Source organism: Ostrinia furnacalis, unplaced genomic scaffold (genome assembly GCF_004193835.3).
Source record: "Ostrinia furnacalis isolate ACB-3 unplaced genomic scaffold, ASM419383v2 OfSCF6535, whole genome shotgun sequence".
Taxonomy (NCBI): Eukaryota; Metazoa; Arthropoda; class Insecta; order Lepidoptera; family Crambidae; genus Ostrinia; species Ostrinia furnacalis.
Window position 1 is genome coordinate 127,093 of NW_021136774.1, and position 72,089 is coordinate 199,181.

The 72,089-nt window shown below is 36.8% G+C and overlaps 1 protein-coding gene across 1 annotated transcript; it reads right to left on the bottom strand.

The window, feature by feature from the left end:
* Nucleotides 1–13,710: 13,710 nt before the first annotated feature.
* Nucleotides 13,711–20,810, bottom strand: LOC114362482 (uncharacterized). Its single transcript, XM_028317913.1, has 3 exons — nt 19,826–20,810; nt 17,807–18,288; nt 13,711–13,937 (listed from the first exon to the last, which is right to left on the bottom strand). The coding sequence occupies exons 1-3, from the start codon at nt 20,566–20,568 to the stop codon at nt 13,711–13,713; spliced, it is 1,452 nt and encodes a 483-aa protein (XP_028173714.1). The 5' UTR covers nt 20,569–20,810.
* Nucleotides 20,811–72,089: the final 51,279 nt, after the last annotated feature.

Consider the following 72,089-nt stretch of genomic DNA (forward strand, 5'->3'; position numbering starts at 1 on the left):
AACTGCAAAACTAAAAATCAAGCAGTATGTGTTTCTTCAGATGTCAATTATTTGTGTGGTCAACTGCTATTTTCATGTATACTCATAACTTACGCAATAGACAGCACTTGATGGAAAAACTAAATATAATTCCCTATTAATAATATCTATAGCGATGTTTTTAAACGATTCCCGTAAACAGAGTAAAGGTTGATTGACTTTCCGCATGACCCAACGTTTGCCTTCATCTGCATAATATTCAATCAAAACACGAATTCGTTCGTGTTTGTAAATGCCATTTTTAATTACCGTTTTTATCATCAATTTTGCTGTATAATTGGCCTATAATTTTTACCAAATAATATGGATTTTTGGTTGATGATGGAAGACTTTATTTTGCTTCATGTTAGGTAATAAAGTTTATGAATAGTTAAATTAGTTCACAAAATAAATCCCAACTAATATTATAAATGCGGAAGTAACTCTGTCTGTCTGTCTGTCTGTCTGTCTGTTACGCTTTCCCGCTTAAACCTCGCAACCGATTTTGATGAAATTTGGCATAGAGATAGTTTGAGTCCCGGGAAAGAACATAGGATAGTTTTTATCCCGGTTTTTGAAACAGGGACGCACGCGATAAAGTTTTTCTGTGACAGACAAAATTCCACGCGGGCGAAGCCGCGGGCGGAAAGCTAGTAAATAATAAATAAATAAATAAAAATCATTTATTGTTTCCCACAACCAAAATTTAAAAGTTACAATTAAAATTAAAACTAGAGTAAATTAAATGCAGGAAACAAAAGGCCATGAGGTTCAGCTCAAGCAAAAAAGTTTCAGACGAAAAGTGAATGGCGTTTCTGCATTTTTTATTCTGAATGCCTAGTACTTATTCAGTGCAAAACTATGTATTGTAGCGTAACCAACAGTGCATCAAGTAACAAATGACAACCGCAACAAATCGCAGTTTTCCAACCAAACGCTGGCAGGAAGCATTACAAAAACCGCTGAAAACAAAAACAATCGACGCGAGGCTCACCTGAACACGTTACAGCGAACAAAGCGCTCGCGAACAATGGCGCGAACAACTGCTCGCAACAATGTTCGGCGCAGGATGCGTCGCTAACTAAGCCTTGCGTGAGGACACATGTCTGTAACTTATAGCATATTTTCTATTATTCGCCTGTGATTACAATGCAGCTTCACCCACTGTAAAAATAATTAACAATATCATTTTTCAGCAGTGGACGTCTTTCCGCTGAAACGAACGAATAGGTATTATGTTTATTGAGAGAACTAAAGATATATTGTGTTCATTGTCAATGAGGTCCAACATTTTTGTAAATCGAGTTTCAACATCATCATCATCATCATTTCAGCCATAGGACGCCCACTGCTGAACATAGGTCTTTCCAATGATTTCCATAATGATCGGTTGGTAGCGGTAGCGGCCTGCATCCAGCGCCTACGCTAGACGTCCTACATTTCTCATACTATAAATTAATCCGAGAGAGACACTTGAAAATGTATAATATCTGGCAACAGATCACGTGTCTGAGTCTTAAAATCGCTTAAGCTCATGAATTATACCAACGCTGATGTCTATAGGAATCGAGGCGCGACTGTCTCGACGTTTCCGGCGTTTTAAACAACGCTCGCAAACAGGACGCGTCCTCTGAATGCGACGACTTTACTCGGACGTCTTTGTTTGTATGAAATCGCTGAAGTTTATTAGCTTTTGTTCGCGTGGAACGGAGTGTGCGTTGTGCAGGTAGTGGATAGAGCTTTTCACATTATTAACTAAACATTTATAGAACAAAAGGCTTAGAACCTTGCGACATTTTTATTTTAATAGTTAGCGACGGACGTGTTTTGGTTGACACAGAACGAACTTAGCTACGGGTGATTAACTTTAAATTGCTTAGTGAAATAACCGGCTAATTTTTAAGGAACTAGAAATTTTTTTGCTATCGCATGTTTTATAACCACGAGTTTTTTAACTAAGATTTTTTTTTTGTTTCCTGTCTTATATTATTGCTACATATCGGTAATTTATTGGAATTATCCAATCTAAGCCCTCAATCACTCTTAAATGGATTTTCTTTTTTTCGCACCATGACAGTCATATATTGGCAAAAGGCAAATGCTCTCTAGAGCGACATTAATAAATGACTCGCGGAATGAGAGAGCAACAACCGTGACTCATAAATATTTCCCCAACACATTACCCCGACGCACTTTATTTGCCCCATCTCCCCACTTCCCCAGCTCCCTGCATTTTCGTCTAAGAGCTTGTCCACATCAGCTGCTAAAAGCGCGGAATCGTGAGAAACAAGTGAAACAACTGACAGCCAAAATTTCACAAATTAACGCACGCTTGTGTGCTGCTGTCTCAAGTTTAGCCCTGAGTTACGAACCTTATCGCTCATGATAATACTTGCAGGTTTCATGAACCTGTTCAATGTTACGCTTAGAATTGACAATTTACCCATTACAAGTTTCCGGATATTTCATTTTATCTGAGATTGTCTTTTATAAACGCAGAAAGGAAACCCATTCACCGATGCTCAATTCTGTACACGCCTTTACATACTAAAGACGCGCCCTAACGATATAAATAAACTGGTCTTCCAGTTGATCATACTTACGTATGCAACTATACTCCCCTCCTGTTCCAATTGACCATTTCACGGGGCTCAATGCGCCGGAGGGTTAGAAAATGCAATTATCACGCACCCTTCATACTGCGTGCTGCTGCATAAGCCCATGCACTTGGAAAATTGCGTTACTAAGTTTATGGCGGCAGAAACGAGTATTGTAATCTATACTTATAATAAATCTGTAGAGAGGTCAATTCTGTACATTAAATATATTTTCAAAATAACTATCAGGGGGTGATTAGTGATCGATACTGATGCCAAAAATGCAATCAGTAAAATTTTTGTCTGTCTGTCTGTCTGTCCGTCTGTATGTTCCTTATAGAAACAAAAACTACTCGACGGATTTTAACGAAACTTGGTACAATTATTCTTCATACTCCTGGGCAGGTTATAGTATACTTAAGAATTCCCACGGGAACAGGAATAAGCGGGAAAATCCTTTTGTATGAAAAATCTAAACCGCTTAAGTTAGACGCTTGAAATTTGGCATGTAGGTACCTTAGTAAACTTAAAGCTTAGTTACAACAGAATATTGCAAAACTCCCACGGGAATGGGAATTAGCGAGAAAAACCTTTTGTATGAAAAATCTAAACCGCTTAAGTTAGACGCTTGAAATTTGGTATGTAGGTACCTTAGTAAACTTAAAGCTTAGTTACAATAAGGAATTCCCGAAATTCCCACGGGAACGAGAATTCGCGGGAAAATCCTTTTGTATGAAAAATCTAAACGGCTTAAGTTAGACGCTTGAAATTTGACATGTAGGTACCTTAATAAACTTAAAGCTTAGTTACAACAGGATATTGCAAAATTCCAACGGGAACGGGAGTTAACGGGAAAAAACATTTGTATGAAAAAATCTAAACCGCGTAAGATAGATGAAGGGGGTAAAACGGGATCCACGCGTACGAAGTCGCGGGCGGCCGCTAGTGCATAATAAGTGCGACTTGCGTAATAGAGAAATAGTGCTTCTCTTGAAGTAAAAAACAGAAATGAACTTTGTGATACATTTTACATTGCTAAGTTATTAGAAAAATATTTTAGGTATATTGATAGATACTTGAGTACTTGCCAGTCCAATAAATATGCAATAGATACTCATAAACAGCTGCTGTCTAAGAGATAAGCAATTTTACTGCTCGTCCAATTATGGAACTGGTGGCTCAAATTTTTGATAAAGCCCAACAACTTTGACAGATTGATGAATGCTTCCTCAAAAGAGCAGGCTGAGCCAATCCGTCAAGTTCCTAATTTTGGCGAAGTCTAAGCACAATCGCTCAGATCGGCTGATTAGCATTTAGAGGGTCGCGATATTGTCCGCCATCAATCAGACAGGCCAGTGTTGAAAAATTAATGCAATATGCTGCTTCAAGTTTGGGAAATGTATGAAATTTTGATCACTTTTCAAAAGAACATTGACTGAAAATATTTGTTCCGTAATTATTATCATGATAATATGTAGTATGATGACTGGTGATGATGCATGCATGGTGTATCTATAGTGTCAAATATTCCTAATTTGTGCAGATATTGCGTCTACGTGTATACGTACTCGTTATCAACATTATTATAACCGACAGCTTCCCTGGGTCAGTTTACTCTAACTAAACTCACTCCCAGCACAAAATAACCATAATATCTGTCAACAATAGCAGGGCTGCTTCCTGCTCGGATCCATGGCAACAATGGACGCCAATACCAATTCAGGGTTGTCAACTGTTTACCGACCATTCGTCCACTTGATACAGCCCAAATACAAACGTAAGCACAGGTTTCTGACTCAATTTAAACGACGACCTAATGTGGAGAAATTGAAATCAAGGATATTGAATATTTATTATTTAACCACCACAATTTTATCACCACTTGAATGTGGCAAGTTTAGTAAATCGCTCGTGTGTGTATGGCACAGGTGTCATACGACTAGTGCACAGGCACACATTTCTGTTATCATTATGTTAGGATCTAAATTAAGAATAACTTCTAACATAAATACAAACTACTCCGCAAAATAGCAACTCACAATATGTTTATTACGAGTATAATCTGACCATAAAATGTACTGGCTGTTGTGTTGATGGCACACTAATCCCGTGGGTTGGTGAATATAAGCCGTTAACATGCCAGCAAACAGCGGGTAGGGTCCAGGGTGATGGAGCGATATTTGCAATCTGAACAGTCTGTTTTATTTACTCTGTGTGGGGACATGATAATCCCGAGGGCTGTCGACTAGAAGCCGTTAACATGCACCCGGTAAACTGGGGGTCTACTACGAGATGGTACCGGTAAACCACATCGATCATGCTGTTGCATCTGAGGAGTGTGTTCTAGAGTGAGAAAGAGTAATTAAAGCTAAATAAATCCAAATCGTTTTGCAAAGTTCACTCCTTGCATTAGATACATATTACGCTTGGTACCTTGATGCTCAAGCATGGTTGATGTTCCGGTTACCGACTATGTCTGTCTAACTGGCTTTGTTATATGACCAGGCGATGGTTGATGGTTTAGAATAAAACTTGAATTAGGCAGCAAGTTGTTTCATAAGCGTTAGTGGTAGAGTTTTAGTAGCATAAAAAAAATTGATTTTACTTATAAGTCGCCAATTATGTATGCCACTGGATCAAATTAGTTCCAATATACCTAGGTATAATAAAAATTCATTATGCTGTCTTTATTACAAAAAAATTGTACAACGAGCATTAATAATCGTGTAGTAAATAAGTAAAACTATGCAATTTATTACGTCATGTATTTGATTGCCTAATAATTCGTTTATTTTTCCTACCTCATAGAAAAACCCGACCTTGAAAATGAGTTATTGGGAGTACTGCAAGAAACGCGGACTACCCTTCGTTAATAATTCTGCCGTAATATTATCGTAATCTGTTTTCCTGCTACAATGGCCGTCCTAAGACTGCTATTACTCACGGAAATGTATTGGATTGTCTTTTTTATAAAGTTCCATCTCGCAGGTGCAATATTTTTCAATAGATTGAAGCTTCAATATCTAATGACAATTTATTGTATCTACAACCCGAACGAGCTAACTGCGTACCTCGCTGGAATGCGACTCTCCGTCCCACTTACCAGCACACGTCCTTACTCCTTACCAGAGCGTCGATGTGACGTCACGGCTGCCAGATGCGCAGTTAACTCAACCGGTTTATAAAATGAGGAAAATAAAAATAATGTTCATTGCAAACAATTTTTCAATGCTTAAAATACTTTTCTCTTTCAATGCTAAAATTTCCACAAAAACAACTCTATCTATCTTAATGACTTGAAATAGAATTCACTTCGACCGGTCGCCCCGCACTGAGCAAACAGAGGATTCGCTTAAAAAGCGCGAATTCCCTAATTGTATTACTGGCCGAGAAGTTTTAATTAATATCGGATCTCGTTCAAGCCGTATCGGGATAATAATTCTGATCCTCGACGATTTTAGATCAAGTTACACTCGAAATTTATTCTGTCTTTTTGTGTTCAAAGATAATGAAGTGTACCAAATATGAGGTATAAAATCTTTTTTATTTATTTACTAGCTGACCCGGCGAACTCTGTTCCGCCTTAAAGGCAATAAATAAGCCATCGCAATTTTACCTTATTTGCTCACCATTAAGACCTACCCTGGACTACGACAAACATTTTAAAACCAAAATCAGCTCAACCGGCCCAGCCGTTCTCGAGTTTTAATCAGACTAACGAACAGCAATTCATTTTTATTTATATAGATGATGAGAATGTGCAGTATGGTAGCACTAAAGCGAATTCTAAATTAGACGAGTTTCAGCTAGTTTAGTATTCAATAAGCATCATTATTCATGATAAAGAAATTCCATTTACTGCAAAACAGTGTCCTGTTTATTTACGGTCGGTATTTAATAATCTAGATTTGCACTCCCCGCGGGCGCGATAAATCACAAGTAATTGGATATAAATATACCGCACAGGACGCACTCGCTCGCGTTGTATTTGGAGGGTTTGTTGTTTGAATGAGTTCGCAAAACTCATCTCGAAGATGATATTGATGTGATGTTTATTTTTGATGCTATCTATAAATGAAAAAGATTTGCTATCATCACACATCGAAAAGAAAATATCAACTCACATCGTTTACCTAAGGCGACCCGAGTTTAAGAAACGATGCCTAACACTATTTAGTGATATTGATAAATAAAACATTAACATTACTCTGTATTCAATTTGTTCAGTAGATACTAGAATATGATAATTACTAAAATATCTTTGGTAACTTTAATATTTTAGATAGCTTGAATTTTCAGCGTAACCAATGCTTATTTTATTAAAACTGGTAACAGAAATACGACCTAATAATAATTTGTTTTCGCTACGGTTTTAGACAATTAATCAAGATAAGTTTAATTGAATTACTGTTAAATTTGGTTTCAGATATTTTCAAATTCCAATTAGCAAAGAAACATTAATTGCGCGAATTTTAATTTAATTAATATACCATTGCGAATGAATTCGTTGCAATAAACGTGCCGAATAATTTATGTAATTTTGTCGAGCAAATGAATCGTCCTCCACCAATTCAATGCTTCATCCACGAATTCGATTGTAGTGAAATATTTGAACGTATTGTTGCATAATGACTTCAAATTGAACTAAATTTCATGTTCCATTTGATTTGCTGCAGATAAACAAATCGCTACTGAGGTAGGCTAGTAAAATGAAATTGTTTGGCTTTTGAATTTTCAGAACTAGTGATCAGTTTAAATTGTTGCGGTTTAAAATACAACGGCAACAGCATAAATTAATAAAGTTAAAGCTCCATTATGTTTTCTAAGGTTCAAATTCTATCAAAGCGGAGAGGAAAAGAGACCACGAGACCAATAATTATGTGTTTTGAATAACCAATCAGATTTCGTAATTCCACATCACCATAGCTTTCGTCCGGAAATCTGTTTAGTTACTTAAAACACATCAAACCTTTAGTCTTCTCTCCTCTTACGAAACTTAATTTGGATGTACTTTATAAAATTATGTAAGTATTGTTTCTTGGAGGAGGGCGTTGATCCCTGCGACACAGTTTTATACTTCTGCAGGGGTCATCGTTTTTTCATTGTATTATGTACCCTTGTACTACTATACGAAAATAAATAAATTATTATTATTATTAAACCGGGCTAAGGGACCTATCGGTCTTTGGTGAGACAGTTGTTATGCGGAAACCCTACGAATATGTAGGTAGGTTATAAATAGCGAAGGGCTAACATGACGTCAAAGGGTTTTTGTAGCCTGACCGTTTCCATACAAATTCATCTGCCCAAACGTAGCTGAAGAGCGTTTGTTGCTAATTGAAAGCAGGCTGCAATACCAGCAACACGTAAAGGAAGCAAAAACAGGGTCCGGATAGCATTCGCGCGGCGTTTCCTGCGAGCCGCGTCGTCGGCCGCGATATTGCGCCTTCCGACACGGCGCGATATATCAGCGCAACACACGGTATACGTCGGCCTTTTACCTTTTTTCTCTCTACCCTGCTATAGAGCTTTTGCTTTACCTTTTTTTGTGGTTGGTACAATAAGCAAAAATTGCGTAAGACTAGGCGCAGACCACCGATTTTTAGTTGGCTGATAGTTGTGCCCGATTTTAAATTGTATGGAGAATTGGCGAAATCGAATCGGTGTAATGTGCGCACTTCCAATTAGGTACATGCCCATACTGGTCAACTGCCCGACTAAACTATCGGCCGACGAAAAATGTCTGCGCCTAGTCTAATCCAAATAGGCTACAATGCCAACGACTTTTAAAAATACAAAAAATTGGGTTTCGGATAGCACCCACGCGTTTTTCTGCGAGCGCCATTGGCTGCGATATAGGGCTTTCCAAAGTGATTAGATACTTAACTAGCATTTTTCCATTCATTGATAAACATAACCATAGTTAACAGTTAGTTTTAACATCAAAACAAAAAATATTAAATGAATCCATAAAAAGTAAGAAGGGTCTTTCATATTTTCCTCGTTCATCTCAATGTTGGGTCACCAGTTTTTGTGATTCACAGCTGAATTTCCTTCTTGGTACGCATCATTGACTAGCGTTAGCCACACGTTACAGGACAACATCCGCAATGTTTAGTGAAGCATATTCATCATGGGAAAACGCAGCCCAGCTTAAACGGGACTATTCCCATTTCTCGTTCCCATCGCTGCAACTCCTGTGTAGCCAGGATCTACAGCTTAACAGGCAATAAAAGTCAGTCACAGCTTGGGAGAGAGATTTCATTATGCAATGTCTGGTAATATTCCCTTTTCAATACTTACTTTTGAATAACCGCACCTCCAAACACGAAGGCGTGTGACCAGGCCTTTACTCTGGAATCCCAACAGCATTCCCTTTGCTTCTAAACTCCTTAGTCACGAGTCAAATGTGGCCCAAAGCAAGTTATCCCCGAGTGTGAATTTTGAGCAGGTCCATTAGTTCAGCTGTGCAGGCAGTTGGCGTCGATGCTGTTGACCTCGTTAGTTGCCGTTACGGTAAATTGGGTTATGTATGAGGGTCAGAACATGCACAATGGGGAATATTTATTGCGTTAGCCAAATTTCGTGGAACACTTAACTTGGTTATATCAGAAACAATGTATACAACTTGCAATTTATTCTAAAATAGTATCAAATTTAAAGCTTCGCTTATAGATTTTACATTAAGCATTTTGACTGAATTGGTCACCGAACTGAATTGCAAATTACAAAGTTTTGTAACAGGGATCAGAGTTATCTCTAAAAGAAACAATAATTTTTGTAAAAAGATGATGAGATTTTTGGAGAAAGTAGCGTGACTTGTGACTCTCTCCTCATAAATTATGATCACAAAGACAGAAATAACGAAAACTTCGTTGCTGATCATAATACGTACGGAGAAAATTGCATGACGCAATTAACGTACTCAGGTACATTAAGCATCATAGGTACCAAGACATTGTAGTGTTGTTCATGCGTCCAGGCCGAGTCCCAGTCGCGTAATGTGTTTAGCTGTGCTCCGGCTATACCACGTATTAGCTCGTCAAAGGATGGATTAGGCAGACTTGCCCGCCTCACGCGTGCACGGATCGGATTAGTGCCGTGATGGCTACGTAGCGGCCGTGAATGTCTTGGGAGTTAGAATGGACATGGCGCACAATTTTTGTTGAAGATGCCAAAAAAACTACAAAAAATTAGAATAATACTGTATTTTTACTTTTTTGATATCTTTAAAAATGACTGAAATATTCNTGATCAAAGAAAAAAGAACTCGCAAGGTACATTAAACGAGGTCACAAAATTCGGAAAGAACATTGCGAAATCTATTTATTCACCAATTTTCAAAAATTCCGGAAAACTTTCCAAGTAAAATTAACAAATAACTGGACTATTTAGGGGGCGTCCATAAATTACGTGAGACTTTTAGCGGGGGGGAGGGGGTCAACGAAAACCTCACTAAATCTCACGTGGGGGAGAGGGGGGGTTTCGAAAAATATCACGTAAATTTTCCCGCAAGAAATAGAGTAAAATTGCCAGAAAACTGGGTTATTGAAGTAAAAAAAATGATTTTTTTATGATGATAATGACAATTTATTCTAAACCGTCTTATCAAATTAAACTAAAAATGCCTCCATCTGCATTTGTGAACACTAAAGATGCAGAATAAATGTCGAAATTAAGAAAATTCGAAATTAAAAAAAAAACATCATCGGCATCACTATTGCGAAAATATATAAAAATGGTTACTTTTTTAACGCCTAGTTTGAAATGTGATTGAACGATGACAACTAACAACAGTTGTCAGTTAGGTAAAATTTTATTTTAGTTGGAAAAAGACAAAAAGTGGTAAATGGGTTAACGTGCGGGGGCTGCAAAATCATGTTGTGACGTCACGCGCGAATATTGGTTGAAAATTTTAAAATGTCCGTAAACTTCTCGAGGCTCTATCTTCGGTAATACTGGATGGATTGAGGTGAAATAAAAACTACTGTAATGTGTGTGATCTAAACTTTAAATTAAGTCATAATTTAACTTAATATTACAACTTATGCGTGTTGTCCATTGTCTGTAGACGTAAACATTTGGTATTTATTTTGGTTTAAATATTTTAGATGAAGTGTTTACCTAATAATAAATCTTTGGACATTTTCGCTGCGTTATCGAGTTCCAAATTATGTAAAGCTTGTGCCGTCTGTATTGTATCCGACAATGGCGTTAAAAGTCAAAGTCAAAGTTTTTTATTCAGTATTTCCGCCCTTTCCAGGGCGCTTATACACGTTCCAAATATATGTATCTTGCCCTACCACCACTTCGGGACACATAACGGGCTGGTGCTGAGAAGAAGTGGCGGAAGAAACTGAGTTACCTTTGTCAATAAAGAACGTAGTACATGAAATACTAGATCTTGAATAGAATGCAGTAAAAAAATGAAAAGTTCATTCAAGTCCAATATTTAATACTGAAATGTTCCCATTGTGTTTGCCAATTATCGCCCAAGTTTCCGGTTGTAACGCAAAAGTGCCATCTACAGGTTTCATTAACGGTCCCTCACCGGCCTCATACATATTTGAGTGGAGTGAGTAATGAAATAAAAATTCCCTCTCGTTTCCATTCCGCCGCGTTCAGGTAATAACCGGTTTGCGCCGGTCACCCTAATGTCTTAGGGAAGTCCTGTTGATGAAGCGGAAAAACTTACGTTTTTTTGAATCGCGGTGTCAGTACCTTTGATATGGGTCTGAAAGTAAGATAATGTATATTTGAAAGAAGTTTATTACCTTTAGTATTGGGAAACTAACATTGTGGTGAAAGAATTCAATTTTTAGATTAGCTTGTCACTAGAATACATACCTACTAGTAAAAAAATAATGTTAACGTTTTGCACATCTTACAATAACTATAATAAACGTCAAATGTCAGTCTTATTCCATACAAAAACACCGGTTATGGTTACAATTACGGTTAAAGTAAATTGGTGCAACTTAGCCTTAGACACTAACTTAATATGTCTACATACGAGTACACTACAAACTAACATCATTAGCAAGCTGTGAAATGCTTTGCACGAAACAGCTAAGCTGGACATTCCCAATGAAGCCGTTCCAAGAGCCGCCCGGACCGTATCAGCTGGCCGGCGGAAGATTTAATACCAACTGGAACCATTTCTTCAGCCGCAGCCTTGTTTTTGGCACAGCGCGATAGACATTAGGTTAGGGCGTAAGTTGCAAGCGATGAGCGGTAGTTTCGATTTGCCTCTAATATTTCCGTCTGCCACCCTAATGTGAAAGAACCATGTTTCCATGTCTCGAAATAATTTAAACTCAACTGCTTTGAGACACTAACGCGTATCAGGCCTGGAAAGAAAGAGCTCATGAAACTGCAGTCACTTTGACAGCCCATTTTCAAAGATTATATTATTATTAATGCGAGCTAAGCAGATGTCTTATGGTGTAAATTCATCATCAGGTAACTAATATACAACACTGCTCGTAGTTTCATGCATGTCTTAGTGCTCATGTTCTGTGCACAACTTGGCATCCATGGTTTAATTTGCTTACAACTTGGTCGCGTTAACTGCACACCTAGCTGCCATAATGTCACATCGACGCTCTGGTACGGGACAGGGCGAATGCGGGAAGATGTGCGGGTAAGAGGGAGGGAGAATCGCATTCCAGCAAGGTGCCTAATTAGCTCGATCGGATTGTAAGCACGTGTCCGGGTTTATTTAGTAGTTTATAATGTCTCGCGTCCTCCTACGGGTTGAACCATACATTCCGCGCACAAGCCAGGTCCAGCGGCACCTGCGGCACAATTTACCGACAACTTTACAGCGGCCTGGCGACTTGCCGCCCGTTGCCGCCCTTGTGACTTTATCAAGCCGCTGCCTTAATTTCGGCTGTTTATTATGCTAGAAAGGTGTGAAAAAATGCCACTTGCCACGCTTGTTCGTGAGGTAGAGCAAGTTTTATGTAAAGAATTACATGTTCGTAGAGCGCCTATATTAATTTTCGAATTTAATTTTACGCAAATACTAAACAATGTTATTAATCGCTAGTTCAGGTAAAGAATCATGTAATATATTCGCATGAGAAGCCGGGGCGAGCCTCTAGTACAGAAATAAATTAAAATGTGTACCAATACAATATCCACTCGATTACAAAAGCATTGCTCATTCAAATTGGGTAGAATAAGCTACAGGCGGCGGCGACAGTGGAGATGAATAAAGTAGTTTTTATTCAAGGACCATTATTACGTAATTGAGCCGTCAAACTAGTTTACCGATTTATCCATCAGTATAACGTCAGCTGTTAAGAAAATTTGAGATATTCAGCTATCAGTTCTGAACCCTGAAGTCAAGATTTGAAGAATTAGAAGGACAATAAATTAATGAATGTAGGTCTAACATATTCCAATACTGATTAATATCCTACCCCTATCAATACTTCGGGTCAATAAAGTGAAAGTGCTAAGAAAAAGCAGTGTAAATGTGGTTGAGACCGTCAATAGTTCAAAAAATATTAATTGATATAACTCTAAAACTGGTCCTTTTAATTAGAGCTACTGAATAATTTTTCACTGTATGAGCTCCACCCAATATTGTGGAAACTGAAAATTGAATTCGCGGCAAAAGTACCGCGTCGATTGGTTTGGTCACCCAAGATCCCATATTGGGTTTCATAAATTAATAATCTAAAGATTGAAAGACTGTATTTTGGCTTTGATGATTTTTGCTTACGGATTATAGAAAATAGGGCTTTACAGAGCAATAGAAATGTTTCTGTAATGTGAGCAGTATTTCACCTAATTTGTGAAGTTTAACATTTTGAAAATAATCGTTTATTTGCTTTAATATCACGTTGTAAGCACATAACAACGACCTATTCTGATGCTACCTTTCCTGCATTTTTGCCGTTTTATCGATTTTACGCAATAAACCTACGTTTATCGTCTAAAATCATCGATAAGATTTTATCACGGCGCGCATCCTAGCACGGCTGAAGTAGGTATTATACTCTCTTTACTACTGTTTAGTTACGTTATCGGCATTGCTTATCTATTGTCAATAACGTTGACATTTTCGACAATACCTTACGACGAACTACATATTATAGTTACTTCCCACATTACATGTTTGTAACGCATTAAAACAAAGCAGCATGCCGGTCGTGCGCCGATAAATTGCCAGCGGGTAGTCGCTGAGCAAACTCGGCACGTCACTCAGCGCGGGGCCAGCGATAAATTCGTCTACTTCAGTGCCTCTTCGCGTTAGATGCAGAACGGAGAGAACGGCTAGCTTGTTCTGCATAGAACTACGAGTATGTTGTTCTGTGGAGTAAACGATATGTCACATACTCTCAAAATTCTTCTCAGCATTAGCCTATAATGTTGTCCCGAAATGGTGGTAGAGCAAGCTATATTTGGGACGTGTTTATGTGCCCTAAAAAGGACCTAGATTCTATTAAATACTTTAATGGCAATTCAACACAACCGATATTTATCTACACTTTGACCAGGATTACCACAGTCTACAATGGAATCCCAAATCGGAGAATACATAAAACTTATATCTGCCTAACAATTTATGCCCGTTTGCACCATAAATCCCAAATTTTTAAGTGACTCCTATGGTAACACTTATCAGTATCGAATTTCGTTTTCATAGGGGTCACTTAAAAATTAGGGATTGATGGTGAAAATGGGCATTAGATTTAAACAACGCCCTAAGCTGAAGCTTTTTCCGTTATTTTATTAAGATGCTTTGTTGAGCTGTTTTGTTTCAAGCAAAATTGACAGTGTGTTTTATTTGGTCTACAATCAGGCCCACATATTTTTTTCCTGCGGAAACGGCCGAAACTCTCGTATGGCACGCAACATCGTGTTTAGCATTCGGATAATGTTGGTCATAGTCACTAAACGCCGTACTATGCCGGCGGTGATAAACGACGCGTGATATGACTGGTATCAATCATAGAGACAGCCAATTTTGCGAAAGCTAGATCGTGTGTGATATTCAGATTATGTTTGGTTCAAATTTAATTTTGAATTGCGTGTTATAATGCATTGATTTGTTAAACCAAAATACATTTAGAGCTTTCAATTCAAGCAGAATATTATGTTACAATATCAATTATACAGTTATTATCATAATTATGACCATTTGCTTTGCGTGAAACCGTCTCAATTTCAGCCACTCTTGTTTCAATATCATTAAGAACAATTCAGGAATACAACAAAATCATGTACACGCGTTTGTTATATTGAATTAGACAATAAACAGGCGGAAAAATATATTCGTTCTTAAGCGTTATGATGATCCGTAACTAAACAAAAAATATGGTGTACCTAGTACCTTAGCACAATAAATTATATCGCCGAGGCAATGTCGTTTTTTGTCGTGAAATAATACGTCGTACTTCAAAATTGTTTATTGTCTTCTTTATTTTCATTGTTCTTACTTATTCTATCTATTACCGTCTGAATAAGGGATTGATTCCATTATAATTCCGTTCCCATTTGTTAAATTACCTGAATAATTCGGTTAGATCTGATTTTGTCCAAAAAGTGTCCGACCTATTTACTTGTGAGCTGTTTTTCACCATATTTTGATTGACAGTTCATCCACTTATTGTGAATAATTATCTCATTCTGCAATTTGATATCTCAAGAAAATGCTAGTCATCGGTAGGGGTTTCTTTAGTATTCATATTATTTGGGTTTTTTCAAGAAGAGATCAAATCAGAGGACAAAAATTTCAATTTTAAGCGTGTGAAAATTTTAGTGACGATTTTATAACCTCGTAGTATCTAGAGTTAAGTTCTCATGAAAATTTTAAGAGCGTTACCCAGTAAGGTCCAGATGAGTCAATGTCAAAGCTACACTGACCATTATAGAATTTAATGAAACTTGCCAATTACTCACTGTTCTTAAGAACACCGATTGCTTGCACCTCCAGTCGGATACTTTCCAGACAGAGTCCGTATTGTGGCCATCATAAATCGAGGCTGGGCCGCCATATGTTCAGTGATAACCCCCGTTACTCTTCCCGGACGAATGGCTGGGTTCCCGATCGCCGCAAAAAATACTGCCGCCACTCCATAGTTTATGTCTATGTCTTTAGGATAGTTCGTTAAGGGCCATCTGGCCGATACTACAGATTTATTTTATTGTTGTCAAGGTGTAACTGTTGAAATGGACGACACTGTTAGCAAAAATACAAAGCAATTTTACACGTTTAGTGGCTTTAGGAGTCCGTAACATTAGATTAGAGTTCTCTTAAAATGATAACATAAATGTCATATCATATCATATCTTTGCATTAATTTCTCAATTACTTACCTCAAATGTAACTTAATGCAGTAACATTTACCTGCTAATGATTATAATCAACATGACTAATTAATACAATTTACTCCCGCGTTAACTATTGAACAATATTATAGGAGGATTCAGTAAGCTCGCATGAAGCTACGTAAAAATTATAGATCTTTTTAGTCGAGTGACATGTAACAATAAAGTATTAAACAGTCGTTCTGGTCACATCTGGATGGTACCTACCTATGTGTCAAAAAGTTTGAGTCTAGTTTTCCAAGGAAGAAAGTAAAGGAAAAGGGATGACAAGTCAAAATCAAAATCAAAATTTTCTTTATTTGTTTAGACTAATTAAATTAGTATGTACTTGCAAATCGTCAAATGCTCTTAAGGAGCCTATACATGTCTCATTCTTTTTTTGCCCTACCAGCGCTTCGAGACAAGCAACCCGATACTAGATATTTCGTAAACGTATCGTTTCTACTTAGCTTCGGTGGATGTTAATTAGAGACGATGGGAATTGTGCGATCTAGTGGCTTTTTCTTACATAAATCGAGAATGTGACGTAGGTACGATAAACACATAAAATTCGTGCAAATCTCTGCTTTGCATTCAACCCGCTACCCCACTTATCTCCGCTCATTACTTCTTCGCATTGGGAAGATACTTTTCCTGTTACAGCACCAATTTCCGCACATCTATATGTATTTCTCCTCTCCGTATTGAGAAAACTGGGCCAGGCTGTCTTGGCTTCCAATAACCTACAGTTTNAATTCTTTCCTATTTTGTCATTACGGCCAAATGACGTCCACTGCTGGACAAAGGCGAGAGGCATTTGGGTTTTCCATGGGTTTTTTATAATGAAAAGTCCTGCGCTGCCTGCATTCAGGTACTTCTCGCGACCTTTACCAGATCGTCGGTCCACCTAGTAGGAGGCCTGCCCACGCTACGTCTTCCAGCCCGTGCCGTGGTCACCACTCAAGAAATTTTCTACCCCAATGGCCATCGTCTCTACGAGCTATGTGTCCCGCCCACTGCCACTTGATTTTAGCAATTCTGCATGCTATGTCGGTCACTTTGGTTCTCCTGCGGATCTCCTCATTTCTGATTCGATCATGCATTCGGAAACCCCGAGCATAGCCCGCTCCATCACCCTTTGGGTGACTTTGAGCCTTCTTATAAGGCCGCGACCACGTTTCAGATCCTTAAACTTTCCTATTTATTTCACGACTAGCTTTTGCCTTTGGCTTCACCCGCGTGAAATTTAGTGTCACAGATCGGCATAAATAAATTATTATAGCCTATATGTTGATCTGGGTTACAAACAATAATATTGTACAGTTTCAACAAAATCCGTTGAGTACTTTTTGCGTAAAGGGGTAACAAACCTGAGACACAGGAATCTTCCTAGTTCAGGTATCAACCACCAACATTCTTACTTTTTATTTTTCCTGATTGTTTGTTATCATAATATTATCTGTTATGTTGGTGAGAAATAAACATTACTTTACTTTATTTTAAACTTCCAGACATCCAGACATCCAAACTTTCGCATTTATAATATTAGTGGGATACAATTATGTAATGTAGAAACAAACAAGACAAAAAAAATGTATACTTCAGCAACGCGAATTTTTTTATACTTCAGCATATTTAGGACACCCGGCAGCGTGTCCTGCCATGATCAAAGAAAAAAGAACTCGCAAGGTACATTAAACGAGGTCACAAAATTCGGAAAGAACATTGCGAAATCTATTTATTCACCAATTTTCAAAAATTCCGGAAAACTTTCCAAGTAAAATTAACAAATAACTGGACTATTTAGGGGGCGTCCATAAATTACGTGAGACTTTTAGCGGGGGGGAGGGGGTCAACGAAAACCTCACTAAATCTCNCTGACAGGCACGAAAAACAAAGCTTCTGTTCAGTCACGAAGCTCCACCGGTCATCAATCGGAAGACGCTTAAATTCGGCGCAATCGTTCAATGTGTGCTTGCCTTTACATCTGACACACGTACTAGTAGGTGTTGATACCGGCGTCGTCGTCAAAACGCATTTCTTGTCGTAATGTACCTTCGGTCTATTTTCTGTCGTCGCACGCGTCGGCGCTACAATGGTTGCCGCGTTCGCTACGTCCATTAGCCATTCCGATAGCTCATTCAGGGTCAATACCGAGCTTTGCATATTGTTGGCTACGTGAAATGACCACTGGTAGCGGAGGTTGGATGGCAGCTTATTAACAACCTCTTTCATAAGTAGCGGATTTGTCAGGTGGCCAGTCTCCTTGGTAGCGTGCATAGTTGCAACGACGTTCTGTACTATGGTAGCGAACTCGATGAGGTGATTTATGTCATCATGACGTATGAATTTGGTTTGAGTTNGGATGAGGATGAGGATGAGGATGAGGATGAGGATGAGGATGAGGATGAGGATGAGGATGAGGATGAGGATGAGGATGAGGATGAGGATGAGGATGAGGATGAGGATGAGGATGAGGATGAGGATGAGGATGAGGATGAGGATGAGGATGAGGATGAAAAAAGAAGTAGGTAAGTACAATCTTCATTGTCACGATGGAGTAGATATAGGTACTTTAGTAGTAGTATCTTCGTAATGACCTCATAGCATCAATCACCTTGAGCACCAGTAGTCGCCTGTACGCCGCGCTGGTGTGGCCCGTCGCGGCCGCCGTGGCCGCGCCCACCGCCTTCATACCCTCGCCGCGGCACTTCCACGCGGGGGAGGCGGCCAAGGCTTGCACCGTCAATACCAACGTCGGGTGAGTGGGAGACGGACGGAGACGGACGGAGGGGGAGGGGGAGGGGGAGACGGACAGACGGAGAGAAGGAGAGAAGGAGAGACGGAGGGACGGAGAAAGAGAGAGAGAGAGAGGGCAATAGAGACATAAAGAAAGTAAGAAAGAGAGAGAGTGTGAGAGAGAAAGGGAGTGTGAAAGAAAGAAAGAGATAAAAAGAGAAAGAGAAAAAGTTTCTTCCTCATGATACCACGTCATAGCATCGCAACTAGTGAAAAAGAGAAAGAGATAGAAGTAGTAGGTAATATCGTCTTTGTCACTATCGGCTGGAGTAGGTACTTTAGTAGTATCATCCTATTGACGTCATAGCATCAGCATCACGAGCACCAGTAGTCGGCGCCTTGGTCCCGCGCGCGCGAGCCCGGCAGGCGCGCTTGTATGCCGTCCTGGTGTGGCCCGTCGCGGCCGCCGTCCACCGCCTTCATACCCTCGCCGAGGCACTTCCACCCCGGAGAGGCGGCTAAGGCTTGCACCGTCAACACCAACGTCGGGTGAGTGGGAGACGGAGGGACAGGGACAGGGACAGGGACAGGGACAGGGACAGGGACAGGGACAGGGACAGGGACCGTCCTCTGAGCATCTCTTCCGATTTTTGCAGGTCTTGAGTTGGTGGTTTTCTGACAGGCACGAAAAACAAAGCTTCTGTTCAGTCACGAAGCTCCACCGGTCATCAATCGGAAGACGCTTAAATTCGGCGCAATCGTTCAATGTGTGCTTGCCTTTACATCTGACACACGTACTAGTAGGTGTTGATACCGGCGTCGTCGTCAAAACGCATTTCTTGTCGTAATGTACCTTCGGTCTATTTTCTGTCGTCGCACGCGTCGGCGCTACAATGGTTGCCGCGTTCGCTACGTCCATTAGCCATTCCGATAGCTCATTCAGGGTCAATACCGAGCTTTGCATATTGTTGGCTACGTGAAATGACCACTGGTAGCGGAGGTTGGATGGCAGCTTATTAACAACCTCTTTCATAAGTAGCGGATTTGTCAGGTGGCCAGTCTCCTTGGTAGCGTGCATAGTTGCAACGACGTTCTGTACTATGGTAGCGAACTCGATGAGGTGATTTATGTCATCATGACGTATGAATTTGGTTTGAGTTATTTTTGTCAACATGTTCTCTATGATGTATTCCGGTCTACCAAATCGAATTTTCAGTGTCTTAATAATTTTGTCCAAATTAGTAGCGCTAATGAGTAAAGCGGACACCGACTCGCGTGCACTCCCCTTCAAACACCTTGAAAGTCTGGCAATATTTTCATCATCCGAGTAGTCGCAGAGTCGGGTGGTCGAAATGAACTTACTGTAAAACAGTGGCCATTCTTCTGGGTCGCCTGAGAACTGTGGCAGCTCCGTGGAGCATGTCTGTCTTGCCAACAGCTTAGTCATTTTCTCCTCTAGGCGACTTGTATGAAAGGTAGAATGATGTGGCATAACTGGCGTGGGTGAATGATGACGCTCGACGTGATTAGAATCGGTATGAAAAGTCTGGGTACCTCTGGTTCTTGTTGCCGTCAAAGAAGTGCGTGACTGGGCACGAGATAGATTGCACGCGAGGTACTCTTCGTCTTGCAGCGCCTGCCTCTGTATAGCTAGCTTTTCCTCCAGCAAGCGATTGGCGATAGCGGCTCGTTCCTCCGCGGCTTCAAGCTCTATCTGTAGTAGTCGTTGTCGTCTCACAGTCGACGCAGTGCTCGTGGTAGAGCGGGCGGACGGGCTCGGCGAAGGCGGGCGGCTGTTCCGAATGGACTGTCTGTCGTCGTGCCCATCCTTGTCTGGAACGGCTGCCGTCGTAGTCATAGCCGCGGCCCTTGACTTACTGCGTGTTTCCATATTTTGATTCTGTTTATGCTCGAAGGACCACTTGAACCGTCGTCGTCGTGACGGTTAAGAAAAAGTCAGGGCTTCGTCGGACTGGTTTATTGTCTTAAAACCAATATATAAAACTTTACAATTTCATGAGAAAATTACCGTCGATTGTTCGTCCTCTGTCAAAAGTCAAGTCAAGAAAAACGTCGTCCCGTTTATCGTCAGCCAGTCCTAGTCTATGTCTTTGACCATGCAGGCTGGACGCCGCGACAAACACTAATCATTTAAAACCAATACTTCGGGTCAATAAAGTGGGAGTGCTAAGAAAAAGCAGTGTAGAATGTAGATGTGGTTGAGACCGTCAAAACTGGATATCAGTTAGGTATTACTTGTGACTAGTTAATTTTTTATTAAAGTTACTGAATAATTTTTCATTGTATGAGCTCCACCCAATATTGTGGAAACTGAAAATTGAATTCGCGGCAAAAGTACCGCGTCGATTGGTTTGGTCACCCAAGATCCCATATTGGGTTTCATAAATTAATAATCTAAAGATTGGAAGACTGTATTTTGGCTTTGATGATTTTTGCTTACGGATTATAGAAAATAGGGCTTTACAGAGAAATGGAAATGTTTCTGTAATGTGAGCAGTATTTCACCTAATTTGTGAAGTTTAATATTTTGAAAATAATCGTTTATTTGCTTTCATTTCACGTTGTAAGCACATAAGAATTACCTACTTAGATGCTACCTTTCCTACTAGGCCTAGGGGTTGCATACCGCGATGGGTTTTATCGCGCCATTTTATCGATTTTACGCGATAAACCCATACGTTTGTCGTCTAAAATCATCGATAAGATTTTATCACGGCGCGCATCCTAGCCCGACTGGAGTAGGTACAAGTATACTCTCTTTATTACTGATTAGTTACGTTATCGGCATTGCTTATCTAGATTGTCAATAACGTTGACATTGTCGACAATGCCTTATGTGGAACTATTATAGTTACTTCCCACATTACATGTTTGTAACGCATTAAAACAAAGCAGCATGCCGGTCGTGCGCCGATAAATTGCCAGCGGGTAGTCGCTGAGCAAACTCGGCACGTCACTCAGCGCGGGGCCAGCGATAAATTCGTCTACTTCAGTGCCTCTTCGCGTTAGATACAGAACGGAGAGAACGGCTAGCTTGTTCTGCATAGAACTATGGTGTTCTGGGAAGTAAAAAATATGTCACATACTATCAAAATTCTTCTCAGCATTAGCCTATATGTTGTCCCGAAATGGTGGTAGAGCAAGCTACATATGGGATGTGTCTATGTGCCCTGAAAAGGACATAGATTCTATTAAATACTTTAATGGCAATTCAACACAACCGCAATTCATCTCCACTTTTTCCAGGATTACCACAGTCTACAATGGAATCCTAAATCGTAGAATACAGAAAACTTATATTATCTGCCTGACAATTTATGCCCGTTTGTACCATAAATCCCTAATTTTTAAGTGACCCCTATGGTAACACTTATCAGGAATTTCGTTTTCATAGGGGTTACTTAAAAATCAGGGATCGATGGAAAATATTTTTTCAGTTATTTTATTAAGATGCTTTATTGAGCTGGTTTGTTTCAAACAGAATTGACAGTGTGTTTTATTTGGACTACAATCAGGCCCACATATTTTTTTCCTGCGGAAACGGCCGAAACTCTCGTATGGCACGCAACATCGTGTTTAGCATTCGGATAATGTTGGACCTACATAGCCACTAAACGATGTACTATGCCGGCGGTGATAAACGACGCGTGATATGACTGGTATCAATCATAGAGACAGCCAATTTTGCGAAAGCTAGATCGTGTGTGATATTCAGATTCTTAATCTTATTTTGAATTGCGTGTTATAATGCATTGATTTGTTAAACCAAAATACATTTACAGCTTTCAATTCAAGCAGAATATTATGTACCAATATAAATTATGTACCAACATAACAGTTATGATCATTATGACAATTTGCTTTGCGTGAAACCGTCTCAATTTCAGCCACTCTTGTTTCAATATCATTAGGAACAATCCAGGAATACAACAAAATCATGTACACGTGTTTGTTATATTGAATTAGACAATAAACAGGCGGAAAAATATATTCGTTCTTAAGCGTTATGATGATCCGTAACTAAACAAAAAATATGGTGTAACTAGTAGTTACCTTATCACAATAAATTATATCGCCGAGGCAATGTCGTTTTTTGTCGTGAAATAACACGTCGTACTTCAAAATGGTTTATTGTCTTCTTTATTTTCATTGTTCTTACTTATTCTATCTATTACCGTCTGAATAAGGGATTGATTGCATTAGAATTCCGTTCCCATTTGTTAAATTACCTGAATAATTCGGTTAGATCTGATTTTGTCCAAAAAGTGTCCGACCTAATACTTGTCAGCTCTGTTTTTCAACATATTTTGACTGACAGTTCATCCACTTATTGTGAACTATCTCATTCTGCAATCAGGTACATTTGATATCTCAAGAAAATGCTAGTCATCGGTAGGGGTTTCTTTAGTATTCATATTATTTGGGTTTTTAACAAGAAGAGATCAAATCAGAGGACAAAAATTTCAATTTAAAGCGTTTGAAAATTTTAGTGAAGATTTTAAAACCTAGATACTTAAGTTCTCATGAAAATTTTAAAGAAAGTTACCCAGTAAGATCCAGATGAGTCAATGTCAAAGCTACACTGACCATTATAGAATTTAATGAAACTTGCCAATTACTCACTGTTCTTAAGAACACCGATTGCTTGCACCTCCAGTCGGATACTTTCCTGACAGAGTCCGTATTGTGGCCATCATAAATCGAGGCTGGGCCGCCATATGTTCAGTGATAACCCCCGTTACTCTTCCCGAACGAATGGCTGGGTTCCCGATCGCCGCAAAAAATACTGCCGCCACTCCATAGTTTATGTCTATGTCTTTAGGATAGTTCGTTAAGAGCCATCTGGCCGATACTACAGATTTATTTTATTGTTGTCAAGGTGTAACTGTTGAAATGGACGATACTGTTAGCAAAAATGTAAAGCAATTTTTCACGTTTAGTGGCTTTAGGAGTCCGTACCATTAGATAGTTCTCTTAAAATGATACCATAAAATGTCATATCGTATCTTTGGATTAATTTCTCAATTACTTACCTCAAATGTTACTTAATGCAGTAACATTTACCTGCTAATGATTATAATCTACATGACTAATTAATTCAATTTACTCCTGCGTTAACTATTGAACAATATTATAGGAGGATTCAGTAAGCTCGCATGAAGCTACCTAAAAATTATAGATCTTTTTAGTCGAGTGACATGTAACAATAAAGTATTAAACAGTCGTTCTGGTCACATCTGGATGGTACCTGATGGTGTCAAAAAGTTTGAGTCTAGATTTCCAAGGAAGAGGTAAAGGAAAAGGGATAATAAAACACAAGCAAAATACCCCAATACTAAATATTATGTAAACTTTTCGTAGCCACTTCATTGGATGTTAATTAGAGACGATGGGAATTGGCATTTCCTTACATAATTCGAGAATGTGATGTAGGTACGATAAACACATAAAATTCGTGCAAATCTCAGCTTTGCATTCAACCCGCTACCCCACTTATCTCCGCTCATTACTTCTTCGCATTGGGAAGATACTTTTCCTGTTACAGCACCCATTTCCGCACATCTACATATTTCTCCTCTCCGTATTGAGAAAACTGGGCCAGGCCGTCTTGGCTTCCAATAACCTACAGTTTTACAATTCTTTAGAAAATATTTTATTCGCTTCTTGATTCGAGAATACTTAAAAGTTTTTTTTTTTCGGACTGACTAATAGTCAGTGACTATGCTGATAGCCGTGAGCGGCATTCTCAGCTTCACCGGGCAATAGGTGAGCGCAGATGGCTCTCTACAACATTCGCCTACATTTCGGCAATATTAGGCAAGGCACTAATCCACAAATTGCCCCGATAAATGCTTAATTCGGATCCACAATTAAAACAAATCACATCAGATAGAGCTAAACTCGTAATTACATTAATGAGCGCTATTATTTAGTTTAAGCACGTTTAAGTGTCGTTTGCAGTGAATACCAGGTGATCAGTCTTCTTTACAGTGAGTTTGAAAATTTAAGGAATTGTAGTAGTTTGTAACTACAGTTTGTCTTTGAATTTAGGTCGTTACTTATTAAATACAATTGTCATCAAAATACGACGTAAGCAAAACGTGCCTGCGATGTACCTATTTCTATTGAATGAATTTATTTGTCTCAAAATGGGTTACAAAAGACACACGTAGATAGTACCTACCTTTTTACCTAACTCTTTGTATTTTATTGTTGGACTTCTGTTATTTGAAATTGTTATCTGTTGTAAAGATTCCCTAGTATCGAATTTCTTGTTATTTCAACGAAATAATTTTAGGATCCTGTATCAAACTTTAATCAACTTATGGCTACGTATTAAATTTCACAAAGTTCTTGAAATTATGAGCTTAACTTCCGATTATTTCGTTAGAATTAGATTTCCTTGATTAAATCGTAAATAATGTTTTGTGCTTTGCCTTTCGTCTAAAATATTGATTTTGATTGATCAGGTGCGATTGCGATTGTCAAATACCTGCCTTGTCTAGCATAAAAAAAAAAAAAAATAAGTCGGCCGTTTGGTGTAGTGGTTCAGAGCGGACTACTATGCCGAGAGGTCCCGGGTTCGATTCCCGGCCGGGCAGAAATTGAAATTGAAATGATGAATTTTAATTTCTGTGACGGGTCTGGGTGTTACCATGTATAATATGTATGTATTTAAAAAATAAAAAAGTATATAAGTAGTATATCCGTTAAGCTAGCACCCATAACACAAGCATTAAGTTGCTTACTTTGGGGCTAGCTGGCGCTGTGTGAAATTGTCCAAAGATTTATTATTTATTATTATTATTTATTGAGAAGTTTAAGTTATTTGCCGAAATGGAATTCTTATCTGCCTTGTACTGCTACATCGATACCATCTCTGTGACCTGAGAGTTAAGAAATTCAACTCTCTACTCTAAACTAAAGATAGTAAGTAGTTTTCCGACGTGACCTACACAAATAAATTGAAAAATCTTATTTTATGCAATTTTTCCTATTTTGGTTTGGACATTGCAGGCATTTTATCAGTAGGTACAGTTTGAAGGAAAAATATAATTTCGTGTTTAGAGGACATCAAGCCTTGATGAATTGTGGTAGATATCTAGTGCACCTAGTGAGGGTGAACTTTAAAATCAGGGTTGTAATAGAAACTTCACCTCAAAGTGAGGACCACGTTTTAATGTTTACATTTAATTTCCAAAAGAACCAAGTCCAAGTACGCAGGACAACTACCAAACAAACATTAGTCATCTCACGAGCTCGACAAGGCAAAGTTCGTTTACCCTTCACAGACTCCCGCATTGCAGGCCTGTGTTTTACTGTACATGTAATTGTCTACAGCCCTTCCCTAACAAGCCACATAAAACCAGTTGCGAAAGTCCGCTTAGTGGCGTTAGTTTGATGTAGGTAAACAGTGATAGTAAAATATGTTGTCGCATAAGTGGCTGCTCTAAGCACTGCCCTTGACCTTGCCTGACCTTAAAAAGGGACCACGTAATCTGGGTATTAATATTGATAGAGTTTTGGGTATAGGAGTCTGTTATAATTCCTAAAAGCGTTTGCGAACAACATTTTTACTCGACTGCACCTTCAAGGAGGGTTATTGAAAAAGCTATTTTTTTCTACAAACAATGTTCCATTCTCAATTAAATTCCTCTTTGTTTAACAACATAATATTTAAAAAAATAGATCTCACGTCCGAACTTCGTTACTGTCCAGCTGAAAAATGTAAATGATTAAAAATCCCTGTAAAAACATTTCCTCGCAACTGAGCACGCATAATCACAGGGAATAAAAATATTTTTCCCCAAAGAGACGGTGATTTAATTTGTACGGAGCCTGAGATGCTGCTATTTCCAGGAATCCCTGATGGGTGGAATATTTTAAAATAACACGTACGTAATTGATTGAAAAGACTGCTTTAAAATGTTCATGAGATTTATCTCGTGGGGATGGGTCAACAATACTTTTCTAATTCTAGTGGTGGGTGAGACTAGATTCTGTTGACAAAGAGGTCCTCTAAGGTAAAAAATTCACCGCGCCCGACAGAACCTTAACTGGCGTCTTTAATACCCACGGTCTACACTTTCTTAACTTTTAAGTAGGTAGTCCAGTTTAGTCCAGCCTGCTAATTGACTATTGGAAAAAGTATACACTAATCCAATTTTTCACGAATTTCCCATTTTAGGCAAATAATTTTGTTACACTACCAGCAGATAAAAATGTTCTTTCAGCTACAACATTGGTGCGGGGTTAATCAAATGAAAATTTGTCCAAAAATCCTGTAACTACATTTGCGACTAAATCACTTATTCCGGTTGCGTTCAAATATTCTATGAAACGTGCTTCGGAAATATTTCAGAGAGCAAAATGAAACGGTTCCACGTAGTGATTTTATTTAAAAACAGGGTTTAATTAAATCCTTTATTCGTCGTCCGTCCGGGTGCGGTCTGCGGGATGACGCGGCGAAACGATCACTTGCGAATCGCTGCGATTAATTGCGAATGTTTGATTTTTATCTCAACGTACGGGATTATTTGCCGGTTTTAATTTATAAAATGCAGTAAATTGGCTCCCTTTTGATTTAATGGCGTGTTTTTTTAATTATATTTTGTAAGACAATTCCATCAAACCGCTCGCTGTGCTTAAATGTCACCTCCATGTAATATTCAGTTCCAAACCAGAATTCCAATAACCCAATACAACAGTCGCTGAAATCCTTACATTGTCAGAGAACTAATATCAACGAGTCTATTATTAAGGTCGAATTTCAGTTGCATTAAATTGTAGACGATCCGTCGCATCCCGCTTGCAAACTCTATAAGCATGCCTGGAGACAGCTTCAATAGATTGCAAATGGTGTGCATTACGTTATTCTGTCCTGTTTACAAGGCGATTTTACAATAGCTCTGCATCCCATTATGTTTCATGTTTAAGAGCATATTGAACTAAAATATCTAGATATACTATAGTGTCTTTTAAGCTGTATAACTACGATCTTGACACAAACATGTATGCTACAGATTATAGGTATACTGAGGTATGAGAGCGGCACGAGAGGGGCGATATTGACATAATATTATGAAATGACAGAGCATCTGAAGTCTCGCTGACGTATGACCGTCATAAAAACACTCTCTCATGCTGCTCCCATACTACCTCAGGCACTGACTCAGATAAACGCTATAGTATTTGAATTTATGCTAAAGGTTGGAATGTGAATTACCTACGTTTCGTTTGCATTCCGCACATAACGTAGTAAGTTAAAGCTCTCAGTTCGCATGATCAGCCGATTCCCCAAACATCTTGCTGTCGCCGCCAGAGCATATGTGCCTCGTCCGATAGATGGCGCGCGCGCGTGACTGAAATTCGAGTGATACTTCCTCAAGCGCACTCCCGCGTCACCGCCGGCGTGGATCAAATAGGTGAAACGGTCGGGGAAGTTCGAGCGCAACTCAATTTACACATCAATACTGCAGTTAGTGGGTACTCAATGTCCTTGAAATATCTAGGTTGTGATTGTGAAGCGATATCGCCTTGAAAAATTACTGAATTCATGTTTAATTCCAATTGCAAAAGTTATAAAGCGTAAGCAAATTTAAATTTTAGACAAATCAGATGTTAGCTGGTCATGTCATGTTAGTAGGTACCTATCAAAAACTCTACTTCTCCTTTATTTTGAGACGTTCCTCGTAAATAAGCATTATTAACATTTTCCAATTAAGATGTTTAAAAAAACCGTCACTGATGTAGTTATTAGTTTTTCATACAAAAAAATAACTGCTATAGTGTGTTAATAAACAGAAGTCGTTATAAAATGTAATCCCATCAGGAAGAGAGGCACTAACAACAGAGCGGCTGATGCGATGAGAGTCCGAGTGCACCCGCGCCCAGACATAAAGCAGCGGCGACGAGAATATACAGGGTGCGCTTAAAGAAGGATGCTTTCAAATATTTAAAATATCTGTGTTAGCGACTTAACATTTAACTTAATACGTATTAAATTATCATAGGTTTGTTTTTTTGTCGCTTTATAAAACAGGCTATAAACTATGTATTTCGTGACAAAAGTTATTAATTGACTAGCTGACCCGGCGAACTTCGTACCGCCTTAGCGTAGAGATTTTCTTTATATTTTTTTCCGTAAAAACCTTGTACAGAGTATTAGAAAACTACAAAAAAAATCAGCCAAATCGGTCAAGCCGTTTTCATGTTATGTCGTGACAACGGAAAACGGGTTTCATTTTTATATATATAGATTACTATAGTTCTAGCGCTTTATTCAGTGCCTGAGGTAGTGCGGGTCGGAAGGGGGACATTGACATGATATTATGACGAAGCATACAAATCTGAAGCACATTTGAAGTGTAGCTGCTGACGTTTGACGTCCCAAAAACCTCCCATACCTCACGCATGGACTGAGTTAAGTGCTACGAGTAGAGCTATAGTCACATAATGTACAAATAGTAGTAAAGTTATATTGTAACTTTGAAACATTTCTAAACCAATAATTTAAATTAATTTCTACAAAAATGCCTAACTATCAAATATCTATAGTAAAAAATAGGTAGCTGTTCCGTAGTGATTTTATTCCTTAGTTTCTAGGAAAACCTCAGCCTGTATTCTGTAGGCTCTAGAGAAGCTGTAGACAGTGCTAACAGCTGCAAAGTACAACCGTTCCATGTTTTTCCATTTATTTTACCCAGTCCTATTTACATTCAGCTTCGGAACGCTTTCTTATTAACAAGCACTAGGAACAAAGTCTTTACTTACCGTATCTTCCTTGTACAACTACGCAAAGATATACTTAACACTTTTGACGGATATTGAACCTTATTATAAGACTATATAAGACCGCGGAGCAATTCCTAATGTATACGTAACCTTGTCCAAGATGTATCCGATTCAACTTTAATTTTCCAAAGTAGGTAGTCCATTTTGATTACGAGTGTTTTTAGTAAAACACTTTCAGTGGAATTGAATTCTGTTCGTTGCAATACGATTTAGTGGAACTTTTAGATTTCTTATTTATTTTCTTTTCTATTTGAAAGACTTCTCTTTATATTTATTGGGTTTTTGTGACAAGCAGCTGCTAATATTGGAAATGTTTTGTGACAATACCGAAAAGATGTGGGACACGTTTTTTTATTTATATTTATTATATTGTAGGTATAATATTTCNCCTAAAATCGTGTGACCAACGTATTTCGCTTTGTCAATTCGAAATAATTATAAGAAGATATTTTTTTGACTATTGTGTGGAAAGTATATTTAATTACGATGATTTTAGTATATGATACACACAAATTGAATGAAAATTGTGAATGCAGTAACCAAATGTTTCATTGAAACCGAAGGTGTGACACGATGAGAACGCGAAAAATGACCCCGTTTTTTATCGTTTCATGTGATGTTTTCGTATTAGTTTTGCTTCTATTACGATAAAATTTGTTTTGTATGTAGCTAAATAGATATTTTATCATCTGATTTCAAAGTTATTGTTCTAACTTATACCGTTTATGAACTATTATTGTGTGACCATCACATTTGAGTGTAAATGAGAAGTACCCGGGTACTCAATGTCCTTGAAATATCTAGGTTGTAAAGCGATATCACCGTGTAGGAGAAATTATTAATTAATGTTACTTACGTAAAAATACTGAATTCATGTTTAATTCCAATTAAACAATCTGCAATAGTTATAAAGCGTGAAACAAATTGATATTAGAGACAACTTAGGTGTTAGATAGAGGTATGTCATGCATCAAAAACTTTACTTGTCCTATAAATGAGACGTTCCTCGTTCAATTAAGACATGTTTTTTTTTATAAAACAGTCAAGATTTAGTTATTAGTTTTTCATACAAAAAAATAACTGCTATAGTGTGTGTAGTAAACAGAAGTCGTTATAAAAATGTAATCCCATCAGGAAGAGAGGCACTAACAACAGACCGGCTGATGCGATGAGAGTCCGAGTGCACCCGCGCCCAGACATAAAGCAGCGGCGACGAGAATATACAGGGTGCGCTTAAAGAAGGATGCTTTCAAATATTTAAAATATCTGTGTTAGCGACTTAACATTTAACTTTTAATACGTATTAAATTATCATAGGTTTGTTTTTTTGTCGCTTTATAAAACAGGCTATTAGCACAAAATATAACAGAAGGTAAACTCATGTATGTACTTCGCTTCGCGAGCCTGCGCTCTGCCGTCGCGTTAGGGTTGTCTTGTCATGTGTTGCGTTTATTTCGTTATGATAGAAAAATGTAACTCTTATTACTATGGAAAAAAGACAATAACAGATATCCACATTATCGATATTCCTAATAATTGAGTTGGGTTTCAATTTGTCAACGTTAAACGAACTATTGAAATACAAATAAATACCTTACTTACAAATTGAAAACAGGAATCAACTGGTAGTTTAAAAAACGAAAATTTAGTTTTTAATGTTGAGTGTAAGCAACCATCTACTTAAAAAATGTTATAATACCCCTTTTTTGTTGGTCACTCATTTTCGCACAAACAAAATAATTTCACAAACGCGTCACTCAAGCGAACGAAGTCGCGCTTCGCATTCGTCCAAGACAGTCTTGATAACGCGTACGTGAGCGGTGTCTATGTGTGCGTGGCTCGAGCGCGCTTAGTATGGAGTTTACCTTCTGTATATATTTTGTGCTATAAGCTATGTATTTCGTGACAAAAGTTATTAATTGATTACTATAGTTCTAGCGCTTTATTCAGTGCCTGAGGTAGTGCGGGTCGGAAGGGGGATATTGAAATGATATTATGACGTGACGGAGCATACAAATCTGAAGCACATTTGAAGTGTAGCTGACGTTTGACGTCCCAAAAACCTCCCATACCTCACGCATGGACTGAGTTAAGTGCTAGAGCTAAAGTCACATAATGTACAAATAGTAGTAAAGTGCATTACCTATATTCGTACTACTTTAAAAAAAATCTAAACTAATAATTTATGTAGGTACTTTCAACAAAACTTCTAATTCAAATAACCATAGTAAAAATAGCTGTTCAGTAGATTTTTATTCCTTGAATTCTAGGAAAACCTCAGCCTGTATTCTGTAGGCTCTAGAGAAGCTGTAGATAGTGCTAACAGCTGCAAAGTACAACCGTTCCATGTTTTTCCATTTATTTTACCCAGTCCTATTTACATTCAGCTCCGGAACGCTTTCTTATTAACAAGCACTAGGAACAAAGTCTTTACTTACCGTATCTTCCTTGTACAACTACGCAAAGAGTTACTAAACAATTTTGACGGATATTGAACCTTAATACTGCACTATAAGACCGCTGAGCAATTCCTAATGTATACGTAACCTTGCCCAAGATGTATCCGATTCAACTTTAATTTTCCAAAGTAGGTAGTCCATTTTGATTACGAGTGTTTTTAGTAAAACACTTTCAATGGAATTGAATTCTGTTCGTTGCAATACGATTTAGTGGAACTTTTAGATTTCTTATTTATATTCTTTTCTATTTGAAAGACTTCTCTTTATATTTATTGGGTTTTTTGTGACAAGCCGCTGCTAATATTGGAAATGTTTTGTGATAATACCGAAAAGATGTGGGACACGTTTTTTTATTTATATTTATTATATTGTAGGTATAATATTTCTTCTCATCTTTCTTTGACTCTCTGACTTCTTCAGATTATTTATAAATATCTTAACCACCACTTAATAAACTTACGGATTTTGGGTTAAATCGATCTAAGAAATAACATCTCTTTTCTAATCCACACGCTAACAACTTGTTTGTGAGAGGCCAAACTTATATTTTTTCTCTCTACGATAAATTCACATGGCCTGGATGGGATAGATTGCAAGATAAAGGCCAATTGAATCAAACACATTAAAGTAATTTACAGGCCATACTGTTTGTCAAATTTTTGCAGGAACTTTCACGTCAAATTGTCAGTTCATAACTCTAATAGGAGTAGCACACTAAAGGAACTTTTAATGTAATCTCAAACAGATTTTTCCGCCTAAGGGTAAAGCACACAACGGCCCTAACTGGGGTAGTTTGCGGAGCGTAAGTCAATCCATCAGCCGTAACACGACTCAATCCACAAGCCACGCAGTTTGTCAACACGTTGCCGCTCGACGTACTCATAAAGCAATCTGAAACTGAATTACCGAGGCATCACTCGGGGCGGCCATTTTACGCCTCTGCCCAGAGAAGTTTTATATGGAGCCAGGAACTAGTTCCAGATTTATTACCTAACGTTGGGAAAATAGGGCACTTGAAAAAACTTATTCATCAGGATACTTTCACTTTTTATTTTTGTAATATGACACCCTCTTTTATTGGAGTCAAATAAACTTTTTATTTGCTGTTTCGACCCGTTGGTAAGATACTAAACTTTTCAAGAAACATTTCCAGTTACAAGCTTTTGTTTGGTACCTAGTAATTGGTCTGTCAGTTGTACTGTTAAATAATGGAGACTATACACATTATGCAGATATTACATACTGAGCATAAAAATATAAAACCCCTTTCCTATGTGACGATAACCTTCAACATTCCAAACCATTGTAGAAATGTATCGTACTTTACTCGTAGCAACGCGATTAAAATCGTATAAAATCACGAGTATAAAATAACGCGTACAAAATGCTCAAGATTAAACGAAAACAGAAGGGCGAAAAGTCGCATTATTTCGCTCTTTAGCGCAAGTAACGTCACAAAAGACACTCTATATGGCGATAAGATACCGTCCTCTCCCGGGACTCCGCGAGAACCCTCCATTTTCTCTCGAAATAATATTCGCCACTCTTTATGTCGCATAGTCTATCTCGTATAGGCAGATAACGGACCTTAAATATAAATTTGCGTCACAGCGACTGACATAGTCCAGGGAATTCTTTGTATTGATGCGAAAAATCTAACTTTGTATCCCTACAATCGGCGTCATTTCTTCAGCAATTTCTTATGCTTGTTAAAATAAGATTATTAAAGTACATAATCATTGTTTCAGTCGTCTTAATAATATTATAACTAAGAAATTGCCATCAAATATAAAAACTAACTAACAATTACCAAAATAAACACAAATATTATTGGGTGTTTCTATGTGTGAGGCAAATGAGATCATAACCTCGTGTCAAAATCTAGCCAACGTAGGTCATCATGGCTGTATAATAAAGTATGTAATAAGAAGATCTAAAAACAAAAGGAAACAAGCTAACCTGAAAATTCCTGTTCTCACCGGATTCAAGTTTAAATTAGTTTTTCTCAATTAACATTGGCCACGACACAATTTGCGCTTCCAATCAACTTGAAACTTTTAGGTTTTTTCATGAATAAAATTAAGATACTGTCAAATATTGGACGTGGGATAGCGCGGAGTAAATTGGATTAAGCATTGCGTTATTTGTGGGTTTCTGTGATTTTTGTGCTATCTACTAATTTGGAGCACCAGGGAGCACCAATCAAAGTTATCATCATAATACATAATTTTAAGAATCCAGGTTCATGATGGCCAGGTTTTGTTAAACAATTAAACGCTATACATGAGAAGTTTTGAAATGTGTAGCGCTAAGTCACTGTTGTTGAATTACTAAAGTATAGGTAGATATAATGTTACTTTACAACCTTAAACTTTTTATATACGTATATTTGTTTCAACAGATTACAGCTATTCGTTCATGAATATAAAGTTATGAAAGCCTATTGCTAAATCTTCAAGGCCTATTTTCCACTCAAATAGAACGTACAGCTACGCCAGAAGTTTCTTTGTAAGCTATCTTTGTGCTCCGTGATAATAGAGTTCAAACTAGCCGTGTTCGTGTACTTCTGAGGTTAGCAGACGATAACATTTTTATTGTTGACTCCTATGTTTACTTCAGAAATAGCGTGAGTCGGAGGCTCATGAATAAAGGCATCGTCTCTTTATCTACGAAGCAATACGCCATCCACTTTCACCGTCTACTGTATTTTTTAGAGTTCTGTTATATGAAAACTGATATTAGTAACAAAAAAGTTAAAAATATAAAATTGGCCGTTCTGTGTTCTTTCCAAATCACAGTATTTTTCTTTTAAAGTAATTATAACTTTTTTGAATACTCTACTGGAAAACTTGTAATTCTGGGCTGAAATTCTTCAAAGGTCACAATGACAATGAACTCTGGCTTTATAATAAACGAGCTTTATTTATATACTTCGTAATTTGGGTTTACGATTGTTTGAAAAAGCTATTTTTTGCACATAAAAATACTATAGCTAAGTAGTATTTATTTGTGTAAATAGGACCGTTTTAAGAGATCAATGTCGTAACCTTATTGTTTAAAACTCAAATACGAATACTGTTATTCAACGAAACATAAATCTAAAACCATCAAAATATGAATAAAAAGAAGAAATCAAATTAATTCTAATTTAGTACGGAATCCTAAAAGCAAGAAGTCGGATACAATCGACCAAATTTTTATCTCCGTAACACAGATTTCCTGCTTTCACGAATCGAGTAAAATATTCACGTTTCAGCCGAACAATATGTGGAGGGAATTTCGGTGCTGCATGAATTAATGAGCTCAACATGTTTCGTCAAACAATTTTTAACAACGAGTCGAACAAGGCGTAAAGTTTTATTAACGAAAATATTGTAGTTTGCTTTATAAAGAATAATTTTAATACCTGAAATAAACAATTAATTGAGGAGCTGACTGACTGACTATAAGCTATTACTTATTCTGAGCTATAAGTGCCTTTTTCCTGTGATGCGGATCTTGGTACGCGTGCGGATCTAATAAAATAATGAAATGCGGGCAGCCGCATGCGGACCAGATCCGCACGCGTGCTGAAATCCGCACTACTCGTAAAGGCACGAAAGCGCAAACAAACACCACAAATTAACCGTCTGATTTTAAAACAGAAAGTCTGAGAGGTCCGTTTTACGATGGCTCTATAGCCTCAGCCGGGCATCGAACATGTTTAATTCAGGACTGGCAGCCATTATCGAGGGTTAAGTGATTGAACAGCTATGCCGGTTTAATGCCTGATCTCTTATCCAATTGAAATAATGGCCATTCAGCTAAAGGTCACGTGTTGTATAAATGAGTAGTTCGGGAACGGCCCTGTCTGGTGCCAGCTGCCGTTACCTAGCTTCGGTTTGGACCTAAATGTCCGGATTATGGTAAACTTCTCTAAAAGATCAAACAGAAACTAGCCGGATCGGTTTCGACTAGCTGCAGTGAGTAACAAAATACATTTTTATTTTTCTTCACTTTCTGTTGTTTACAAAATGTAAAATCTAACGCAAACGCTAAAAACGGTGCAGCTAAGTGGACAAAGGACTTTGATATTAAATAAAATATACTGTATAACATTTGTTTGATGGGCATTGGACATTAGTCGCATTCAATAAATTACACAGGCCTGCAAAATGAGGGTCATAACTTCCTCTCTGGAATTTGATAGCTGATTCTAAGGTATTTTGGTGCGCTGATTACGAATATGTACTTAGTTTTTCTCCATCACCTCCAGATTTTTCAAAAAAAGGTACAGATAGAAAATAGGAAAAAATCACAAGTTTTCTCATAAAAAAATATATATTTAAAGAAGTACATTACTTTTAACTTAAAAAACTACTAAAATATAATGATAACTATTTACTAGTCTAAATTACATGTTAATTTTATTTGTGAAACCTGGTCCTTTTTTTTCTGGAAGCTTCGGTTGTTCGATTTTCGCTTAAATTTCCGGTTTGAATAGTCGTGCTTCAATAACCAACAATAGTCCGTTATCATGCTAGTATTACATCTTGCTTGATACTGGACTTCAAGCTCTTTCAAATCTTGGTGAAATCTTTCGCCTTGTTCTTCGCTAACGGCTCCTAGATTTTCTGGGAAGTAATCAATGTGCGAATTAAGGAAATTAAGTTTAATGCTCATGTTACAACCCATTACACCAAAACTAGCAATCATTTTGGCCACTATTTCTTTATAGTCGGAGCATAGACATATCCATAGCATAGGCGAAATGATTTTGAAGCAATTTTTCTATCCTTTTGACCACTTGCGAAGTTCTAATAAATAAGCCGTACAAATTTTATGAGAAGTCCAAGTTTTGTCTTGATTACTTAAAACGTATCAAAAATAACTTTTGTAAATATTTTTCACAAAATCTCTAATGCTGTTTCGTTGTTTTATCACCATAAATTTCCCGCAAATATTACAAAAACTGATCGGAGAATTTAAACAACTTTGCGATGACATTTTAAAGTTTATGTTGCAAGATCCGCAGTTCAACAACATAATTTGCTAAATCACTTATACAAAAACCCTTTGGTTTATCTTTATTACACCCTTTTCTAATAATATTTACAACAATTAGGTAATATTACCTATTCATTATGTATGAATGAGCTCATTACGAAATTAAGCCAAAATACCCCTTTTTCGACATGTTTAATGCGAATTACATATACTAATTAGGTAGTAAATAACAAGTTACTGATTTGCATTAATTTTTATGTCCCCTTACACTAATTAAATACAATAACAATTAAGCTGAAGTAATTTAATAACGTTTTATAAATTTTAAAATGTAGGCGCTCAGACATTTTTGAGCAAAATCTTAAATATTCAATATCAAAAATTCCTGACGTGATGGAATTTTTTTATTATTTTTCTCGTAATCAGCACTTCAGAAACTATAGAAAAAGTTACTTAGATTTCAAAGAGGAAAACCATTGCAGACCTGTGTTATAGTAGAATAAGAATAAACCTAGGCGTAGACCACCGACTTTCAGTTGGCCGATAGTTGGGCCCGATTTTAATTTGTATGAAGAATCGGCCGATACCAAATCGGTGTAATGTGCGCACTTTCATACATGTCCAATGTCCATACTGATTAACTGCCCAACTAAAATATCAGCCAACTAAAAGTTGGTGGTCTGCGCCTAGGCTTAATAAGCACAACGTAGTATTAAATTTAATCAGATAAGAAACCTGGCATAGTCTGTGGATTTTAATAAAAGACGAGCGTATTTTTCTGTCATAACAATTTTAATAACACTTAGCTTAATAATGTTTACTTTAATATTGTGTAGCGATAAATTTACTGCCATGCCCTCATAATCAGTTACGATTGTAGGGAGATAATATTACAGCAACCATTAGTGTTAGATCCATAGTGAAATTTGGCACGAGATTAAAATCATCATCATCATCATGATCATTATTTCAGCCATAGGACGTCCACTGCTAAACAAAGGCCTAATTCTAAGTTATTTTGAATTCAATGATAATAATGTTTACGAAGTTCTGTTACAAATGGAAGCCAACGGGTTGAGAGAAAACTTAACAATAGTTTACCTACAATGCTAAGTCAATTTACCAACAACAGTCTCGGAAACGGAACGTTAGCACAATCGTAATGAACCGGCGGGCGATGTGAAGTCCGGTGGAATGCAGAGAGGGTACCTACTCACCTTTCTCTTCAATTGAACTGCATTACTATGGGTCCACGATCAGTGTTAGATTTAAACTATTGGAATTTTAGTTCTTGAACTATTGATGAGTTTTCTCGTAACAGGACTGTTGACCTCGCAAAGTAAAACTTGTGTTATTAAAAGTAGACTTTTTATTGATTAAATTAGAATTTTCAAAAATATTCTCGTAACAACAACTATTGCGGTTTAGAATCCCGTTATGAGTGAAATTTATTATTATTAACACGTGTATTTTATACCCGTAGGACGTGTGATAAAGACGCAACGCCATAGCATGACCACGCATGACTGAATAGAGTTAGGCAGCAAACTCATACCTTATTACTGTTAGAAAACAAAATAGCCTTACGCCATTTATAAATTGAGTCAATAACAAAAGGTGTAAAATTCATATTAAAAAAAACAGTAGAGGAGGATACGTTAGGAGTTAACTATTAAAATCGTGAAATTTATTTCACTCGTTGCGTTATTTTGTTATGCTAACCTAAACCATATTTATAACAGCATAGCATTACTTTTTGTTTCATAAGTTTTTACAACCTTTTTCAAACAACAACACGTATCGTCTAGACTCCGTGATAAATATAAATTTCGTTGCCGTGATTTTTGTTTTGTGTAGATCGGCTTCCGTGCGTGTCACCATTACTTTTTATTTTATTTCGCTTGATATTTTCAGGGCTATAAACATTTTATGTTATACCAATACTTTTACGGACTTATAAGTGTCAAGTGTGCGCAATCGACATCAATATTCTTATTTATTTTAAGAGAATGATTGTTCTACTGCGACATATAAAAAATGTTGGTTAACACTTAAGGACTCGCGCCTTAATTTGTAACATCCATACTCGCTACCGGGTGCGCTGGACCCAGTATATAAAATCCTATGTATTTTTCAAAAACACTTAATAAACGTGAAAACTACATTATTAGAAGGATAATATTATATAAACAAAGACAATAGTAAACCAAATAGTAATATTCATTGCCTTTTTTCTAAAATAACAACTTATTTTAAAAATTAAGCATTTTTTGGCAAAATGAAGGTTATTTTTGAAAATTTCCGTAATTAATTATTTAAAAAAATACCGTGTATATTTTCGTAAACTACTATGATTTGCCTACTTATAATAATTATCAATTAATGAGAAATTATTATAGAACATTAAAAAAATCACTTTATTTACCGGGTCCATCTGACTCAAAATCACCTTTTTCGTCTCTAGCACCGACATGCAGTGGGCTATTTGACGAGTACGACCGCTATTGGCCGTGCTAAACTGTCGTAGAAAGGTACTAAGAGCGACAACATCGCAAACGTCAAAACTTAAAAGTTATTACACAAAAATTGAAGTACTGGGTCCGTTAGACCCATTAGCGAGTCCTTAAGTGTTAAAGTTGAAGAAGTTCTTTTACTTTCCATGAACGAGTTTAGGAAAACCTTAATTCTGAGTAAAACGTACCGTCTAGTTATGTAAAAAAAAAACAGTGCGAGAAAAGGAAAAAGTACCTACGTTGACTGAATTTTATGGCTGTTTTGTAATTTCAAAATCTTCAGTGTATGACGAAAGTTCCTGTACTACCGACAATAATAATACATAAAAGGAGATAGGAACAGTAATTTCACATTCGCAATGTTTGTTTCAACTTTTCATTGAAAACTTCCCTAAAGTTTACACGTTTTCTTCATAAACGTGGTTCTAGACCTATAGTATATCAAAGCATTTTACCCAGATAGTCATTACATTAAAAATAACAAAGCTAGGAATTGAGGAATGTCGAAATGTAATTTTAAGAACTACATCCCTTCAGCCAAGAGCTCACAGATTGATCAATTAGAAGAGGCTAAGCTAACGTGCTGTAATCTTTACTGCATGAATGATCCGTCGCTGTTGATTATAAAAAAAATCTTAGTGAATTTAGATTCACCATTTCTGTTTACTTACACTGTGGCTCTCGGCATTCAGGACGAGTGTAATATACAGATATTATACAAATACCGTGCGCAAACTTTTGCTGGGTTGTTATGTAAGCACATAACATCGTTAAGCTAATATTTGTCTCAGTTTGCCTAATCATGAAACTTTTGGGAGTGTAGTTACATTTATTTGAAAACTTAATACGGTACGTGGTAGTACTGGTAGCAGTCCTTGACATACAGCAAAGTTTTTAATGAATATTCAGTTCATGGAATATGTTTCTGGAATGTTCAATCAACAAACTACCTTCAAGTTGTCAAAACATACTTAATAAGCGCCTCCGTGTTCTAGACTTAGTTGGAAGTTATAGTATCAAAGGCACGTTAAAAAAATTTCTGTAATGGTGCCTTGCACATTATCGTTAGTTTGATACCTTTTTTGAAATAAGTGGTATTCCGATTAAGCTATGTTAGATGCTTATGGCAGCTCATAAACTCTGATGCGGATGTGGGTAATTTTTCAGTTGTTAGAAAATCTCATTCAATAGCAAAATTACCTATAGGTATGTAAATTTTTCACGCCACAAGTAGGTGGTAAGTGAAATCACGGAAATCCGAAAAAAGCTAACATTTAAAACCTTGGTAAGGGCGAGTTGACTCCGCGCCTAACGCTTACCCGAGCACCGTGAAATCTTCTTGGAAAATATTCCTTGAAATTTTCATGAACTTCTTGTCTTGAATATTAGATTCTTTCCCGTTTATTTCTTCGACTCGCCGGCCATAAATCATTACGAGAGTTTAATTCCGCGATTATTCTTCGAGATCCTACATTTCAACTGGTGTATTTTTTAACTTTACAAGAGAGGACTAACTGATAAAGAGAATTATTAAATTCTTAGGCTAGGTTCACCATCTTACTTTCACTTTGACAAATGTCAAAAATCTGTCAAACTCCATACAAAAATCACTAGTTATCGGTATAGTTACGGTTAAAGTTAAATGGTCCAACTCCGCCTTAATGTAACAATCCAATTAGAGAATCATGGTCTTGCATCAATGCTTTATTTTACTTTTGTATTGAAATAATACTTCATTTTAGTGTTCACCCAAATTTAAGTGTACTAACAATTCCCAAAGAGCAATATACTTAAAGTTTCCATATAGAAACAAAAGAAAACACCGTTTTGTCTACCTTCGCAATTTACAAATTGTCCGATTCAAAACATTGAGGAAACATTCAAATATTGCTGTGTGCTCTTAGCACGAAATTTCCCAACTGAGAACAATAAACTAAAATACATTCACCACATCAAACGGATCCACCTTAGCAATCCATCAGGGCCTGTAACTTAGCGCCAGCCAACAAATATTTGTCTCGACAATCCGAATCGAGAAGACGAAACAAACACGAAACCAAAATGGATTTTCGAATTCCCCTTATTAAAGCGGACTCATTGTGAATTTCCCGAAAGAAACACAAAACAAAGTTTCCGTGAGCGAAACGAAAGCATTAATTTTAAATTCTCAATCCTCAACTTGGCCTACATCAATACTGGCGCTGTTTGAAGGCAACTTTCCGTCAGAATAGAAATTGTTTCTACAAAATCAAAAGTCGAGGTTAGAATCCATTAATGTCTAACATTTGACTGCGTTGAGGATTGACGTCGACGATTCTTGTTTTAAGGCTTAATTGTTTTTAAGTGAGCATTGAATGTTCATTGTTCATAATTCAGTAAATACTTTGGCATCATAGTAGAGAAAAACGTAATAATAAAATAATGAGTAATTTATAAAATGACATACAGATTTATTTGGCGTGATGTGAGACACGCTAACACAGATTTATGTAATGAAATAGCTAATAAGCTCGTACCAAAACTACACATACCTATATTTTGACCTAATTAAAACCTAGCAATTACTAGATTTGTAGGTCGTAGCGCGAATTACCTGGTGCCTGAAGGCTTCACCACAGAAACATATTACGGCCTAAAATTACTCAATTCCAGAGGCCTACAAATCTTCAAGCTTCTTTGTACATGCTTTATACGAGGCTTCATCACGTTCGCGTTTCGGTGCGGCAGTAGATCACGGCCGTGTCAACTGTTACCGCCCTGATTTACACCTCCGAGGTATTTCTTAGTGCCTGGTACTTGGGGAGATATTTTGTGCCTTGTTTCGTAAATTACCTACCTTCGCGTAGATTCTAGCTTTACCATTAAGCTGGATTCAAGATGATAAATTGTTTGCTTTATTGATGACATAATCTATCGTTTTGCATAAATGCATTAAATAAAGTACCTACTCCATAATCGTTCTGGACGTCATTTTCTGAGGCTGAGTTGCACCACCATAACTTTAACCGTAATAAACGTCAAAAGTCTGTAAAACTCCATACAAAAACACCGGTTTAAGTCAGTCTAAGTTTTAGCATATTAATGCGTTTGCTTAGGTTAGAATGTATTGGCTTTAAAAATATAGAAGCTACGAAGAAAAACGTCTTGTAATACAATCAAAATTATAAATAGCATGACATTACACAACCATATCGGCTACAAATTCGTATCTTATTCAACCGCGGTTTGATAAATTGTAAAGCATATTCGATGACAAAATGGCCTGTTTTGTCAGCACTAAATGCACGACCGTGCAGTGCCGGATATTGATACCTGACCCAGTTCGGCGCGGGCAACTTTGTCGCAGTCACTGACCAGTGTCCAGTCCATTTTGGTATACGAATCGTAAAAGTTTAGAAGAAAATGTCGAAATATTTCTATTTTTGAAACATTTTACATCATAGTAGAGTGATTTAGGTATGCATCATCATCATTTCAGCCGCAGGACATCTTCTGCTGAACATAGGGTCTCCCCCAATGATTTTCACATCGCCCGGTTGGTAGCGTCATAGAATCATTCAGCCACGTCTTGTGGCTGAATGATTCTATGATTATGTATTGTTCATCATTAGTTACTTTGGTCATTTGCATACTGACATTGGGCCACTAACATCAACCCAACGTCAAACAATTTGTGTTAAGATCAAAATAGATTACAGCCCATTCACCCGAAATATATAGACGTACGAGTATACCTTTATAGCGGTTCCGTGTAACAATGAGTTACGTACCCAAGACAGGGACGTCCCAGCGGCCCTGCCGCATCCTTCCTGCCCTCGGAAGGCCCTGCCCTGCGACCTACTTGCAAAATCGACCTTCGTTCGGAACTATCAGACGTGGAAGGAATCCGGATGAAAGGGAAATTGGCGTAATCAAAATTAATAGTTTGGAAATATGATAATCACGGATAGAATGTATTTTTGTATAGGTCGCCACGATGCTCCCTGGTGAGCCTCTAACAATAAAATTTATACTGTGTCTAGTGTCTCGGCAGTCAAATATTTAGCAACATTATTCCTATACGAGTTTGTTTCATTACTGAAAATATTACCCCATACACCTGAAACTCTCTCTTTCTGAATCTTTTAACTTTAAACAACTGTTTGATAAGGCTAGTCTTCAAAAAGCTATTTTCCTGAACACAAGCGTTCAAAATACGGTCACAATCTCTCTAGAAGCACAAAAGCTAAATACATTACTAGCCAATCAAACTGAGTTTCTTTCGATCGCAAGGGAGCTCTGGGGGATACGGTTTACGTGAAATGCAGCCTTGATTAAAGCTTTGTACAGGTTACTGGACCAGCACAATGCAATTGACTTAAAGAACTGAGTAACTAAACTTGAGATGCACTGAAAATACTGGTTTGGTTATTGTTTACACAAAAAAGTGACTTTCGAACTGGAGAATACTACAAACTACTAAGTTTGCTAATTGGCTATGAGGAATAAAATGTTGTGTAAAATAAACAAACTATATTGTGGTGAGCTAAACATGGTTTGGTTAATTTAGAAGTCACTATTTTTGTGTAATCAGCAACCAAACACTTTTCTCAATGATTGACAAAATGATTAAAACTTGATAAGTTTTAAAAACATACAAAGAACTGAGACAATAACCATACCAAGGGAAATGAAGCATTTTTACAAGCGAAAGAAATTTCATTCCAGCTTAGAAGCAAACTAAGGCAATCTAATCTCGGGAAAATTTGAATATTCCAAGTATAGTAGCCACTAGCCACATAAGTCGGGCGAGATTCGGTAAACCGCTGGAAATCATAAAAACATCCCGCTTCTTGCATTTCTCGCCCGCTCTGCTCTCGCGAACTATGTGAGGCGCAGAGCAAACTTGCGTTTCGTCTAGCTGGCATTTAATCTTTGTGAAACTTCACAAAAGGCATTTACTTGAAAAGTTCAAAGTTTAACGTTATCTGTGTTCTTGTGCTCAGAATTGAAAATGAAAAAATAAATCCTATCCGTAATTTGTCTTGCTTTTGGGTTTGTGTCTAACGATTGTGTGTTAATGTATACTAACATTAATATACCTATACCGAGTAAATAATAGTAGTCGCCTACTGAGTTCACCGCCCAGATGTCTGTATGTATGTCTCTACTCGTTGTATTGGCATAATACGTAATATATTCCCGGATTATGGACGGCTGTAAGAAATACTCGTATTTGCAAACACTGTTTTATTCAATTACACTGCTAAGTCGACGGTCTACAGAGTATCCACAAAAGAATTACCGAAATCTTGTTACCGGTGCAGCGGATTAAATGGCTGTAGACGCGCGGCGCTTGCGGCGCTGCAAGGAATTAAACCGCGGGTGAAAGGACCAGCGTTCCTTGAGCTAATTGAGAAGGATTAAGATAAAAACTGCATAGAAATTATTTTGTAAAATACAAAGCCCTACTTTACACTGGAGTTTCATTTAGGTCAGGTTAATCTGACTTGGTTTTGGCAGACAGACAAGCCAAAAATTTAAATCGTGATTGCATCTTTTCTACTGTTTGCTCTAAAAGTAATTTAAACTTGTATTAATTAAATACTGATCAGAGTTAAAGGTGACTTTGTAGTACCAGGCAATCGATTTCACATTTTATAAGTTAGAATGCCTAAATTAAATCTTTAATTACTCTTTTCTTTGAAACTCTGAAGTTAGGTACAGCTTTTTGTGTAGTTTTTGGGACAACAATCTAAGTAAATCTAAGATAAACATTTCGCGTATCATATTTTAGTAAAAAAAAACTCCGAAACGGAAATTTTGTGTGATTCAGTAGGTCTAAGAATAGGAGGTAAATTTTTCGTACCGCTGGCTGATAAGGGTTTTTCCGGCGTAACGAAGTCACGGGCACAATACTTAAGTCATTAGGTACAACAAAATGATCTTAAATTATTTAATGACTTACAATCTGTTGAAAATAGCATTGAAATGAAAAAAACTATATGAGACGCAAGATAGCAGAATCAATTTTAAACGTTTTACAATGGAAAAGTATCCTTTAATTTTATCGCCGAAGCAGCGCTCGCCCGAACAATATTGGGAGCCCTTCGAAGGGCTATTACTTCCGATCATAAATACATTTACGGCCACTATTCGTATGCAGATAAAGCAGGTGCCGTAAACAATCAATGGAGCGACATTACGCCGATAAAAACAAAGGGTTCCACGATAAACTGGGAGCCATAAAGTAACGCTCAACAGATTGGCGCGGCTCCTAAGGTTCACTGCGTAGGTCTAGTTACCTAAAACCCCAAGTGATCGAAATCCTGCCAAACGAATAAGCTTAAAAAATACCTGTGTTATACAGGGTGTCCCAAAAAGTAGTGTCAAGCCAAGGCCCAGCGGTAGAGCATCACTAGGGCTATCCAAATCACCCCCATGTCGATGGCTCCTACGTATAAGGGCGAAACTGCCGCTTACGCCTTTTTCCAATTATTTAAGCAATGATTTCACTTTGCTCTNTTCCGAAGCAATGGTAGGGTTAATACTGGGACGTGTAAAAGTGCTTTTTAAAAGCCTATTTGCAAAAATAAATGAGTTTTATGAGTTTTTGTGACTTCTTTTTTTAATTTCTGTGCTTAGGCACTTTTTTGGTCACTGTGGCGCGAATAGTCAAGTTACAAGCCTGATTTTTTTTTATTATTATTAGATGAATACTAGGCCTAGCTGATTCAGAAGTATTTCCATCCATAACACGAATGTAACCTAAAATTCTCTATGTTGTAAATAAAAATCATAACTCTAAAACTATCAAAAGTCACGGTGATTTGGGTAGCCGTAGTGATGCTCTACCTCTGGGCTTCGGCTTCACACTACTTTTTGGGACTTTTTTTTTTGTAACTACACCCTGTATAAAATGCTGTCATTCGGTATAATGAGTCCTCAATATGCGGGGAGATTTGCCGCGAAGATCGGCTATGAAGCCATCTTTGGGCGCATCAGCGCCGCCAAGACAGTTAAGAATCGTGGCCATGGTCGAAATCGGTCGGATAAATCATCATGGTATTAAATTAAATAAGTAAATGTTTATTTAATTCGTAAAACGAATGATAAACCGAAAATGCGCATGTGAGTGAAACCGTTTGCATAGCTTTTAAGTTAACTATAAAGTGTTCAAAGTGTGTGTGTGTCAGCTCACTAAAATATTATGCAAAATATTGTTGCTACACAGGTCAGTAATTTGACCTGAAGGGTCTGTCGGCGCATAAATTATTCAAAAGGAAGGCTGCCGCCTCGTTACAAAACTCAACTGTCTTTCGAAGGGTCGCCAATGTTTTCTGTTTTGACAAAATTAAAGTAGTTTACCTACTGAAAACTGTTTCTTTGATATTTTAACTTTTGCATTTATGTAGGTACTAGCTAATTGAAAACCAAAATCTTTAGAGAATGTCTAGCTGAGTCAAAGCCTAATGAATATAAACTCAGGGACTTGTTACAAAAAAGTTAAGCACACTTGAAAATTGGTTTAAAATGACATTTCTATACGAAGTGACAATTTAAACAAGTGTTCAACGGGCGTTTAACTTTTTGTAATAAGCCATTAATTTTTATTACAGTTAGATAGGTACTAAAAACGTTTTCTGTTTTAATATTTATCACCGTCATTTTTTGAATTTTAATTAACGAGTCACATTTTCGCAGACATCGAAGAATCCAATTTTGGTTTAACGTGAAATTAAAATTAATGATTGGACTTCAGCAACTTTCTCGTATTTAATGAGATAAATTCATGAATTTTCATGAAACACTTAGAGCCGATCTTGAATTTAATAGCCGTATTCAAATGGGCCTCGAATCATTTATCTCAGGTTTTGTTTGATTGCTTTTATTTATTTTGGTTAATAAATAGGCATTTATTTGCGTTAAGAAACGTTTTTTAACTAACTGGGCTAGGTGTATTTTATGAGTTTCTTCGCCTTTCTAATTTCTACTGATAAATCAACTAGTGATCTGAGTGAGTAGGTACAGGGTGAATGGGATAGCTAAGATAAAGAAAATTGTTCACAAGAGACTCAGAGTCATATTAGCCAGGAATTGAATCCATTAATTTTGACTGAAAGTCTATGTACGCTTAAGTGTTTTTATTGTTGCATTTAAGCATAGTTAGTAATTAGTTTAAGTTTGTAATTGGTAGGTAGCAAACAAGTTTATTGGCCAAAAATAATGTTTGCAATTCATGTTTATTATTAAACTATAAAAATTAGTTAATGTTTACCTTTTAACTTTACCTTTGGCTCTACCTTTCATATTCAAAATTAAGAGACCCTGGCCGTGCTTTACACTCTACTCGTACAGGCCCGAGGCAACCGACGTATCAGGAAGGTCCGCGTTACAGCCTGCTAATAAAAACTTGTTCGCCACAAAGCAGAAACAAATTTTTAACGAGGAAACTAGAGTGCAATATGAAAAGGAAAACTGCAAAAAACATCAATTTCCATAAAAGAATGCATCACAGCATCAAAGAAAGCGATCCAATCTAGCAACAGATTTGCATCTTGGTAATTTGGATCTTATCGGTTTTCATTTAAGATATAAAATAACCTGCAAGTTTTGATAAAAGATTTTGTATCCAGTATCCGAGGAGTGAGTTCCAAACAATCTGGAGGGCCCTCGATCGCTGGAAACTTAAGAGGATACTAACGAAGGGCCTTGTAGTATTTTATGACGTTCGATAGCTTAATGCTGAAGTGGACATGATATTTGCGCTCGTTGCTTGTAAATTTCGTTATGATTGTGAAGGGTTCTTCAAAATTGAAGACAGATTCCTGAAAACTTGAGATTCCTGATAACTTGCAATTCCTTAAAAATATGATTCCTGAAGATTGCTAAAAACTTAAGATTCTTAAATTTTCAGGAATCGAAAGTTTTCAGAAATCTTAAGTTAACAGGAATCCAAAAGTTGATAGACATTATGAGACTAGTCGTTTGTGCAAAACAAGTACAGTTCAGCAAAATATTTATTTCATAAATGTGTCTGTCTTGGTTACAAAAGCGAGAGAACATCGCCTTATTTAATCTATTAAACTGAAGTCGGTGCAAAGTTATGCTGGCTGTATCAACTGGACGATTGTCGACGCCTGCTTAGCATTCACGAGTGTACACTGTACAGAGCAAAAAGCTAATGGACGAGCAGGATTTAAACGTAATCTATTTTCTTTGCGATAAATTGTGCTCTGCCTCTGTACTGGACTATAGTCGCGAAACGGCTTTAATTATTCACGCAGTCGTTTTGTTGCTCGTACCACTTGCTATTGAGATTCCATTCCTGTGCAATTAGAATTGGAAGAACTTCTTATCAGAGCTAAATATTTAATTGTTTTCGCTCGAGGCTAATCTTAAATCTCATTTACCAGCACTGCAGAGAGTCATCTTTGCAAATTAGCAGGAAATCTTTGTCATTATACAACAGAAGATATTAAGACCTGGTCTCACTTTATCTGGTTATGAAGCCTAATAACTAATTAGTTCCTTTCTTCCATTGTGATTTAAGTTAGATACTGAATAAATTCGTTACCCTATTGTTTTGTTACATGTATGTTATTTTACAAAGGTGTGCAATGCAGATCAAAGACCCTGTTTTAACTGAATCGATTGAAAAAAATCGAACAGGCTAACAATAAGTAGGTAATACGCATACTATTCTATGTATATTCATGACCCGAGCACAGTAGTTCGTAATGAGCTAACCAGATTAACGTTAGGCAAAACTAATATCGCATCTAAAACGCGCGAAACAAGCCACAATTGTGATCACAAATCAAAATCATCGGTATGTGATTAACAGTCTCCCGTTAGTTAGTAGTACGATATGATGTAGTGCGGTTTGGTCAAAACATGTAGTGATCGAAATGAAAACATTGCATGTGGTACTACTGAAATAAAACAGCCCCAACAAAGTAGGATAAAAATCAAACTCATTCGCACTTAAAGGCCCACGGCAAAGCAATTCAGTTTTGGGGGAATCAATAATGCAGGATCCCGCAAAACTGGACTATCGAGTGAATACACAAGTGTGAGTTTTACGCCTGTATTCACAAACAATGCTTACTTAAGTGAAGCAGAAAATCAAACACAGAGCGTTAAATAGAGCTCTGTGATTATTTCGTGTGTTTTAATAAGACACCAAAGGACAATTTAAACTAGGGTTTAACTTTTGTAATAAGGAGTAGTTAATAATTTAGCAAATGTGTTGACTTATTTTATTTGACTGTAGTCACTCGTGTTATTGTTGGACGTTAATTATATTATCGACCGATGCCAACGTGTTATCTGATGGAACATGATACCGTGATGTAGGTAAAGCTCGAGAAATGGAGGTCTGTGTTGTGTCAAATTGAATTGGTTTCCATTATTTATGAGTTTACTTTGTACCGTCAACAGCATATTAGATTACATATTTTTGTTACAAAATAACACACTATAATAATATAAGATATCACAGTGCTATTTATTGCATATTAATATTCTAATTTATCTTATCAATTCATTACATTAATTATAATTATTTAATTTGTTTTTTTACTAATATTCTACGGAGGAAACATTTTTGATTGTTTGTTTGTATAGAATAAGCTCCAAAACTACTGGATCAATTTGAATTCAAAACAATTCTTTCACCATTAGAATTCTTACATTATTTCTGATGGACATAGGCGGTACGAAGTTTGCCGGGTCACCTAGTTATTTATAACAGATTATTATAACTTTTTACTTTTTTTTTCGTGGGAATATGAGTTTATTATTTTGTCTGAAGTACAGTCGATAGTATATGAGACTAACATGTTTGTTGCAAAACCACAATAGACAATAACAACTGGATAGGATGTCAGTGTCTGCCATGTGCCGTCATCCCAGTGTTGTTCTTGATACGGCAATTGCCGTAATATACGGTATTCAGGCATCTTAGGCACCATAAATACGGTATACGGCAGCACTTTGATTACCGTATCAAAATATACGGCAATTGAGTAAAGTAGAGTTTTATGAGTTTTTCATGAGTTTGTAAACAAAAAATAAATATTTCGTCTAATGGAACGCTAAAACTTGTAAACCATAGATGAAGTAGAAGCGCCACGAAAAGAAACGCCAAAAATGCAACCTTATCTTCGAGATTTTAATGTCTAAAATCGTTATTTCCTCATTTTGGTAGATTCTTCACTTTTATTCGGGTAGGTTCTTGGACTAAATTATTCAAAACCTTAAAAAGTGAAGAATAAAGTAAGTAAGTTTAAAAGTAGTATACGCATAGTACATAATACATCACTTGTATTTTTTTAAATTTAAACCTTCCAAATAAACATTTTATACAATACGGCAATTTTCTTAGTTTTCCTTAAAAATCCGGCAATTTTAGAAGTAGAATACGGCAACCCTAAATTTGTCAGGAACAACACTGCGTCATCCGTACATATACGAACGGGGAGTACCTCTCAATACTCGCCAAGTCTATTATTTTCCAATAAAAGAACCTTTACTCAAATTTCTCTCATTGATTTAGTCCGTAACTGGAGTCTGAGAGGCACTCATATCCAAGTGCTTCTAAACGAAGATTAGAACATGGATGAAAAGGGTACTACAGAAAAATTAGGGCTCATTCCCGCTCTATCACTTTTCTTTTCCTTAGTAACAATTCATTAATTTTGAATCAATTCTTCTCAAATTAAATAAAGTGGCACTTCGGGTCTTCGGTTGAACAATATTTTTCTATAAAAATAAATACTTTGTAGGTATTCTATTTTAGGTGTTTAGAATACTCAGCAATTAAAATATTTTTGCTGCTTAAAAACGACTCTTGCCAATAAATTAAGTGTTATTATAGCACGGGAGCATCTTAGTTTCAATAACTACTTATCCAATTCAAATTCGGAATTTCTACGGCCATCCGACTCGAAGGACCAATTTTGTGGAATGGTCGATGTGGACGGGCAAGGTCGGGTGTAAAATTTTACGATAGCCTGATACTATTAGTTTTTATAAATTTTGAAAAGAAAGCGTTAAAATTAGATTTAGATAGCCATCGGAAAAATGAGCGTAGTAGATATCTAAAATTTCGTACTGTAACAACGTCACATTTATCAATCAATACTACTAGCGCCATCTCGTGGTGTTCGCCTGCATTACCAAGCCTCCGCGGATCACCGTGCTTATTTGGAAGATGTATCCAGTTTAGGAAACGTTTACGCCGCTCGCCGCTAGATGACACTAGCACATTGAGAGTCGATTTCTANAACCTCCTCCTTTTTTGAAGTCGGTTGAAAAGAGGACGACAACTGTAACAAACCTCAAGTCAAAACGGTTCGGACTCATCTGTGGTTCGGACCGGACGCAAAAAAATCAGCTGTTGCACATTTGTCGACTATATTTCTCTTTATTAGAGGTTTAAAGGTTTTTAGGGTCGACCCTGTTATAAGTTATGAAGCGGGTATTGAATACTTACAAAGCTTTTTAGCGGTACTATATGACGTTTATGAATAATACTTTTTGGGATTTTTACTATAACAAGCTAATAAACCTATTTTAAATTTTTATGAATAAGACCGTTAAGATTTCTAAATTTTCAGGAATCGAAAGTTTTCAGAAATCTTAAGTTAACAGGAATCTTAAGTTAACAGGAATCCAAAAGTTGATAGATATTATGAGACTAGTCGTTGTACAAAGCAATTTCTGTTCAGTTCAGCAAAATATTTATTTCATAAATGTGTCTGTCTTGGTTACAAAAGCGAGAGAACATCGCCTTATTTAATCTATTAAACTGAAGTCGATGCAAAGTTATGCAGGCTGTATCAACTGGACGATTGTCAGCGCCTGCTTAGCATTCACGAGTGTACACTGTACAGAGCAAAAAGCTAATGGACGAGCAGGATTTAAACGTAATCTATTTTCTTTGCGATAAATTGTGCTCTGCCTCTGTACTGACTGGACTATAGTCGCAAAACGGCTTTAATTATTCACGCAGTCGTTTTGTTGCTCGTGCCACTTGCTATTGAGATTCCATTCCTGTGCAATTAGAATTGGAAGAACTTCTTATCAGAGCTAAATATTTAATTGTTTTCGCTCGGGGCTTATCTTGAATCTCATTAACCAGCACTGCAGAGAGTCATCTTTGCAAATTAGCAGGAAATCTTTCCATTATACAACAGAAGATATTTGTCTCACTTATATAAAACCCAATTAATTCCTTTCTTCCATCGTGATTTAAGTTATTGCAACCTGTGATACTGAATCAATGTAATCGACTCTCGATTCTAACTGAATCGATTGAAGAAAATCGAACAGGCTAACAATAAGTAGGTAGTAGTATACCATTCTATCTATATTCATGACCCGTGCATAGTAGTTCGTAATGAACTAACCAGATTAACGTTAGGCAAAACTAATATCGCATCTGAAACGCGCGAAACAAGCCACAATTGCGATCACAAATCAAAATCATCGGTATGTGATTAACAGTCTACCGTTAGTCAGTAGTACGATGTGATGTAGTGCGGTTTGGTCAAAACATGTAGTGATCGAAATGAAAACATTGCATGTGGTACTACTGAAATAAAACAGCCCCAACAAAGTAAGATAAAAAAATCATACTCATTCGCACATAAGGGCCCTTTCCGACGGCAATTCAGTTTTGGGGCCACTCTCTCAAAAAAAAATCTTTAATAAAATCAAAATCCCCATTTAACTTCAATTATCTCTGATAATAAACTACCAGACTTAAAAATAAAAATTATAACAAACATAGTAAAAATTAAACCCGGGATGAACACCGGTTTTAATTTAAACTCCCATAGTAAATGTCAATTTAAACTAGGATTTAACTTTTTGTAATAAACTAATAAGGGGGGCTAGTTGATAATTTAGCAAATGTGTTGACTTATTTTATTTGACTGTAGTCACTCGTGTTATTGTTGGACGTTAATTATATTATCGACCGATGCCAACGTGTTATCTGATGGAACATGATACCATGATGTAGGTAAAGCTCGAGAAATGGAGGTCTGTGTTGTGTCAAATTGAATTGGTTTCCATTATTTATGAGTTTACTTTGTGCGGCCAACAGCGTAATAATATTAAATTACAATTTTTGTTACAAAATACCTAGCACGCTAAATATTAAAGGATACCACAGTGCTATTTATTGCATGTACCTACATATTATTATTCTAATTTATCTTACCAATATTCATTAGATTAAATAGTATTTATTTTATTTGTTTTCACTAATATTCTACGGAGGAAAGATTTTATTTATAACAGATTATTATAACTTTTTACTTTTTATTTTCGTGGGAATATGAGTTTATTATTTTGTCTGAAGTACAGTCGATAGTATTGAGACTAACATGTTTGTTGCAAAACCACAATAGACAATATAGGCCAGTAGAATTAAACACAAAAATTGATTAAATCGGAAATAATTCCTACAAAAGATTTTTTTGCTTTAATGGCTTCATTGGTTGCCCATTAAGACTCTCCTAAGTTTTCGACTTCGACGGAGTTGTGCTTAAGTGGTGGGGGCCCCCGAAAGGGGCGTTTTTTCGGTTTTCCGGTTATACCGCGTAAAGGACTTACCCTATCGAAAAGTGGTCTTCATGACGGTTAAAGGGCACTTAATCCTGCATTGAATAAGACCAAATTCATATGTTTTGGACAAACCGTTCTCGCGCTAAAGTTCGGCAAAGTAGAAAATATACGTATAATTAATGACCCTCTCCACGTCCAATGGCTTGTTACCCACATGCTTCCAAGCCTTGTAAAGGGTCGCCTTAACCAGTGTAACCCTAACAAGGCTCACGAGTTTGATTCGCTTATCCTTGTTCGTCCCAGCCGTTCCTTAACTGCGGTTGCTGCACCTCTTCCTGGCACTCTCCTGAACGACTCTGTGTTACCTAATGTGGCTGCCCCTCTTCCTTGTACCCTCCTGTACGATTTCATTGCTTAGCCATATGCCTGGTCCAAGGTTCGACGCCACAAAATCAACTTCGTACGAGTGAAAATAGTTTAAATACTATTTCCCGTGCTTGCAACATTTTTCTTTACTGCTTCGCCTCTATTAGTCGTAGAGTGATTGTATATATCCTATAGCCTTCCTCAATGTATGAGCTATTCAACACAAAAATAATGATTTCAATCAAACTAGTAATTCTTAAGATTAGCGCGTTCAAACAAACAAACAAAAAACTCTTCAGCGTTTTAATATGAACTTGTTGTTGTTGATTTTTGGCGTCGAACCTTAGACCAGGCATACGGCTAGGCAACGTAGTCATGCAGGAGGATACAAGGAAGAGGGGCAGCCACAGTAGGTAACACAGAGTCGTTCAGGTGAGTGCCAGGAAGAGGTGCAGCAACCGCAGTTAAGGAACGGCTGGGACGAACAAGGATAGGCGCATCAAGCTCGTAAGCCTTGATAGGGTTACACTGGTTGAGGTGGCCCTTTTCAAGACTTGGAAGCCTGTGGGTAACAAACCATTGGACATGGAGAGGGTCATTAATTATACGTATATTTTCTACTTTGCCGAACTTTAGCGCGAGAACGGTTTGTCCAAAACATATGAATTTGGTCTTATTCAATGCAGGATTAAGTGCCCTTCAACCGTCATGAAGACCACTTCTTGATAGGGTAAGTCCTTTACGCGGTATAACCGGAAAACCGAAAAAATGCCCCTTTCGGGGGCCCCCACCACTTAAGCACAACTCCGTCGAAGTCGAAAACTTAGGAGAGTCTTAATGGGCAACCAATGAAGCCATTAAAACAATAAAATCTTTTGTAGGAATTATTTCCGATTTAAAAGCTAATTCTACTGGACTAATAACAACTGGATAGGATGTCAGTGTCTGCCATGTGCCATCATCCGTACATATACGAACGGGGAGTACCTCTCAATACTCGCCAAGTCTATTTTTTTCCAAAAAAAGAACCTTTACTCAAATTTCTCTCATTGATTTAGTCCGTAACTGGAGTCTGAGAGGTACTCATATCCAAGTGCTTCTAAACGAAGATTAATGAACATGGATGAAAAGGGTACTACAGAAAAATTAGGGCTCATTCCCGTTCTATCACTTTTCTTTTCCTTAGTAACAATTCATTAATTTTGAATCAATTCTTCTCAAATTAAATAAAGTGGCACTTCGGTTGAACAATATTGTTCTATTTTAAATAAATACTTTGTATTCTATTTTAGGTGTTTAGAATATTTTTATCAGCAATTAAAATAAAGCAGCAAAAAGCTTAAAACGACTCTTGCCAATAAATTAAGTGCTATTAAAGCACGGGAGCATCTTAGTTTCAATAACTACTTATCCAATTCAAATTCGGAATTTCTACGGCCATCCGACTCGAAGGACCAATTTTGTGGAATGGTCGATGTGGACGGGCAAGGTCGGGTGTAAAATACTATTAGTTTTTATAAATTTTGAAAAGAAAGCGTTAAAATTAGATTTAGATAGCCATCGGAAAATGGGCGTAGTAGATATCTAAAATTTCGTACCTAATTACGTGAGGTCTGAGGCGATATAAGAATTTTTAAGGAGGATTATTTATTGTAAATATCATACAATATTTTGCAAAAGAAAAAGCATGATAAAATAATAAAACATACCTACCTACCTACTTTATTATTTCATGCTGAACTGTATTGCAAAAATGTTATAAGTATACAGTTCCAAAAATATTAGTTTTATGTTGACCCTTGTTGGAATATGACATGACTTAATTTAAGATGGGTAGCTAGTTAATTTATAGCCAAAGAATCCTTACTACAATATTTTGGATGTCGATAAAATATTGGAATTTTCCTTTTTCTTCTCAAAACGAAAATTTATTACAAAAACAAACAAATATCTAAGCGTGAATCTAAAAAGCCTTTGATGTCAAGCATTACACAGAGTCGGTGGTATCGCAGCTCCACGTCAAGTGTACAATAATGGTTTTAAACATTAACTTACCTCATTAAAGTTTGGACGTAATTCAACGAAATCTGATAGACATTGACTTTGTGTTGGTAAACCTCGCTCCTGCTTGTTCTTTCAGCTGAAAGTTAGCAATTTATGCGGAGAGAAGTCAAATGATCTTTTGTTAAGTAGGTACACTTTATAAAGTGAAGTGAAATGAGCTTAACTGGATATCTAAATTAATTTAGATAGGTATTTTAGGTACTTTCAGTATTCGATTATTGTATCTGAAGCGTTCCCTGAACGAATATGAATTAAATTATAATTTATTGTTAAAATTTTACTAATATTATAAATACGAAAATTTGTGTAGGTGTATGTTTGTTACTCGTTCACTCAAAAAGTACTTAACGGATTTTGATGAAACTTTACAGTATTATTGTTTATTAATCAGTATTTCTTTACATAAGCTGTCTATAAATTAGGATTGTGCTTTTACAATAAAATATGAGAACTCGTTCACAAATGGACAATATTCTCGACATTAAAATAAAAGCAATGCCTCATGACTAATAATGCAATGAGACAGCCTGACAAATTTATATCCATCTAATAAAATGGAGCCACAACAACCCCTAGAACTTGCAAAACAAATGCAAATTACTCCGCTATGAAAGATGGATTTCCGCGTTTCAACAAAAATGGCAGGTAAAGTTATAGCCACCATTATCCTGGAGGTGATGAAAAATGGAACTGCATAATTGATGGAGGAAGAAGTTGGTTCGACAAACTCGTTAAGAAGTCAGAACCCTGACGACGTTACTGAGGCAACTAATCTGTTGGACACCTGCCGCTCTGTGTCAACACTATCAGTCAAAAGTTGATCTGAGTATTTTCATTTAGTTTTGCTTCTGTAATACCACATTACAGAATTTGACGTAACTCAAGACTGAAATAAATCTGTAATTTATTTTTCGATTGAGAGCCACAACGATAATTGGATCACTTGAGAAATTGAGGTCGGTTTTTACAAAATTACATAACGTTTGCATTAAGTAAGCAAGCATATGATTAAAGGCACCGCTTACTATGGCTGGGTTGCACCATCTTACTTTAAAATCTGTCAAACTCCATACAAAAAGCACCGGCTATCGTTATAGTTACGGTCAAAGCTGCAAAGGTCTGATCATACTGTACTGTTTTTATTTTTCAAGAAAGAGATAAAGAAGAATAAAAATAAAATAAAATAAATTTAAGTGGTGTAACTCAGCCTAAACCAAAATTAAACCTAACGTTGAAATGGCACAATACAATAGTACCAAACAAACTGCCTCGGTACGTTTGCATCTAAGAAATAACTTAGTATAAGCCTGTAAATTCTTATAAATGAATGCAAATTACTTATTACTGGCGTAGAAAATAAAATACCGGGAAGCCTTAGTAGCGCGAATGAACCAGGTAGATTGGACGGCGAGCCAGGTAATGTAGTCGCGAAGTTGCCCGACAGACAATTACAGCGGTAGTGGACGCTGTCTCTGAGGCACTTTGTTTGCCTTTGCTGAAGTAAATAACGTTGGAAATTTCATAACTGCGAGCTTTACAAAGTTTATGAAAGTATTTTAATAATCTTAAGAACTAGACATAAATCACTATGGAAAAAGGATATAAAAATTAACATATTAGTCACTGACACTGACATACCTAAGTATGTATTTAACTTGTACCTAATGCTTTAAACTCATCTTGCTTGGCTATGATTACATGTAGTTTAATTACGAAAAGCGCTTAAAGTATTAATTACCAATGATTTTAAAACTCTTTCATAAATGCAATACAAAGGGGACGCCTTAATTGCGCGTATTCAGAATGTTCACTAAACTTGACGAACGTTCGCTTCGCCGCCGCAGGAATGGTGCATGTTGTTCCCTAGCATGCGCGGGCATCGTGTGAGGTCTGATAGTACACTCGACCTAACAATAAATCAGTAATGTACTATAATATAGGAATTATACCAAAAATTCAAGACTCTACCCAACTACTGAGGAAATTTTAGATAAATATATTTATTGTAACACTTATTTTTAATAATGAATTATTACCTATTTTTATATTACTAGCGATTGCCGCTCTATTGTGCGTCAAGCATAGTGACTGTGGTTGATAGATATTACGTAAAGTACGGCCAACTAGCAGCGATACAAAAGGTCGATTCGACTGTCGAACTGACAATCTATTCTGTCTCTTCCCATCTTGTGTATTTGTCGTAATGTCTCGTTCTCCCGCCAAAATAATATGTCAAAGTCAAACCCCTGCTATACCAAATGACCATGACATTGGGTTTGTTTACATTTGGTATCGCTTCTCATTGGCCGTACTTTAGTACATAAGTTGTAGTCACCGAAATCAATCAAATCTCGAACTTAAATAATAAACAAGGTTCAATTGTCTTTTTTTGCAGAAGACTGTAGGTAGGTATCGCTAAAACAATTGCTAGCGCACCTCAGTGTAAGGTGGCGTGCTAAATTATCGACAGCGGGGGATAATGAGTGCGAACTGGAGCGCTGGGGCGCTCCAGAAGTAATACCTCCCCTGATAGGTGTAGAGCAGGTTAAGAGAATTAACTACTTTTAAACTAACAGCGGGTTTCCATCAAGTGGTTTCTTTAAAAGGGTACAAGGTAATTTCATTTCGAACTTTGGATTTTTCAAACTAAGTTTTATGTTGATGTTCATGGCAGTTTTAGTTAAATTGGTAAAAAGGATCAAATTTGTGGTCGTGTCTTTGAAGAAAAAACTGATCACTAAATAGGCAGACGAGTAAGTAGTTACAGATCTTGATTAAGATTTATAAATGTGTTAAACTGATTGGAGTTTCTTCTGCCACTTTCTAGCATCAACTGATATGTTGTCGCAAAGTGGTGAAAGGCTAAGCTTTATTTATAGTGAAGGAAAACTCTCCGGTAGTCAATACCGAAATATTAAAGAACTCGAAACTCACAAAGGGTAAATATACCAATGCTTTAAACCACTTTAGCGGGCGCCATTGAGCGCGAATAACGTCGTCCAGCACGAAAATGTTCTGAATAAGTTAAGGAAGCAGCCGTGGCGCTCCAATCTGTAAATGCGTCGGCTCCTCCAAGACTCGCTGCTGGCGACCACTTGACCGCAGCCGAGCCGCGAGCCACAGGAGAGAGCGATATGAAACTACATTCGTCCAGTTACAAAATGTTCCGAATAAGTTAAGAATGCTTTCTTTGCTTCAATGCTTTCCGTGGCGCTCCAATCATTTACAGATTGGCGTCGGCGCTTTTCCAAGACTCGCGAGCCACAGGCATCAATCTTCAGTACGGCTAGCACGAAAAATTTTCGAGTTCAAATCGTTTGCGTACTCGAATCGCCATCAAAAGATTTAATAAGAAAACTACAACAGCGCCCTTGTGAACGTGTCGTAAAGTGAACTTAGTATGAGATATGGTTGCACGAAGCTTATTTTGAGAATCAAAATTGTCACGTTATCGTTTAATTTGAAGATTGAGTATCGAATTTATCTAGTACGAAAACGATTCGAAGACGAAAGTTGTTCATGCTAGAGCCGCTAGAGGTAAAGCGGCGGCGAAGCGAACGTTCGTCAAGTTTAGTGAACATTTTGATTTATGTACAAATTCGTTTCTCAGTATTTTTAGGATAAAATAATTAATTTGAAAGGAAATAATTATCGTGCTGGAGATCTAAATTTACAGTTTATTGGAAATTATTCATAAGACTCAGTTTCGTTATTTATTATTTCGTGACAAAAATAACCATTACCGTTTATAAAGTAAGTTTGTCGCTTTAACAAAATTCTGAGAATGAAAATATACAAAACATCTTGTGATTTTTCCGATTCTAAATAAAATTCTTATTAGTATTTAAACCGCTCTCTTGAATAAATTACGACACGCCAGAGCGGCTGTAGGATGGAGTTGTTTGTGAACTAGCTCGCGGCCGCGGGTAGCTCGGCTCTCGGAGCTCGGCAAATATGTGCGCGCTGACGGCTCGCGCCGAGCGATCACTGTCAGGCGTTAAATAGACTTAGCTCCGTGCTCACCCTAAGCTGGCATAACGTCGGCGTCGGATATGCTTCATGTAACACTATCAAACTGTCATCCCACATGTCATGGTATGAGGACCTCTATAATAACGGTCGATTATGTTGAGTAACGTAGGCAACTTTAAACATTAACTATAGTTATCGATCATGAGCTTCAGCTTTGCACTAATACACGAGCAAGATCAGTGTTATACCTAGTTAGCTAGCCTAGCTCGCGCCCGGGGTCTTTCGGCAAATATGTGCGGCGCTGACGGCTCGCACCGAGCGATCACTGTCAGGCGTTAAATACACTTAACTCCCTGCTCACCTAAGCTGGCATAACGTCGGCGTCGGATATGCTTCATGTACGAAACACTATCAAACTGTCATCCCACACGTCATGGTATGAGGACGTCTATAATAACGGTCGATTATATTGAGTAACGTAGGCAACATTAAACATTAACTATAGTTATCAATCATGAGCTTCAGCTTCATACACTATTGAATGAGCAAGATCAGTGTTATACCTAGCTAAAGCCCGGTCCGTGAGCACGTAGAATTTTGTCCAATGACCCCAAGCTACCCATCCTTATCGTTCGCGCGTAATTATGTTGCTGTCGCACTCGCTCGTGCGGGCGCCCGTCGCACAGTCGCTACAGCAATATAATTACGCGCGAGCGATAAGGATGGGTAGCTTGAGGTCATTGGACAAAATTCTACGTGCTCACAGACCGGGCTTTAGCTAGCCTAGCTCGCGCTCGGGGTCTCTCGGCAAATATGTGCGGCGCTGACGGCTCGCGCCTAGCGATCACTGTCAGGCGTTAAATAGACTTAACTCCGTGCTCATCCTAAGCTGGCATAACGTCAGTTATGCTTCATTCATGTACGAAACACTATCAAAACTGTCATCCCAAGCACGAGATCGTCTTTAACAACGCGCAATTTGCTTGAATTACGAAGCCATTGAATAGTTCATATTTAGAATGTTGCCTACGCCAATATACGCTCCTCACACTTTATGGATGAGCAANACGGCATCGAGGCGGTAAATCCTAGCCTTAAAAGGGTGCAAGGTAATTTCATTTCGAACTTTGAATTTTTCAAACTGAGTTCTACTTGGTTCTACGTTGATGTTTTATTTTTATGGCAGTTTTAGTTAAATTGATAAAAAGCATAAATCTTGTGGTCGTGTCTTTTAAGTAAAAACTAATAGCTAAATAGGTGACTCGAAGTGGTGAAAGGCTAAGCTTTATTTCGAATGGACATTAGTTCCCTAAAAGGGCATACAGTCAATTACAAAAATTAAATTTTCGAAATTTATTTTATTTTTTATTTTATTTTATTTTATTGTTAGGAAAACAAACAGCATTCTATAACACATATAGAGTTACCAATTAAACTTCACATTTGCCAAAATAGTTTTCACAAATAGTTTATACATATTTTACATATTTTTAGTTTATATATAGTTTATATATTATTGTGAAGGAAAACTCCGGTAGTCAATACCAAAATATTAAAGAACTCGAAACTCACAAAGGGTAAATATACCAATGCTTTAAACCACTTTAGCGGGCGCCATTGAGCGCGAATAACGTCGTCCAGCACGAAAATGTTCTGAATAAGTTACGGAAGCAGCCGTGGCGCTCCAATCTGTAAATGCGTCGGCTCCTCCAAGACTCGCTGCTGGCGACCACTTGACCGCAGCCAGGCCACGAGCCACAGGAGAGAGCGAAATGAAACTATATTATTCGTCCAGTTACAAAATGTTCCGAATAAGTTAGGAATGCTTTCTTTGCTTCATGCTTTTCGTGGCGCTCCAATCATTTACAAGATTGGCGTCGGCGCTTCTCCAAGACTCGCGAGCCACAGGCATCAATCTTCAGGTAAAGCGGCGGCGAAGCGAACGTTCGTCAAGTTTAGTGAACATTTTGATTTGTGTGCAAATTCATTTCTCGATATTTTTAGGATAAAATAATTAATTTGCAAGAAAATAATTATCGTGTTGGAGATCTAAATTTACAGGTTATTGGAAGTTATTCATAAGACTCAGTTTCGTTATTTAGGTATATTTCAAGACAAAAATAACCATTACCGTTTATAAAATAAGTTTGTCGCTTTAACAAAATTCTGAGAATGAAAAATACAAAACATCTTGTGATTTTTCCGATTCTAAATAAAATTCTTATTGGTATTTGAATAACCAATAATACATAACCGCTCTCTTGAATAAATTACGGCACGCGAGCGGCTGTAGGATGGAGTTGTTTGTGAACTAGCTCGCGGCCGCGGGTCGCTCGGCTCTCGGCGCTCGGCAAATATGTGCGCGCTGCGGCTGACGGCTCGCGCCAGCCATCACTGTCAGGCATTAAATAGACTTAGCTCCGTGCTCACCCTAAGCTGGCATAAACGTCGGCGTCGGATATGCTTCATGTATGAAACACTATCAAACTGTCATCTCACATGGTATGAGGACGTCTATAATAACGGTCGATTATGTTGAGTAACGTAGGCAACTTTAAACATTAACTATAGTTATCAATCATGAGCTTCAGCTTCATACACTATTGCATGAGCAAGATCAGTGTTATACCTAGCTAGCTAGCCTAGCTCGCGCCCGGGGTCTCTCGGCAAATATGTGCGGCGCTGACGGCTCGCGCCAGCGATCACTGTCAGGCGTTAAATAAACTTAACTCTGTGCTTACTCTAAGCTGGCATAACGTCAGTTATGCTTCATTCATGTACGAAACACTATCAAAACTGTCATCCCAAGCACGAGATCGTCTATGATAACGCGCAATTTGCTTGAATTACGAAGCCATTGAATAGTTAATATTTAGAACGTTGCCTACGCCAATATACGCTCCTCACACTTATGGATGAGCAAGTTAACTCTTAACCTCCTAGCACTTGTTTCAGTCACATAACCTACCTGGGGTCTCTCAGACTCCTACTCCCTCAGGACTAAAGTAAAAAACTAAGTTGTCTAAGGCCCAGAACAGACAGTGAAACGCAACTGCAACGAAACTGCAACTTTCTGATGATTCTTATGAATGAAACTGAAACTGAAAGTTTCAAACTGGTCGCGTCATGTGTGGTCTCTCAACGGACGCTATGGCAGAAACTTAGATGCAACTCAAAAGTAACTAGCAGTTGCAGTTTCGTTGCAGTTGCGTTTCACCGTCTGTTCTGGGCCTAAAGGTACATTATTTTACAAATTCACCGGAGTATGTAAGACCCCTGGTAGGCGGTTTGGGGTTAAATTTAAGTACAGTAAGCGTCAAATAGTTCGTGACGCTCAAAGTAGCCAAAAAAAGATCGCATCACGTCTTTGTTAGAATTGGAACAAGGTGGTGTTGTCAACTTTATGGCCACTTTGGGTGTCACGAACTGTTTGACGCTGACTGTGCCTACTGGGTATTTTCCAACAATAGTCAAGGTAACGCACTGTTTGATATAAAAGTTTTATACGATAAGTAAACAGGAGTACCTATTTGATTGAGCTCGTAACGTTATCCGTAACACTTACAGAGATATGTTCAAATATTAATGGAGTAAGAAAATATCTCATATTTCCTTCTGAGAAAAGAGACGATAATATTTGGTCATTATTTGAGAGATCGTATATCTGAGAGCTATCCTCATATCATGTTTGTGTGGGTTGTGATATTTTTACGCGATTAAGTTAACGTAATGTATTATACGAATAGGTAAATAAATACCGAAAATAACTGAATTACATAGATCTAATATTCATTCCCAAAACGGCACTCAAAGCCGTACTTGAATCCGGAATGGATCGTCACTTGTTCTACGATGGCCTCTTCCATAAAATGGAGGTGGCATAAAACCGGAGCGAAACCAAACAGTGGGCAATTCCCGAATCCATCGGACTTTATAACGCGGCCGAGTGGCGTGGAGAGGTTCCGGCCGAAATGTGCTTCCCACGACAAATGCTCACTTTTTCGTTGAAACGGATGAGTTTGGAATTGACGATTCTCCATCACAAAGATAATAACGTCGGTAATGACGCCTAAAATAAGAAGAAGCGCTCTCGCAAGTACCTTACTTTATCAGTTAACATAAATAAGAAGACGTCTTACTTAGAAAAACTTAATCTCAAGAAAAAAGTCCCAACAAGACGTTTCCGTCCAATCGAGCTACTCCACACGTTCGCTCGCCGATTGAGATTGATTCCTTTCGCTCGCAGTTATTCTGCACCTGCTTGAATGAGAGAACAATTTCATTGCGACCGGTGAATGAAGCGGGAACCGTAAATGAAATAGTGAGGGAACTTTTATTACGGAAAAAATACCAGTGAATAAATTTTGAGCGAGTGGATGATTGATTCTGCCGAAAACTTTTGGTTATGAACGCTCTTTATGAAGACTACTTTCATCATATTTTGTAAGTGGCTATTTAAAACTTATCAGATCGATGTATTGTTTTAACTATCACATCATTGTTTACAAAACTAGCAAAAGCTAATCCTTCAGCGTTATTTATCTTGATTCATTAATTATTTATTCACAAATTCGAATCCTGTAATACGGTTATATAAAAACACTGCGCACACTCAAATTTTAACAAGCTACTCACATACGCCGTAACTGGTGTGTTATAAATCTTTTTCGTTTTTCGTAAAACCTTCGGTAACAAAGTTTAAATATTTACCTCAGAGACAGTTACGTTATGATTTACATAAGTTTAGCTTTTTAGATTTCAGCACATTTTCATTTTAGGAAAATCCCCAGGAAGGATTATCAAACCGTGTAAAACATCAAAAAGTAGAGTGTGCAAAAACCTAAACAAATTCTAATTTATTCGCAGAAACGCCTCAGCTACAAAACTATCCCTGGGTCAGTGCGGAGCGGACCTCATGAAAATGCGAGATAGCAAATTATTTTGAGCTGTTGACAACATAAGTACATACGAGTCGATTTGATAGTTACCTATAGCAAAAAATCCAAAACTATGATGATAAAAGAAAAAAAAAAGCAATTCAACAAGTTACGAGTACTCGTATAGCAATTAACTGATTGAACATTCCGGTGATGGTAAACCAAAAAGTGGTTAACCATCACTTTAGTAATTTGTGGTGCAAAATTTCCGCTTCAAAAATACATGAATAATTGAATATTCTTTAGTAGTAAGTACTATCACAATAATTTACTATCCATAAATATAAAAGAAAAAGAGCTTATTATTATAATATTGACCATCGATTGATAAAGCCTAGATAATTCGATAGTACGCGCAAGAAAACTGAGGCAACTTGAGTGGACTATTCTAGCTCACTTGAAGCGTTAGATCAAGTAAAAAAACAGTTTTTATACTGAATACTAAAAAAATATGATATGATTGTTAATTAAAAAGTTTGGAACTAAGCCTTTGGAATCCATATTAATGCACAGGCAGGTCCGAATGTTATATGTAGCGGCGAGGGTCGGGTAATGGCCAAGACAAACATAGGTCATGTGTAATCCTGATTCAATTTGGGCACGAATCTATTAAGTGGAGCTTGCGACCGCAACATCAGTTGTACTTTCATGTGGTGCGTCTTTATCATACCGGCTCTTTTTTATTATGCACTAGCTGTGCCTCGCGGTGTTACCCGCGGTAAAACATAGCCTATGTGTTAAACCTGGGTGTCAGCTAACTCAATACCAAATTTTACTAAAATCGCTCCAGCCGTTTAGACGTGAAGAAGTAACAAACATACACACTTACAAACTTAAGACTTTATAATATTAGTGTGATAGTGTGATTCAATTAACCTCATAGCAGTTTAAATAGCAAACCATTTAAAATATGTCGTTTATTACGTAGCTATTTCAAATGGTTACACAAGTATTTTTCCTAAAACTATGTAATTTTTAATAGCAAAATCCTCAGCTAAAAATCAAACAAAAGAATCACCAAACGTAGCTGCTTCTTCAATTCTTTTATTACTTGAATATTCTTGTGGTTTAAGATCTTTATTATTTCTCACAAGAATTATAATTCACTTACGTGAGATAATTAAATACAATATTTTGTAACAACAGCTTTGGATATACGTACAAACTAAAAGATAAACAAACAATTTCATAAACTAACTATAAGTGGGTACTTCACAATTTGCGCGCGATCCGTAAAAATATCGCCAGCCAGCGCGCGCCGAGTCCGACTAAACGTAGAACACAGAGTTAATTAACCGCGCGGGAATGGAAGTGGCCTATTCTAACTACGCTCAGGTAAAGATGTGTTTCATTAACAGTTTTGTGCAGAAAATTCAAATAAACTTTGAGTTAATTTATGTTATGTATTTATATGATTTCAAGTTAACTAGTAGATAAGTATATTATGTGTAGAAAATTAAATATATTTAATGTTGTAAATATTTTTTAAATAATTTAATATAAATATTTTATTACAAATTATCTTTCAAAATTATTTTTAATATAAATTTTAAGGGATTTTTTAAATAAAGACATTGATTTGGCTTCTTTAATATTTTTAGGTAGTTTATTATACAGGATGTTAGGTAAATGGGTATATGAGCCGACACTAGCCCATGTTAACCCTTAACTGGTATCGTAAATTGGACATACGTAACTGGTATCGTGGGGGCCGCGCGGCCCCCATACTATGTTTGCTTCTAGCAAGCATGTTTTACCTATATACTTGAATAAATGCTCATAAATGATATATATCAGGCTTGTTCTATGTAATCATTTAGTTTTTATTGTATTAAATCTTCTTACTTATATACTTCAAGACATTACATAATAGTAACTACTTTTTACGTAATATTTTTTTAACGTTACAAATATCTATGAAACCTATCGTTTAGAAAGTTATAACCAAAATTATTATTATTTTAATTAATCCATAATAATGTGAACTTAATAATAAATAACGTTTTAATGTAATGTTTAATAAAAATAATAAGCATTTTATAAAAATAAAAACATAAATATTATGTTGACAAACATTAGCAGGTCCTAGTGGATTTTCAGACCACTTGTATTTATATTTTCATAGTAGCTGGATTGACTAGGTCCTACAACATCTTCATTTTCACTCTCCGAAGAAAAAACTTGAAAATCAGATTCAATATACTCATTATCGACCGAATATTGGTTATTGGGTCTTCACAGTGGCCTATAATTTTATTATCACTATATCCTTCTTCTGACATAATACTAATCACTAATTTGGAATCAAAAACTTCGTTTTAGGTATCTTCTATTGTTTTATCACTTATAAACCATCAATACTGCAAAAAAACAAAAATTAAATAAAAATTGCCATGAAAAAAAAACTAACGTAACTGGTATTGTGGGGGCCGCGCGGACCCCAACACGTGCATATCTTCGTCCTGGTGAATGATACAGTGCTGAAACGCCTGCACCAGACGCGAGTAGCGCCGATATGAGAATACCAAAAATTTTGGCTGCCCACGATGCGTAGCTTCTTAGAACTCAAAGAAAACGTCATGCGTGGGGGCCGCGCGGCCCCCACGATACCAGTTAAGGGTTAACATGGTCATATAAATGGTATGGTGAAGTCAAAAAATTGATATCTTCATTTTAATTACTTTAATTTTCATACAAATCGGATATTATAAAATTTATTTTGTATGAAAATTTAAAAAATTAAAATGTTGATATCAAATTTCTGACTTCACCATACCATTTATATGACCATGTTAACATGGGCTAGTGTCGTCGGCTCATATACCCATTTACCTAACACCCGGTATAATTTNGATTGGCACTGTCCTTTCGTGGGTGTATAGGTGAGGTAATTTTAAGAATACAAGTTCGCCCATTTGACCCTAAGTGAGCTACTTTTTTTGTGTTTTTTTAAGATCTTTATTATTTCTCACAAGAATTATAATTCACTTAACGTGAGATAATTAAATACAATATTTTGTAACATAAGCTTTGGATATACGTACAAACTAAAAGATAAACAAACAATTTCATAAACTAACTATAAGTGGGTACTTCACAAATTGCGCGCGATCCGTAAATATCGCCAGCTAGCGCGCGCCGAGTCCGACTAAACGTAGAACACAGAGTTAACCGCGCGGGAATGGAAGTGGCCTATTCTAACTACGCTCAGGTAAAGATGTGTTTCATCAACAGTTTTGTGCAGAAAATTCAAATAAACTTTGATTTAATTTATGTTATGTATTTATATGATTTCAAGTTAACTAGTAGATAAGTATATATGTGTAGAAAATTAAATATATTTAATGTTGTAATTATTTTTTAAATAATTTAATACAAATATTTTATTACAAATTATCTTTCAAAATTATTTTTAATATAAATTTTAAGGGATTTTTTAAATAAAGACATTGATTTGGCTTCTTTAATATTTTTAGGTAGTTTATTATACAATTTTGCACCCTCATACATAATGTTTTTCTTTCCATAATTTGTTCTTGGAGGTCGTAAGCACAAGTCATTCATGCGTCGCAGACTTTTAGTGTGCATATTTTTCTTTTGTAGAAATGTTAATTGACTATGGATTTCTTTAGTAAATATTTTCCGAACCAATACACAGGTAAAGTATGACGTATATGTCTGTTTAACGGTCATAATTTTGGTTTCTTTGTATATTTTCTCTATGGGTGTCAGAAAACCGTAATGGAACAAAGCTTTCACTAGTTTATTTTGCGCTATCTGTAAGGGCTCAATATTACTTTTAGCCGCGGTTTTTTTTTTTATATTTTGTTTTTATTAATTTTTTTCCGAAATTTAACCTAAAAACTACTTCTTTTTTTTTCTCGCGTTTTCAACCGATTTTTTTATTTGTTATAATATTATCTAATATATCTTTAGTTAAATAAAATAAATTTCAAATCCAGATAATGATTGGATAGCTAGTTACGAGACTTACGAGCCGCCAAACTTGAACAAAATACAAACTACGATTAAAAAATTCAACTTAGAATTCGGTTTAAAAAAAATGGTGCTAATGGATTGCCAATGATCATAAAAACATCTCTAACTTTTCTTCTTTCCGATGATTCCATCGGAATTCATTTTCCAATAAAAGTCCAAACACCTTATTTTTTCATTAAAACAGCAAATTCGTGAAGATTTGAGACCGAGACCTGAGTTTGAGAAAAAAGTAGCTTTGTTTCAGCTTTTAGGAGGAATAATAACTTTATAGCTTTTATTTTACAGGCTTTTAAACAAAGAAGCAGTTGCGTTTTGTTTTCGTTTGAACTAGCGACACCGCGATACGAATTTGTAAGTTTCGTTCGTCGTCTAGTTGAGTTGTAGTTGAAAATATTTATCGCAATAGGGGCCAGAGCTCAGAATCTGGGCGTAAAACCAACAGAAATGTAACTACTATTATTTGTTAGGACTTAATATCAGAAATATATTTTCATATAAATAACTACCAAAAACTCCCGGGTTTGCTTGGAAATTGACATAATGTGTAAAATAGTAATAGGTGCTTTATTGCGCAAACAAAAAATATTATTAATTAATATACTTATCTACTTACATTTTAAATACATTAAGTTATTTATCCATTATTAGGTCCAACAGTTCAGGAGTGGGGCCAACAAATGGTACCTATATTTAAACCATGTTCTATAATATAAGCGTAGGACCATACCACAACCATACCTAGATACTAGAGATGGGTTATACTAGGTAAATTTGATACTAGGTGCACCTATTCCAAGTATTTATTAATACTCGATCCAAATACCTGTTCCACCTAGTACGTAGTAATTTAGCATACTTGACGCGACTAGTGCGGACTAATCCAAGTAATATGACTTTAAAATACAATTTTCTTTGAAAAGATACAACCGTAGTATGAATAATGCAATTTGAAATTGAATAATAATATAATTCCTCCCTTCATACTTCAACAGGCTTTGGACTGTCAACTTAAAAGTTGGCGTATTTAAAAGATATCAATTTCATAAAAATATTTACATACTTTTTTCTTATTTACATGAATGGGTATTTCGCCAAAAATGGTCAATTTTGCCTAATTTCCTTGGTATGAAAAAAATTTTTGTTTTTAACTATTTTTAGTTTCCCACTGCATTAAGTAGCAAAAACTAAGCTAATATATCTAAAAGGGATGTCATAATTCGTTTTAGAAACAAAGTTATAAGGTCATGAATTTTTGGTAGCCAAGGAAATTATTATAAATAATTGTTTCTCGTAAGTTTTCTTCTGTGGTTTGCTTTTTTTTGTTNACCAATTGTTGCGAAGAAGTTATTAAAGCCGTTACATATATCAATCGGGTCTGTCAATTCACCTGTAGAGGTCAACAACTTCGGCAGCTTAACGGGTTCTTTATATTTGTTGTTAGTAAGACTATTTATCAACTCCCACATCTTTCTAGGTTTTTTATTACATTCCGAAAAGGCCTTGTAGTAGTACTCTTTCTTGCGTGTTTGAATATGTTGAGCTACTTCGTTTCTTGCTTTTTTAAAGTCTTTTTCTATTGCCTTGTTTCCAGGATTCTTCTTATAATTTTTCCAAAGTATGTTTCTTCTGTCTATTCCTTTGATTATATCGCGATCTATCCAATCTTGCTTTGGAGGATTCATAATTTTGATTTTTTGTGTTTTACTTCTTTCTATGCATGTTATTATTTTATTCTCTAGCTTCTTGTAGTCGTAATTGTCATAGGAATTGTCAAGCGATTCGATGTTTTTATAAAGCTTTACATAGTCAATTGCTAGATATGACTTTTTGATAATAGTTTTAGATTGATATTTTTTTATTTCGAAGTAGATCTGTTTATGATCTGACATTGCAGATTCTATTATTGCCAAATGAAAATCGTTATTTTAATTATATTTCTTAATAATATAATCTGGTTCTAGAGGGATGTGTTGATTTCGATGACAAGGTTCTATTGTTTACTTACAATTCATGTTACTGATTCCACTTCCAGCTTTCGAACTATACGCCTGGAACAACATTGCTCGCTCATTCCGACGCCAGTCTAATCAACGAAAACAGAGCTCGGAAAATGCCATTCTAATCCAAGTATGTAAATTTAATATCCGACCGTGTTTGAGACTACACAACTGAACATCATCCGCGTCTTACAGATGAATGAGATTACGTTATTCCGCCCATATACGCTGCTTCAGATAATTCTACATACGAGTATTAGTCTGAATTAGGGAAAAGATAATAGTTTTCCTGAAGATTACAAGCAACTCCAAATTACAAGTCAACTCAATCAACGCAAGACATTCTAAACTATGTTTGCCCAAATTCCATTACATGTTAGTTATTAAATGATATGAATTCTACAATTTTACTAGGAATTTTTATTGCCTTGAAAGTTCGTGGAACCTATCCACAAGCCAGATCAAAACTGAAACCACTTTCACAAGAGTAAAAACATTAAAGGCTTTCATTTCAGGCTTTCAGTTAAATAAACACCATTAATGTACTCCAAATACTTGCATGAAAAATGTTGATAGAGTGCCGTATGTAAATGCAATTCAAATAACCATTCAAAATAATGCGGAGAAATTTTATAACAAAATAATCAAGCGAGCTCAATTTTCCATATTAGGTCAAATAGTTTTTGGTTACTTTTTAATGGGTGTCGAATAACCAACTCTATTGCAGTGTGCTAAAGTGTAGTTC